The sequence below is a fragment of the Anabrus simplex genome, chromosome 2, assembly GCF_040414725.1.
Source record: "Anabrus simplex isolate iqAnaSimp1 chromosome 2, ASM4041472v1, whole genome shotgun sequence".
Lineage (NCBI taxonomy): Eukaryota > Metazoa > Arthropoda > Insecta > Orthoptera > Tettigoniidae > Anabrus > Anabrus simplex.
Window position 1 is genome coordinate 691,339,766 of NC_090266.1, and position 72,089 is coordinate 691,411,854.

Below are 72,089 nucleotides of genomic sequence, written 5' to 3' on the forward strand. Positions count from 1 at the left end.
CCTTTCGGCAACAAGACTCACGAACAAACTCTTCTCGTCTTCAGAGAATTTGGATCCTCTCTTCTTTGACGAAATATTATTATTATCTTCCATTTTTGAGACCACTCTTACAACAGAAAATTAAATTACAAAACAAGTCTATTTTCAACCACGGCTCAGTACTTCAATTATTAATCGAGAAATGGCAATCCGAACGTACGATAAACTCGATATATCGCGATATAACGTCGTTTTGAAATGCGAGATCCTGTCAAAATAAACGGAGCGTCTATTCCAGCTCACTAGTGATGATGAAATGTAAAAGGTTTTGACGAAGCGTCAAAAAGAAACGGGTCGTCATTTTTGACAGCCGTCAAGCATATTATGACAAAGCTTGGTGAAACCGGCCATCAGTCACTCTATTCCACTTAGTATCGAGGTTACGGTTAATGGAAGCTTCTACTTTCCACTCTTTCAAGGGCCTTCATGACCCTTAAATAGATCTTTTTTTTGCTAGTTTCCTTACGTCGCACCGACACAGACAGGTCTTATGGCGACGATGGGACAGGAAAGACCTAGGAATGGGAAGGAAGCGGCCGTGGCCTTAATTAAGGAACAGCCCCAGCATTTACCTGGTGTGAAAATGGGAAACCACGGGAAACCATCTTCAGGGCTGCTGACAGTGAGGTTCGAACCTACTATCTCCCGGATGCGAGCTCACAGCTGCGCGCTCCTAACCGCACGGCCAACTTGCCCGATCTCAAATAGATCGTTTGCTTTCCCATATTCCTGTACATATTGCATTTGAGAAGGGGTAAAAAGTATGATTGTCCATATTTAAGCTTGTTTTGACTGTTCGTTAAACAAAAAGTAAATTATATCCAATGTAAGCAACTTTCTCTAACATTAAACACCATTTATTTACTTATAAAACCAAAAAAGTGAATGCCCTTAGCTGATTTATTTTGGTCCATTTTTGAATGCTGTTATTATTTTAAAATAATTATACCTTCAACTATTTCTGACAGATAGAATTTTGTTAGTAAAACTGAAGAGAAGAACTCTTCTAACACGTAAAACTGATGTGAAGCATTAGAAAACAATCCATAGCTTTGTGTACATTATTATGGACAATGGGTTACGTGCATATTTAAGATAATTATTGTAATAAACAATTTTTTGAAACAATTGTAAATAAGTTCAAAAACACTAGTAGTGTTATCAGGTAGCTCGCTGGCTAAACAATCAGATTTATTGTATTCCGTGTTTGGCATCACACGAACTTCTGAAGGTTTTCGGTGATGGTGAGGAGACCGAGAACGGTGACTGGGAAAGAAGCGGCCGTGGCCTTAATTAATATACAGCCCCAGTATTTGCCTGGTATGAAAATGGGAAACCACGGAAAACCATCTTCAGGGCTGCCAAAAGTGGAGTTCGCACCCGCTATCTCCCGAATGCAAGCTCACAGCTGCGCGCCCCTAACCGCACGGCCAACTCGCTCGGTGTTAGAAAACCCAAACAGACTGCTGCTAGTTGACCAAACCTGTCATGTCAAAGCAGCTAGGGAAAGCGTTTTTAAATGGAGTCATGTGCTCTTCAAATATGCAATTGAAGTATGTCCTTTTCGGAGAGCTGAAACTTTTATGACATGCCTAGAAAGATAGGACAATTATTAACTTGAAATGTATTCCCGGAGATAGCGAGATTCGGTGGTAAATGAATTGATATTGAGCCCGAAAAACAAAAACAACCTTGTAGTTTTACACGGATGTTGATATCGTAATCATAGCAGTGAGATCTCCTCTTTTACCCGGAATGCAAACCCTACTGAAGTGACCTTTCAGGAATCTTACTTGCAGTGACCAGAATTCGAACTACGGCCGCCCTCGTGAAAAGTCAGTGGCTAATGCCACTTGGATATCACATCCCGCACCGAGTCCAAATGTTGTCCCATTGAAGCATTATAATGTTCCAAAGGACGACACAAATTTATCGCATTAAAAATTGTATCATCTCAGATGGGATTGAACACGTTATCAGAGGAGCAGAAAGCCAACGACTAAACGGAAATACCAGTGAGATCAGAACGGAACAATTTAAAGACTTCTCAGGCCACCCAAACCTAATATGGGGAGGAAACATGTACTGCTGCAGTTATTGACCTAGCAATTTGCTTTACGTCGCACCGACACAGAGAGGTCTTATGGTGACGATAGGACAGGAAAGGGCTAGGAGTGGGAAGGAAGTGGCGGTGGCCTTAATGAAGGAACAGTCCCAGCATTTGCCTGGTATGAAAATGGGTACCACGGAAATCCATCTTCTTACTATGGGCTTTACATCGCACTGACACAGATAGGTCTTATGGCGACGATGGGTAGGAAAAGGCGTAAGAGTTGGAAGGAAGCGGCTGTGGCCTTAATTAAGATACGGCCCCAGCATTTGCCTGGTGTGAAAATGGGAAACCACGGAAATCCATCTTCAGGGCAGCCGACAATGGGATTTGAACCCACTCTCTTCCGGATGCAAGCTCACAGCTGCGCGCCCCTAACCGCACGGCCAACTCGCCCGGTACATCCATCTTCAGGGCTGCCGACAGTGGGTTCGAACCCACTATCTCCCGGATGCAAACTTACAACTGCGTGCCCCTATCCGCACGACCAACTCGCCCGGTTATTGACTTAGAAGCCAGGTGGAAACTTTCTAAGGTACTGTCTACGTGAAACTGGTTGATCAGAGAGTTCGCTATCCTATTTCTTGACCTGCGAGCCAGGATAAAAAACTTTCCTGCTGTAGATGGGACTTCGAGCCGGCCCCGCAGTGTAGGGGCAGCGTGCCTGCCTCTTACCCCGAGGCCCCGGGTTTGATTTCCGGCCAGGTCAGGGATTTTTACCTGGACCTGAGGGCTGGTTTGAGGCCCACTCAGCCTACATGATTACAATTGAGGAGCTATCTGACGGTGAGATGGCGGCCCCGGTCTAGAAAGCCAAGAATAACGGCCGAGAAGATCCGTGACACATCATAATCTGCAGACCTTCGGACTGAGCAGCGGTCGCTTGGTAGGCCATGGCCTCTTCTGGGCTATTGCGCCATGGGGTAAGTAGAACATACAATTGTGGGACCTGATAAATTACTACGATTACCATCTCTTTGTGTGCGTTGTTACTGAATCTCCTTCTAGGTGTGTCGCTGTTATTTTCTTCACCGCCTGAACATTGGCTGCATACGTGAATACAGTTCCTATTTCCAATGCGCCTAATATATTCATACCAGATCCGTCCTAGGTCAAATACTGTGTTTATAGACCGCGATGTCTCTGGTTTTAGTCTGCTTCTTTCTTTCCTTGTTCACAAGATAGTGGGGTCGATATTTGTTGCAGATTTGGCCCATTTTCAGGGATGGATGCCCTTCCTGAAGTCAACCTTATGCGGAGGGATGAATCAACCATTGAGTGCTTCCATGGTGGTTGGTAGTGTGGTGTGTTGTACGTAGATGAAGATAAGTGTATTAACACAAACACGAACCCATAGCCCACGAGCCATACGAATTAACCATACACAGTTAAAATCCTCGCCCGTTCGGGAATCGAACCCGAGCCGCTACGCTGACCATTCAGCTAGGGAGCCAGATAATACTTGCTGGCTTGTTGAGGAAAGCAACGGGGAACTACTCCCTTCCCTTTCCCCACTGACCAACGTTGAGTCACTTTCGCAGCGTTAACCCGGACTACAATGATTGTATGCGGCTCGCAGGGCGTGTTTCTATTATTACCATTGCAACGTTTAGACAGCAGGTGCCAGATCTAGAATTTGACGATACAGAAGTAGAAGCAGAACTCGCTGTGTAAAGTGTGATGTCTACCTGTGTCTCTTCAAGTAAAACAACTGGTTTAAAATGTTCCACACACGTGGGTAATGTGGAGAAATGACCTGCTAGAAACAGATTAAATGGAACGTCTGGCTGAATACTTTTCATATAAATTGCTCCAATTATGAAAAAAAATTGTCAGCAGTATAATTTGCTATTATTTGATATTCCTTCCCCAAGAATTACGCATGAGACATTTAAAATATTTTACTCTTATCATTATTTTGTGTGAAATGATGTGAAAACTTACCCAATAAAGACATAACCAACAGGAGTGTTTTGATACCATTCTAGAACGCACATATAAAAGATACGTTTTCATGATTTTTTCTCCTTCTCAAATCCTGTTCCCGTCCCAAAATGTATCTTTATAGAAGGGAAAGAAGTATTCATGTGCGTAAAGGCTGGTAAGCCTCCCCAGTGATATCTAGGCTATATAGCCGATAATAGGTGATGATGAAACTGATGGCTATCCAACAAGTCTCTGGGTTGAGTACTCAACATACCTATACCATATTAACACCTTCGTCAAAATTTACCAAGATTATCCTTATCGAAACAAAATCAGTTTTCAAATATACAGGATTACTACATTTTATTTAATGTGGTGGTCGTTTTGGTGGACTCACACATACTCGGCATGTATTTAAAATTGAATCAAGCCGTCAGCCATCCTTGACGACCTCAATAGTTTTGCTTTCCTAATTCTGGAAAACCCTATGAAAATACTCTTCTTAAATTTACCGTCGTGTTGTGTACAACCATGAGGCCAATCATTCGTAGATACACAAGAACAGACATCACAAGAAGCACGGGACTTCAGATCGAATTTATTTCACACAGAAAAGATGTTGTACTCTTGACCATGATTACTAAATGGGCTTTGATCTCCCGGTAGTAAAATGACACGTTCAGCTATACAAACTAAGCGATGGACGTTGCAAACATCAAATTATGATTACAATTTTGGGAACATAGTTTTTGCTATTTGTTTTACGTCGCACCGACACAGATAAGTCTTATGGCGACGATGAAACATAGTTAAAGAACTGTTCAACTTAAGATGATATTTTAGGAAAGTAAACGTTCAAAGCAAATGCTGTAGGAAAGAACTAACATTTATTTCAATGTACTGAAGAGGAAATCGGCAAATGATGTTGATTATTATTATTATTATTATTATTATTATTACTTTACTATTATTATTTTATTATTATTATTATTATTACTCTATTATTATTATTATTATTGTTATTATTATTATTATTATTATTATTATTATTATGATTATTATTATTATTGACACATTACAAACACTGTTATGTCCCCTCACTGTAGTTCTCGAGCCCACCTGACGTCATCCAAGTGCAACATAAGGACTTAACATACTTAACACACTTTGGCAGGTTACAGTTAAAGTTTCGTTTTCAACTGACTCCAGATCTAGTTCGTAACCACAGTATTACTTTCTATTTCCACAGAGAAGATACAAGGAGATTTATGACTCTAATTAGTCGTGTCTTTACATTCCCTGAACACCGGTTTGCACAGTTGAGTGTTTCTACCTCATACTAGCTCCTAATGCTGGCAGTGGATCGTGGAGTACAAACCTCCCTTTTAACTATTGATAAGCAGACTGCACTCTACTCCCCCTTCCTTCCCTGCATTCACCTCGTAGTGCCGGAGTTCACACACACTGTCACACCTCCAGTTACTGATGAGAACTGCGTGCACCACAAGAACATAATGGACTATTATTCGCTGAGAAACGAAGTTTCTCGGGAATTTGGTTCCGATTACTTGTAAGTACAGATAATTTTTATGTTGTGACGTACTTTTTATGTGACTAGTGACATCGTGATCAACAGTCCCATGTATTTAAGTTGGCACTAACTCACTAACAGGTTTGTTTTTTCTAGTTGTTTTACGTCGCACCGACACAGATAGGTCTTACGGCGACGATGGGACAGGAAAGGGCTAGGAGTGGGAAGGAAGAGGCCGTGGCCTTAATTAAGGTACAGCCCCAGCATTTGCCTGGTGTGAAAATGGGAAACCACGGAAAACCATTTTCAGGGCTGCCGACAGTGGGGTTCGAACCTACTATCTCCCGAATACTGGATACTGGCCGCACTTAAGCGACTGCAGCTATCGAGCTCGGTCACTAACAGGTAAGACTGCTTCTGTTCCAATATAAATCTTCTACCATCAGAATCACTGTTTGAAATGTAATGAAAATTTATGCAGAAATATAATAGAGTAAAGTGGTTCGAATTCTAAAAGAAAACATCTCTCACTGTTACCAGCATTATAAATGAAGGAATTCCGAAGCCTTAAGCTTTCAGCAAAGGTCTTCGTTTGAGATGGTCTTTGGCCACCATATTCTCATAATATACCCCAACTAACGATCTGTAAAAGTATGCTACCTCATGGTAATGTTTTTGGTCACTTTCCAGGTCTCACTTCCATACAGTAACACAGATTGAACATCTGAGTTGAATATCCTTAGCTTCGTTTTTATGCGAATGCAATGGGATCTCTATATTGGTCGTAACAGTGCAAAATATCATTTGGATTTATTTATACGACTCACCACATCTCTAAAAGCATCCCCATCCTAGCTGACCATGCTTCCTAAGTAGTAAAATTCCTCTACCCTTTCTGCAGTATATTCATTCCATGTAGAGTCAAGCTGGAATTGTTACGATGGTTTATACGCATTTCCTTAGTCTTTTGTAATTTAAGCCTATCTTTGTAGCTTTTATTTTTAAGTCATTCAGTTTGATTTTTATGTCCCGAAGAAGACAGTGATCATCCGCATGATCTAGTTATTCCAATAAGTTATTTAATCCCCACAAAGGCCTTTCCGGGGCCACTACTCAAAGTCCCATACAGCAACAGATAATGAGAAGAAAATGGAGATAGATTGGACACACCCTTAGAAGAATACAAGAAAGTATCACAAGGTAGGCATTGAGCTGGAATCCACAAGGTAGTCGCAGGCAAGGCAGACCAAGGATTGCGTGGAAGAGAACCATAGACAGGGAGATAGCTAAAATTAACAAGACATGAAGAGAGGTGAAAGCATTGGCGGCAGCTGGAACAAGCTTGAGAAATTTCGTCGAGGCCCTATGTTCCATCCAGGAATTAAAGGAAGTAAGTCAAGCCTTTAACAAAACGTGCATTTATATTAAAACTAGCCGATGTACCCGTGCTTCGCTACGGGATTCTCAGAAAGACTGACTTGGTGGTTTTTCTAACTGAATTCAACATAGGTCATTACAAAAACGTCAGTAGGAATGTAGCGATTGAAAGCAATGTTATCATATAAAATACTCGATTAAATGAAAAACAGCACACTTTCTCACTTTCAACGAACAGTACTACGGTGCCGATCTAACAGTCCAAAGTTCCAGAGCTGGAACAACCAGGTTGCAGACTGCCATGAACACTCCTCTGTCATTATTCCGTTAAATATGCACACTACTCATTCTAATCAGTGCCTAAGAGTAGGGATTGAATAGCTCGAATGCTATGATGAACCAGTGTGTTACGTACCAGTAGTATCAGAAAATGTATGAACCAGAGGAATGTCATACTAAAGAAGAAAGTTTTCCAACTCCCTAGCTATTTCCCGCCAATGTTCAGTCAGGCTGTTATACTCGGTACGCAGTAGTAATCCCATCTATCGGAGTTGAGCGGCACCATAAGAAACGAAGAACATCACAGCAAACAATGGTCAATGTAAAGTTATTGTTGATCAGTGTTAAGCGCTTTGGATATTGTAGGCCTTCTGAAATACCACTCTTATCATAGTCGGTACAGTAAAACTGAATGAAACATAAATGATCGGAAATTGTATTGTCTATAACTTTTGTTATGTAGTACCGTACTTTTCGATAGCACCAATAACATAGGTACCGGTATTGAAAATTAAATTTTAGGCGTCTTCCCCTAAACTACCATTTCATCTCGGGGAAAATAAAATTATTTACAGCCCAGACTGTAGTTCCTTATCCCCGACTCCATATAGCGGTTTTCATTAAATTCTGTTAACCCATTTTCTCGTGGCTCGGCGTTGATACGGAATTAGCAACAAAAATACAAATTCATTAATATCTGTGTTATCAGAGCCGGTACGGTAAAAATGTATGAGACATAAATGATCCGAAATTGAATTTTATATAACTTTAGTTATATAGTATTTATCGATAGGACCGCTAATAATATAAATATTCGATAATTAAATTTAAGGCCTTCCCCTAAACTACCATTTCACTCAGCGTGAATAAAATTATTTATAGCCTAGATTGTAGCGGCTCATCCCTCGACTTTACATACCGATTTTCATTAAATTCTCTTCAGCCGTTTTCTCGTGATGCGTGTACAGACAGACAGACAGACAGACAGACAGACAGACAGACAGACAGACAGACAGACAGACAGACAGACAGACAGACAGACAGACAGACAGACAGACAGACAGAAATTACGGAAAAGTAAAAGGTACATTTTCTTGTTACTATGGACATGACCGATACAGAAATACCATTCTTTTCAAATTCTGAGCAATGTACAGACAAAACTCTTATTTTATATATATAGATGTATTGCATCATTTAACTTATAATTGTCAGATTGTTTTATAGGCTGTCGTGTATTAATATAATGAGCAATCATGGTCGTCCTGTTCATAGAACTTAAGGGAATAAATGGCTTATAAATGTTCTTGAATGTGTTATTTACCAAAAGAATTAAAGAGTACGTAACTTGAATCACTAGGCGAGGAATGTTTCGTTAGGTTATAATGCGTGCTTGCTTCTACTCCTGCGTCTAATTTTAAATCATTCGCTTAAATGGTTAGCTCATAACTGTACCTTTGGTTAAATTTGTTAATTTACAATGTTGGCAACAGCGAGAGATTCTTTCCTCAGGGCTTAAATACTGTATCTTGTAAAATGAGCTCAGTTATCTGCTTGAATTATTTTTCTTTTAAATTGATTCTGTGGTTTTTGTTGTAGGGACAGAATATTGGAACAGAAACAATCGGATCTATTCATCAGTTAGCGTCAGTTTAACTTTTTGAAGTTCGTATGATATCCTCAGTGACTTTGTGAACGTGTGCATACTTGTGGCTACGATTAAAATGGAAACAGTCGTAATCTGTTTGTAATGCACACTTCGTGACGTAAATATGAGCAGACTCTTGTACAGCGGAATCAACGTCAGACTATGTACATCGTCCTGTGCTATAGTATTTCGTAGTAAAACATTTCTTGTCCATCTCTTTTATAACTTTGTCCAAAACTCACGTCGCCTGTAAACTTGCATAGTTCTATTACGTTAGGAAAGTGACAAGAAGCGTGTAGTGCAATTTGTTGTGAATGTTCTCATTTAGACACTTAGTCCGACCGCTTGGCTGAATGGTCATCTCTGCGGCCTTCAGTTCAAGAGATCCCGGGTTCGATTCCTTACTGGGATGGGGAATTTAGAAACACCTGATTGATTCCTCTGTGTCGGAAGCTGGATGTTCGTGTTCGTATTAATACACATCTTTATTTATATACACACACCACACCGCCGACCACCATAGAAACACATAATAGTAAATACATCTCTCCGCATTAGGTTGGCGTGGGCCTAAGCCACATGTGGTGTCGACCTGTGATCATCGGAAGAAAGATCAGAAATAAGGAGAAGTTGGATGGAATACGAAACACGGCCTCCTAGGTAAGAAGCTGACGACAATACTACTTGCCATTTGACTATCACGCGCTCTTCAGTCGATCAATAACAACAACAACAACAACAACGTTATTTATTTAACGTCCACTTTGCCAGTCTTATCAAATGTCAAGGTCTTGAGATGTTTTCCGTACGGTTACTTGGCGTGCTGAGGCCGACGTCGTGGATTTGTCGCATTGGGAACAGACGGCCAACGACTAACCCTTAAAGTATGGCATCATGTAAACCAGTAGGCACTTTTCGTTGCAATGTGGATAACAGCAAATCATCGTTGCGCCTCGAATACCGCTATGTGACAATGTTGAGGGTAGAAATACTGACCCGCACCACATGTACCACTTAGAACGAAACTTCGTTGATACAGTTCATGCAATACTGAACCTAAGTATTAAAGGTCCAAGGAATATTCTTACCCAATTAAGTGATAAATTTATAATACTAGATGTGGGGTCAAAAATTGAGAAGACCGGGCGAGTTGACCGTGCGGTTAAAGGCGCGCGGTTGTGAGCTTGCATCCGGGAGATAGTGGGTTCGAATCCCACTGTCGGCAGCCCTGAAGATGGTTTTCTGTGGTTTCCCATTTTCGCACCAGGCAAATGCTGGGGCTGTACCTTAATTAAGGCCACGGCCGCCTCTTTCCAACTCCTAGACCTTTCCTATCCCATCGTCGCCATAAGACCTATCTGTGTCGGTGCGAAGTAAAGCCACTAGCAACAAAAAAATTGAGAAGATATTATTTATCATTTTCAAATCATAGAGTTTGTATTTAATGAAATTTAATTGGGGTAGTGAAGCTAATCTTTCTGGTCAGCGTTCTAAGCTGAAATATTATCAAATACCCCTAGCGGTTTTTCTAGGCGAAACGACCATATGCGCTATAAACCAGACTTGCAGTACGTTCAAGACATTGTGCAGATTTAATAATTAATTAATTAATGTTATTGGCTTTACGTCCCACTAACTACTTTTTTACGGTTTTCGGAGACGCCGAGGTACCGGAATTTTGTTCCGCTGGAGTTCTTTTACGTGCCAGTAAATCTACGGACACGAGGCTGGCGTATTTGAGCACCTTCAAATATGACCGGATTGAGCCAGGATCGAACCTGCCAAGTTGGGGTCAGAAGGCCAGCGCCAAAAACCGCCTGAGCTACTCAGCCCGGCTTGTTGCAGATTTAAGGGTGGCATCTAGAGTCTTTCGATTGATGTGATAAGGTAACGAGTCCGCGCTTCGAGCGACCAATAGGAATTCAACTGTACATCGCTGGACCAAAGGCTAGGTTCAGAACAAAACCAGATCTAAGTAAAATCTCCTTTTGAATAAACAGACCTGTCCCGGATGATTCACTTTAACACACTCCACGGTATCACACGCTCAGCTGTTATTAATTCAGATTATTCAATGTCCGTCCGGCTCCATGGCTAAATGGTTAGCGTGCTGGCCGTCGGTCACAGGGGTCCCGGGTTCGATTCCCGACAGGGTCGGGAATTTTAACCATCATTGGTTAATTTCGCTGGCTCGAGGGCTGGGTGTATATGCCGTCTTCATCATCATGTCATCCTCATCACGACGCGCAGGTCGCCTGCGGGTGTCAAATCAAAAGAGCTGAACATGTTCTTGTACACTCCCGGCACTAAAAGCCATACGCCATTTCATTTCATTCATTAAATGTCCGTTCAATTGCTGTCTATTTTAAGAGACGTCGGGGTGTTGAATTAATTTCTGACAAATGAGCGAGTTAGCTGCATGGTACAGGTCGCGTAGCTGTAAGCTTACATTGGGGACATACTGGGTTCGAATCCTAACATTGGCAACCCTGAAGATGATTTTCTGTGAGAGAGAGAGTTGGCTGTGCGGTTAGGGTAGCGTTATTGTGAGTTTACATTCAAGAATGGTGGGTTCGAATTCCATCGTCGGCAGCTCTGAAGATGGTTTTCCGTGGTTTCCGATTTTCACATATGGAAAATGCTGGGGCTGTACATTAATTAAGGTCACGGCCGGTACCTTCCCAATCCTATCCCTTTCCCAACCTTCGATATGTTAGTGCGACGTTAGATTACTAGCATACAAAAGGGGTTTCTGTGGTTTCTCATGTTAATAATAATAATAATAATAATAATAATAATAATAATAATAATAATAATAATAATAATAATAATAATAATGTTATTGGTTGTGCGTCCCACTAACTACTTTTCCGGTTTCAGGAGACGAAGAGGTGTCAGAATTTAGTCCCGCAGGAGATCTTTTACGTGCCAGTAAATCTACCGACACGAAGCTGACGTATTTGGGCACCTTCAAAGACCACCCGACTGAGCCACGAACGAAACTGCTAAGTTGGGGTGAGATGGTCAGCGCTTCAACCGTCTGAGCCACTCAGCCCGGCAGGTTTTCCATGTTGACACACGTAAATGCTGAGTCTGTGCCTGAATTAAGTCATGGCCTTTTCCTTACCAGCCCTTGACTCTTCCTATCTTATCTTCACCACCAGAAACCTATCTGAATCAGTGTGTCGTTATTCCACTAGTAAATACAAAAAAAAAAGAGTTTTTCTTACAAAAATATTTTAACGTACTGAAAGCTGATAAATAATCTCAAATGTCATAGACCTCAGCTGGGATCAAACCAGCTATCTTCGGAATGGAAGGAACAATTGATGTAGTCCGTTCTCTCAGATAAAATAATCTGTCTGAAGTGAAAAGATAAAGTGCTCACAACATGACAACAGAATGAAAAAGCACTCTGAACATATTTTACCAAGCAAAGACAGTCAACATATTTACGTACTGTGAGCGGAAAGAAAAATTGACAGAAAAAATTACAAACACGTTGCACACACAGCTTAAGTAGGGCTGAGAATTGTCGCGACGACTGTAGATATTGGCGTACCGCGTGATATTTGCTAGGACAACCCGTGTTCGCCGTCTCTTAGAACAGACATCACTTCAGTTAGTCTCGAGAGATTGAGTGAATATTTTATAACCGTCAGTCCAGAATTAAAATACTCGGACGTACCGGAAATCAAAACCTAGATATCTGAGGGACTGGCTTGAAAAATTTAGCCAATAAGAAAACGAAACAATACAAGTGCTCGAGATGATACGATGCCAAGAAATAACAATAAATATGGAAGACAATCAAAAGTTAAATGGTGGCTGTAGAAACGAAGAAGACCGAACAAAATGCGATCTTCGATCTGTAAAATGTGTCAAATCAAGTCTCCAATGAAAATTTAAAATGAAAATCTACAGCCTGTTTCCAGTCATTTGACCGGATCAGGGATCGAGTGAATGAAGCCCACATCTAGAGGCGAGGATAGGAATTGTGGCGGCTGCGGAAGCCTGCCGCACTCCTCTGGGCAATGATTAATAACTGACAGATGAAATGTTGTTGGAGAGTGTTCCTGGAATGAAAATTGACAGGGAAAACCGGAGTACCAGGAGGAAAACCTGTATGCTTCCGCTTGGTCCAGCTCAAATCTCACATGGAGTGACCGGGATTTCAACCACGGAATCAGCAGTGAGAGGCCGGCGCGCTGCCACCTGAACCACGGAGGCTTCTGTAGAAAATTTAAAGGAAAGATCGTACATTGGTAGGATGAGTGCTGGTTGTACGAAGAAATCCTGGATGACATCCTTATAACAGACAAGGACAAAACTACGACGCAGCAGGTCACATCAGGCAGCAGTATAAGGACGAGAAACATTATAACCGTGTCTCACCTTCAATGGGAAACTCTTACTTAGTGCAGTGACCAAAGTCGCCCAACATGCCGTAGGTCACTTTTCGTGTGTGGAACATGTTCACTGACGAAAGCCTTCCTCCTTTCCAGCACATTCGCAGTATGGAAAGAAGGGTTTATCTCATATACGAATACCGGAAACGGGATTAAGTGGTAGACATACATATACTATACAGATATTACTGCTCAAGGATACGTTTGTCAACACTTCCCAATATGGGAAAACACTTCACTTTTTGGGATAAGTACTGTAGGCAAAGACACCTAATGTGCCTTCCAGTGTGTCGGGTACTCTTCACCATAATGTCGGACATCAAACGGCAAAAACTGCTCGTAAACAGACGAGATTTTCTTCTGAAGACCCAGAGCTTCTAAGAAATGGAAAGAGTTTTACCTTGTCATCTGGCATGGCAAATCCCAAATGTCTGCAAACGAACTATTTTGTCATGTATATCTCTCCTCACACTGCGTACAGTTCAATTCTCCAATACGAATTTTCCATTTTGTTGCTTAGGAAGACCTGCAAATTTGGACGCCTTCTTTCGAATGTGAACGGGCAACAGGCTATCCCACATTTTTTTAACTTGGTTCAGACCTTATGCAGCATCGACACCAATAATCTAATCAGACTAGGAGCTGATTGTCTAGACTGTAGTGCAGATGATGTGAAATTACTTCCAAAATTACAGTTACCGTATTGGCCCGATGATTTTTCACATCAGCATCTTAACAACTCAAGTATCATACTTGTTCTGTCTACAAAACTACCCACCATCCAAAATGATGTCCTAACTAACCACTACAATGTGTACCCGTGGACTGGCCATAAATTTGAGATCGAGCTCCACCACTGACCATTCTATACTTTGTAAATAGCTCTTCCTGTCCATTTCAAATCGAGGAATTGTACTTTCTCATCTACTATAACAACTTTCGTTCTAATACTAGAGTTAATTAATCAGAAGTACACGCACACAGCCAGCACAGTCGTACTAGGCTGTTTCAATGTCTGTCTGTTAGGTCAATAGCCCGAGGGCTGGTTGGCTCCTCAAATAGCACCAGGAATGTTTATGTAGTTTCTAGGAAACCGAAGAAATGGAAAGTGGCACAAAATGAGATATGATGAGGAGTGAGGAAGTAGCACCGAGCAAGTTGCCGCGCGGTTTGGGTCACATAGCTATCAGCTTGCATTCGGGAGTAGTCGGTGCGAACCCCACTGTCGGCAGCCCTGAAGGTATGTTTCCGTGATTTCCCATTTTCACACCAGGCAAATGCTGCACAGTAGTTAAATTAACGCCACGGCTGCTTCCTTCCCACTCCTAGCCCACTCGTATCCCATCGTAGCCATAACAGTTATCTGTGTCGCTGCAACGTAAAGCAATCGTAAAAATAGAAAAAAAGGTCAGATAATTTGCCATTCCTTTCCTCACAGAGCCGGAAAGTGCTATTTCAGTGTGACTGGCCCTATGAGTATCACTATTCGTAAAACACTAGTGCTCCGAATGGCATTACTCAGCATCATCAATACCTCAGCACTTCCAAGGCTAAGTCTTCGGTGGAGGCTACATTTTATTCTGATCTGTGCCAGGAGACAGATGAAAAATTACTAAATCCATGAATAAACGGCAACAAGCATGCTATTTCGATATCGTGTAGAATCCAAAGAAGAGGTAAGTACACGAAACTGTTGGCTAGGAAGTACTAAGTCCACAAGAAGAACTCGTATAACTCACCGTCCAGTAGCGTTATTAAACGCCTGTGACACATATAGCCTTTAAGGGCCTTTGTTGCCAGGGCGATTGCTACCCAGCTAGATAGCCAGATAGCCAGTACCATGTGTTCAGCGTAACGACTTACTCAGCCGTATTGCTTCGCTTTCGTTGCTGGATCTCCTCCCTCTCGTACAAGAAATTTCCACAGTTTCTCTACGAAGGCTGGATGAACTACGAACCCGGAGTTTCCAGGTAAGAGGTTGACACGCTATCTGTATAGGTCTACCACGCAGTTGGCAGGGTTGCTGTTTTTTGTTAACTGACAATAGTTGCTGAGGCAATTTTTGGTCATTACTGTCCAGTTTGCGCATATAGAAATTGTCTGGTAATGTGAGATCAGTGGTATATTTCTGTATTTTGGGGCATAGAATTGAGATTCATGTTCAAAAACTTGAAGGACTGTGGAATTTTCCAGTGGCGGTAATGTTAGCCTGGGAAAATCAGTATCAGAATTGCCAATGCCAGACTTAAAAGGAATGTTTACGAAGTGTCTAACAGATATTGGTTTACTACTGAATAAGTTGGGAAACGTTAATTTTTGTACCAATTTCATTTGTTTTGGCTTATACATGTTTATGTAACTGATGAAGATTTTGTATTCTCTAGTAGTTTAACGTTGCCTTGACTCAGGCAGGTTTTCCAAGACGATAGGGTAGCAAAGCGCTAGAACTGGGAAGACGGTTTCGACATGAACTGGTTCCCTTACCTTTAAGTTGGTTCCATCACTTTTCAATACAATAATGTCAAGAGCATCAGAGACATTATTTCATATTTAACCAATATTTATCAGGCACTTTCCTAAAGCTCCTCGTTAGTGCCTTGGTGTACTTTTCAATGTATCTTCCCATTCCCAGCGTATAGCTGTGAATGAATCTGTTCAGCTAGGAGGGCAGAGAAGAAGTACCAAATATTATTTTAACAACCTTTGAAAGGGAAAGAAGAAAAACTAAAAACGAGATAAATAATAAAACTGTGTCCGGCTCTATAATGTAGCTGTCAGTGTGATTAGCTGCCCCCCCCCCCCCCGAGCTAGGGGTTCAATTCCCGCCTCTGCCACGAAATCTGAAAAGCAGTACGAGGAATGGAACGGGGTCCACTGAGCCTTGGGAGGTCAACTGATTAGAGAGTGGTACGATTCCCTCTTCAGCTACACTCGAGGTGGTTTTCCGTGGTTTCCCACTTCTCCAGGCAAATACCGGAATGGTACCCAACTTAAGACCACGGCTGCTTCCTTTCCTCCTCGCTGAGTCCTAGGGAAAAACCAACTCTGGACGGTGAAGGGATTAAATAATAATAATAATAATAATAATAATAATAATAATAATAATAATAATAACAATAATAATGGCAGTGTCATGGAGCGTGAGACGTTTGGTCGGAGATACAACTGGGGAGGACAATCAGTACCTCGCCCAGGCAGCCTCAACTGCTATGTCGAACAGGAGCCTTATGAAGGTGTGAAGATTGGAAGGGATGGGAAAGGAAGAGGGGTGGAGGCGGCCGTGGACTTAAGTTAGGTGCCATCTCGCCACTTGCCTGGAGAAGAAGGGGGAAACCACGGAAAATCACTTCGAGGATGGCTGAGGCGGGAATCGAGCACCCTCTACTCAGTTGACTTTCCGAGGCTGAGTGGACCCCGTTCCAGTCCTCATACCACATTTTCGAAATTCCTGGCAGAGCCGAGAATCGAACCCGGGCCTCCAGGGGTGGCAGCTAATCACACTAACCACTACACCACAGAGGCGGACGGATTAAATTCTACTACTACTACTACTACTACTACTACTAATAATAATAATAATACTAATAATAATAATTATTATTATTATTCCCAGATCTTTGTCCCGTATGAGTACTTTTACGTACCAGTAAATCTACCGACTAGAGGCTGACGTATTTGACTTAATGAAAATGTAAGTTTAGAAGAAATGTTAATCAAAGGAATAAACGTGTTGGTGAGGAGAGGTGGGTGTGGAATGATAAGGGAGAAGAACCTGGCTTATGCAATTTGAAGTATTTTCCATCAAATGCTAAAACCTACCGCTTAGACATTAATGGGCAATATATTTCGTTCCATCTCTTTTCTTTACCAGCCTCGTAGTGTACGGGTAGCGTGCGTGTCTACAATCCGGAAGGCCGAGGTTCAATTCCCGGCCGGGACATGGTTTTAATTCTCGACTAAGGGCTGTAACGACGTTTATTCAGCATCGAGAGACCATCAGGATAATTTTTTGATGTGACAGACACGAAAGAAAAGCAATATAGCCGAGGATGCCCTCACGCCCACCACGTGGAGCGCCAAATCCTGCAGGCCAACTGACTGGGTAGCAGCCATTTTTGCTGCCCGAGGCCCTCTTACAAACATTTCCAGCACTTGCCTGCTGTGCACATGAAAAATAACGGAAAATCGTCTTGAGGGCGGTCGCCCGTGGGGTTCGAACTTAGATTCTTACGAACGCAAGCTTACGGCTGCACGATCTACGTGGCTACCTCGCTCGGAGTAACTTCTTTCAGTCACATTTTAATAATCACCGTCATCAGCAGTGGACGGCTAACACTCAATTAAAACTTCTCATATTGCAGTTGTCGTTATCATCATCATCATCATCATCATCATCATCATCATCATCATCATCATCATCATTATCATCATCATCATCATCATCACAATCATCATCATGGGTGAAATAATAGGCCACATATTGTATATTAGTACCACTCTGGCATTCGTGTGGAGTTTAATCGGGAACCCAAGGTGACCTAGGATCAAAGTCAGGTCAATACATGTGAATTTTTAGAAATTTAAAATTACTTCCTCGTAATTTTTCTTTTTCTTTTATGTAGGATTGGAAGGCACGAAATCAACAGTTATGAAAACTATACGATTGCATTTTTTCTTCTGATGGGAGTAAATTACAAAAGGCGATTTCTGTAGTGGCCGAATGAGTCATTCACATCTCATTTACGTCACTTGAAGCAGAAAGCAACTTGTTGGACAGGAAAGGGCTTGGAGTGGGATCAATCGACCATGGCCTTGATAAAGGTAGAGCCCCAGCAATTTTCTGGTATTAAAATGGGAAACTGCAGAAAACCATCTACAGGACTGCCGACAGTGGGGTTCGAACTACTATCTCCTGAATGAAAGCAGGCAGCTGCGTGACCCAAACCGGGCAGCCACTCATTCGGTTTGGAGGCCCTCAAACCAGCCAGAAATTCATAGCAGAGCTGAGTGGATTAATTCAATAGCCGTGCGGTTAGGGGCGAGCGGCTGTGAGCTTGCATCCGGGAGATAGTGCGTTCGAATCTCGCTGTCAGCAGCCCTGAAGATGGTTTTCCGTGGTTTCCCATTTACATACCAGGCAAATGCTGGGGCTGTACCTTAATTAAGACTACAGTCGCTTCCTTCCAACTCCTATGCCTTACCTATCCCATCGTCGCATTAAAACCTATCTGTGTCGGTACGATGTAAAGCCACTAGCAAAAAAAAAAAAAAAAAAGATGAATTCAAGCCAGCTGGATTGGAAGCCATTATACTAACCCCTTGATTACGTCGTCAGTATTGTAGTATATAAGACTTACGAGAGAGGCTCTCCTCCAATAAGTACATTGTCACTGAAGATTAAAAATAGCAATCATGATGATATCATGATCAATGTATCCCAACTCCCTTACATGAACCAACAAGAATAAGAACAAGAACAGCAAATATCATTGCATATTCCCAATAAATTTCAACCTTTTGAAATTTAAATTTACCGCCACTTTGAAGAATATCCTTTAGGACAAAATGCTGACATTCCAGCGTTTCTTAAGATAGTAATTAATATAGTCTAGGAAAGGATGATGATGGAGATGATGATACGATGCTTGTTGTTTAAGGGACCCTAACATTTAGGTCATGGGCCCTTAATGAAAGGGAATATCTCCTGGTATATTATTATTATTATTATTATTATTATTATTATTATTATTATTATTATTTAGTTCAGGGGTTATATTTTAATTGTTATTTCGTAAATTCAAATTTTAAGCAGATTCTTATAACCTGTATCATTCGTCATTCAAGTAGATTTATTGCTGTTCAACTGGTTTTGGAATCCAACCGTCAACAGGGAGAGCCAAAAACTGCTGACCGATATGTCCGAGGTGCTGCAATGAATTTTGACTAGATTTGGGGGTTCAAAAAATGGGAAAGCTTTTACAACCGGATCAGGAAAAGCAGGTGCTATTTGACCTGAATGATAGCCTGATCCAAAAAAAAAAAAAAAAAAAACTGCAACGTACGTTTGAGCCGTTGTTGGATACGTAGCAAGGAAGATGTTTGCGCCATCTTCACCATTAGATTTCATCCTAGGCAGGGTCCCATCCTTAAAGACTCGCAGGTCATACAAAGCCGTCAACTCGAAAGGTTTGCATCAGGCCTCTTCAGAGGCTATACACTATTATATAGCCTTCCTGATCAAGAGGGGCTGATGACCACGTCGTTTTGAACCTTATTATAATCATCACCACCACCATCACCACCACCATAGCCGGCCTGGCGGGCATGATCCTTAAAACGTCAAGTCTGTTTGGTCTAACACCGTGGTTTGTTGGTTCGAGTCCCGTCCGTGGGAAAATATTCACTATCAGAGTACGAAAGGTATACAAATTCTAATAACAAGGTTCTAATAACCAGGTTCTAATAACTTGGTTCCCTGCCCAAAGCCAGTATTAAATTCTGAAATGCCGGGCTGTGTGGCTCAGGCGTTTGAGGTGCTGGCCTTCTGACCCCAAATTGGCAGGTTCCGATGCCATTTGAAGGTGCTCGAATACGTCAGCGTCGTGTCAGTAGATTTACTGGCACGTAAAATAACTCATGGGGGACTAAATTTCGGCATTTCGGTGCCTCCGAAAACCAAAAAATAGTAGTTAGTGGGACGTAAAGCAAATAAAATTATTATTATTATTATTATTATTATTATTATTATTATTATTATTATTATTATTATTATTCGATTATGAAGTTTTCTGCTATGTACATGAGGGTATGTGAAGCTGTCGATGGTGATTCATCAGTCCGACTGAGCAGACACTTTGGTGTTTTTCGACAGGAATAGGCTATGTGCTGACACAGGTTTTCACACACACTCCGCTTCATTATCATCATCATTGCCACACATTCAGAAGCACAGGTCGACCATGGGCGTCAAATAGAAAGACCTGCACCAAGCCACTCCCGAGACCTCATACATTCATTCAATCACGTTACCATGATGACTGAACAATATTTCCACGTCAGCGGTGCTAGCTGTTGATGGACTTAACAATAAAAATCTAAATTAGTGAATATACCCATTATCTGGAGATAGTCCAGCTACTTGGCTGAATGGTCAGCGCAGTGCTCTTCGGTTCAGAGGGTCCCGGGTTCGATTCCCGGCTGGGACGGGGATATTAATCGCTTCTGATAATTCTTCTGGCTCGAGGACTGGCTGTATGTGTCCATCCCAACACTCTCCCCATCATATTCAGACAACATACCACACTACTAACCACCACAGAAACACGCAATAGTGTTTACATCACTCCATACAGGGTTGGTGTCAGCAAGGGCATCCTGTCGTAAAACAGGGCCAAATCCACATGTGTAACGCAGTTGGCACCCTCGAATCCACAGGTGTTCGCCTTCTGCGTGTAGTGGTTAGTGTGATTGGCTGCCATTTCTGGAGGCCTGGGTTCGATTCCCGGCTCTGCCACGAAATTTGAAAAGTGGTACGAGGGCTGGAACGGGGTACACTCAGCCTCGGAAGGTCAAGTGAGTAGTGGAGGGTTCGATTCCCACCTCGGCCATCCTGGAAGTGGTTTTGCGTGGTTTCCCACTTCTCCTCCAGGCAAATGGTACCTAAATTAAGGCCACGGCCGCCTCCTTCCCTATTCCTTGTCTATCCTTTCCAAACGCCCCATCCCTCTACGAGGCCCCTGTTCAACATAGCAGGTGAGGCCGCCTGGGCGATGTAGTGGTCATCCTCCTCAGTTGTATCCCCCGACCCAATGTCTCACGCTCCAGGGCACTGCCCTTGAGGCGATAGAGGATCCCTCGCTGAGTTCGAGGGAAAACCAACCCTGGTGTGTAAGCATATTAAGAAGAAGAAGAAGAAGAAGAAGAAGTTCCCACAGGTGTGGGAAAAAGCGGTAGGAAAGGAAGAATATCACGATAATTTATTTCATAATATAATGAATAGTTTTCCAAAGAATATTTTTTGAAATTGTTAATTTCATTTTTCATGAAACTGAATTGAGATGTTAATAAAAATTAGGAATTACGTAGGTAATACTTCTTTAAAAAGCACTGTGTATTGATTTTACTGTACATAATTTATGTAAGGAGATAGGCCTATATTGTTATAAATTTGAGGAATTTTTATGTTATGATATTTTGAATTTAAAGATCCCTTCTACTTGAAATAATTGAAGGGCTTATTTCCAACGTGACGCACCTCCAAGAAACACAATTTCTTCAGAAAACACCATTTTTAATTATTTGATTTTCTAATAAGATAGAGACTTCACTTTTTCTATGTATCATCATCGCTTCGAAAACAATCTGCCTCTCATTTTGGCTAAAATCTTAGTGCAAAGAATACTATAAAAATGGACAGGGGATCTTGGATTTACGTCACTTTGGAACTTAAGACTGACTCGAAATACGAATATTGCAGAACGTTGTGGGCTAGATTCATTCGTAGGTGTTCCAACATTCAAAATATAATGCTTTACAAATGCGGTATTTATTCACAATTTAAGAATTTCAAACTGCGTATAATATGAATAGAAAAATAAAAAAGCGTACTATGTAAACAACATATTTTTTAGCAAAGCTTAACATGTGACTGAAAACAAACATATAGATGATTGTCTCGTATTTTTCAACACAGAAATTTTCTAGGGAATATGTTTGGAAGGACCTATTCGTCCATAAACTTCACATGTTCAACTCACAAAATAAATTTAAAAACAATTATTACATTCGAGTTGAAGGACGAAATATTTTTCTTTGTGGGTTTCGATATTCAGCAGTTGAAGTGGAAGAGAGCATTGTATCATAATATTCCATGGTAGGATCTCCTTCACGTAGGCCTACAGCCAGTTTATCGAGGAGACACTTAATATCCTTGACTTTGTCTCCTTTCAATACATTGCTCAATGGTCCTTGTTCCTCTTCAAGAAAAAAACATTTCTCACCTCCTTTCAGTAGGGTGTGTTTGCACACTTCAAACCACGAGCGAAAGAGCAGAGACCCGCCAGAACCAGAAAGCGGTCACGTGATATGTGAGTGGCGAGCTATTAGTCACGTGGAGTAGCGGCACTTTGGAATTCAAAATATCGTCATTTTGGAAATAAGTACAACTTTTGGATGGCATATTAATCACGATATACGCCACTTTGAAAATAAATACGTTCCCACATGGTAAAGTACTATTGTTTAATAATATAGCTGGGATAGCCTACACATAGCATATAAATTTTGTTACATTTGGGAGAATATTATGGGAGAAAAATGAGAATAATATGCAAATTTATATTTGGCGGCAAAATGAAAGCAAAGTTCAAGAGACGCCCATTTCTGCTGTGTGCAGACTGGCAAGCTAGGTATTATTAAAGTGATAAATTGTCTGAATTCAACGGAATAACTACGTGACAAGAATTAATAAACTCAATCCTTTCAATTTCAACACTAATTTTGTTTTCGCCAAAATGACCAAAATACCGATTTTTATCTCCAGACTGTTCCCTTAACGCGGAAGGTAAAAGTGTATGAAGCATACAACATTTAAAATTGAAATTTCTACAATTTTTTCCTTGTAGGCCTACAGATTTTCGATGGAACAGTTATCTGCAGGTATATTAGATATAGGCCTAGTAGGAAGTTACTGAAGTATATAACAATTGCGAACATCTCCACTAGTATAAGCGAGAGGAGTGGCCGCTCTTGCCTACTACTACTATAATGTTTTCATTCCTCCCATGAAGGTGGAGGCGGGCCTTTCAGACGGTGACGCCGTCTCTCAGGCCGGGAGATTTGTTACGATGAAGGAGATGCTCGGAGAAGGTGAGGGGGTTGGCGGCCGTAGCCTATACTAAGAACTATCCCGGCATTCGCTTTAGTGCAGGAGAATGGAAAACAACGGAAAACCATTCTCAGGATAGCAGACGGTTGGGGCCAGCCATGAGGTCCAGCCATGTCCCGTCTCCCGAATGCAGAGGCGTAGAGCCACGGTAGAGACGTGGCCACCCCTCCTCTGCTCGGTTGGCCGGTCAGAGTGCAGAGCTTTTGGACCACGGACCAGCCGTGGCCACTTATGGGCCAAGACCCACTCTGCATCTTCCGACCTCGCTCTTGTTAACGTGCTACGGCTATGGAGCCAAGCTCTGCATTCGTGAGGCGAGTGAGTTAGAATCCCACCGCCGGGAGCCCTGATGATGGCCTTCCGTGGTATTCCATTTTCACACCAGGCTATACATTAATTCGCCGCTGTTCGTGCAAAAGATCATATCTCTTTTTACCCATTATTTCCCTTAAGACTGGTCACATATGGATATGCAGTCTATCAGAACAATGTTCGTTGTGTTCATTTTCCTATGCGAAGGCGTACAGGAAAATGAACCTTAAATACAGTACCTAGTATGCTGTAGGAGTGCGTAAATAAGGCACGCAAACATACATTATTACAGTACGATAGCGTGAGGTTCATTTTCCTTTATATACATGCACAGGAAAGTGAACACTACGAAAATTGTTCTAAAGGACTGCATACCAATTTTGGCTGAGAAACGTGACAAAAGTCTGAAGGAAAATAATGAATGGGAAGAACATTGTGACATACGAGGTTTTGTATCTTCAATGACCATACATTGTTTCCAAAATCTTCTTTGGAGCATGGTACTGCATCTAAAAAGACATAGACCGTTGAAGATTCAATACATGAGGAAAAAATAGTTGTGCTGGTATTGTACTAAAAATGAATTATAGAGATGGTGGACAGGTGGAATGGTAGAAAGGGTTTTAATTACGTTTGAGAAAAGAGACTTTACCTCTGTTGAGGACACTTGATGGACCTAGTACATGTAAGGAAGATTTCGTCGCTGTTCGGGCAAAAGTTCATATCTCACAATGCTCTTCCTATCCGTTATATTACTTAAGACTGGTCACGCCTCCCAATCACATATGGATATGCAGTTCATCAGAATATTTTAGATGTGTTCATTTTCCTATGCCGGTGTGTAAAGGAAAATGAACCCTAAATACATTATACTGTAGGAATAGGTAAATTCGCAATGCAAACCACATCCCTAAAATATGGTATGGTAAGGTCCATTTTCCTTTACACACGAACGTAGAAAAATGAACACAACGAAAATTATTCTGATGGACTGCATATAAATATGTGGCTGGGAGGAGTGACCAGTCTAAGGATTATAATGGGCAAGAAGAGCATTGGGACATTCACTGCTTTGGCATCGCAGCGACGATATATCAGCCTTAATTCGGGCAGGATTGACCCTTTCTTCCTTAGAACTTCGAGCGAAAGAGTAAGTACATGTGCATTTGTGGATGAGTGCCATTATCTGTACAATCAGTCGTCTGGAGACAGAATATCGTTGCTGCCGGGACAAAACATCCTATGTGAAATACTTTTTTGCTATTTGTTTTAACGTCGCACCGACGTGAACTATTTTAGCTTAGAACTTTGGCCGGTAAGGTTCTGTCATCTAAGGTGCAATATTGTGTGAATATTGGCAAGGCATTCTCCCTCTTCATAATGTATATGCTGCGGGTCAGTATATTTCCAAAAATATTATCACATAGGAGGTTTCGTCCCAGCAACGACGATATGCCAAATTAGAGAAAGCCCGGGCAGTATTCACAACACAAGGTTACTTCCCATACAACACTGGTGTAAGAATAAAGTTTTCATATGGAGTTCCTTAAGTATTTCATAAAGGTGTGGAATAATCACCAACACCCCCGTATATGTGTACTCGAAGACATGTCCTGCCTAGTAAACCATGAGAAACGGCTGAGTGGTCTCGAATGTCTAGACACCAGTTACTACGGATCAGGAGTGGTCAGTTGAGACGTGTCCTCATCTCTCCGAGCTTTGACAATATAACTCAAATCACAGATTAAGTACTTAACGATTAGAGGTTATAACGACTGAAGTCCTTGTGAGGAAGACTAGAAAGCTCTATTAGATGATTTCCCACAAATTTTCAATCAAAATCCAAGCCAAAATAGGCATCGGACCATACGAGTGAGACAGATTGGAACTTCAGTCTGACAGGTCAGCAATTCTTCGAAAATAACCTATCAGTACGACATTTTGTGGAAGCTATTAATGGCAAATCTAGTGTGGTTGTTTGGTGATTTAGTATGTGATTTGAAGCCATTTGGTTTTGTAGTGGTCAGCAATTGGGGACTGGACAGAAATGGTATGGAGCTAGTTTATGGTCCTGTCTGGCGTAAAATATTGACACAAAGTCAACGTTAGACCCGTAAATAAAAGAGTGACGAGGTTATATCGTCACTCCTATGCCAAAACCGTGAATATGACAATGCGCTTCCTATCAATTATTTCCCTTAAGACTGGTCACGCCTCCCAGCCACATATTGATATACAGTCCATCCGATCAATTTTCGTTGAGTTCATTTTCCTACGCACGTGTGTAAAGGAAAATCAGCTTTAAATACATTATATATAGGAACGGGTAAATATGTCATGCAAACATACATTTCTACAGCACGGTACAGTAAGGCTCATTTTCATTTACACGCTAGCGTTGGAAAATGAACTCATCGAAATTTGTTGTCATGGACTGCATATCAATATGTGGCTGGGAGGCGTGACCAGTCTTAAGGGAAATAATAGATAGGAAGAGCATTGTCACATTCGTGGTTTTGGCATAGGAGTGCCGATATCTCGATGGCCTAGATTGAATACCTCGTATCTCAAAACGTTTTTCCTAACCATTATTTCCCTTAAGACTGGTCACGCCTCCCAGCCACACATGAATATGCAGTCCATCAGAACAATGTTCATTGGGTTTATTTTCCTATGCTGGTGCGTAAAGGAAAATGAACCTTATAAAATTATACTGTAGGAGTCAGTAAATACGTCACGCAGACATACTTTCCTATAGTACGGTACGATAAGGTTCATTTTCCTTCACACGTCGGCATAGGAATAAAGAACACAACGAACATTGTTCTGATGGACTGCGTATTCATGTGTGGCTGGGAGGCGTAACCAGTCTTAAGGGAAGTAATGGATACGAAGAACTTTGTGAGATACGAGGTTTTCATTCTAGGCCATCGATCTGACTGTATCTGGAATTCCGACCAGAATCGTTCCAGTATATTCAACACTTGGCGTAATAAATCACAATAGAACAGGTAGTTTTCATGATGCACTTTATAGCAACAAGCGCCAAGTACAAAGTAAATGTAATATTGGTGACTGAGTTCAAATTTCAAGTATGACTTAGACCAGGAAGGTACGAGATGGTAATGGATGTACTTGTAGACATTATGGTAGCTTTTAGACTTAGGTGGCAAATCACTAGATTTCTGTACCAGTTTGGGATTATATGATACGTTGGAATAGCAATGTGTTAAGAAAGGGAAATTCGTTCATTTTGATGTGCTGACACAGTCAAGGACGTATGTAAAATTATGGTAAAAGACGCAATAAGAACGGGTTCGATTTCGGAAAGGAAGTTTGTGATGATGATGATGATGATGCTTGTTGTTTAAAGGGGCCTAACATTGAAGGTCATCGGCCCACTAAGGAATTTTAAGGTAGAAGAAAGGAGTAAGGCTATCAGGTATCAGCAAGGTTCAGCAAAGTTTAGAAAATCATGTTAGTGTTTTGGAAGTACATGCGAATCATTCACTGAAACTTCAGGATACAACTTCGGGCCGTAATAAAAATCTCAACCCTTAAATACATTATAGTGTAGGAGTGCGTAAATTCGGAATGCATACAACATCCCTACAATACGGTATGGTAAGGTCCATTTTCCTTTACACATCATCATAGGAAAATGAACACAACGAAAATGATTCTGATGGACTGCATATAAATATGTGGCTGAGAGGTATTTGGCCGGTCTTAAGAAATTTAAGCTGTAGGAAGAGCATTGGAACGTACGAGGTTTGAAAAGCCTTCTGAATATTCTTATTACCTATGGTATAGCAGTTAAAACTAACAGCCAGCAGGTAGTAGATAGTGACCATAGAAGTGCCTTTTCACTACTAAACATGGTTGTTTGTCGTAAAACGTTTGCTGCACCATTTCCTTTTAAGGTACAGTTAGCCTCAACAACGTGACAGTGTGATTGAATTACAATACCACCAACGCGTTTACTCAAAATTCCAGTGATATTCTATACACTTGGTATAGTGCAAGACTTACCATGTCAATGCTATATCTCGCCATATTGTATGGTACAGAACAGTTTTAACCTAGCTGGACACCATCATGCATATCTTAGTTCTGTCAGTTTTAGGTTATGTTTTCTAGTGAGCCAATCTTTCAAATAAGTGAATTTAATTTTGAAAATAGTATTTGAAATTTGCAAGAAATGAGATAATATTTAAATGTTTCCTTTGATGATATGAACCAAACAATTTCCAGTCCAACGTGCTATGTATAGAGCTTCTGGGGAATCTTCTTTTATCGAGTTCAAAATGTATTACAGATAGTAGCGAACATTGCACGTTTTAACAGTAAAATATTTGTTCGTTTTATTCATTTAGCAGTGCAGGTAGACATATAATTCAAATCCTGTCGCTTAATAATACTTTGAGTTGAAAAAACACAAACCGTGCAACAGATCAAGTCTACTAACTGCTGAAGCAAGAAAGAACTGAAGGAGATAGTACCTCCTCCTTTTAGGGTACAGCATTTTTGGTTCATATAAATTGTACTGACGGGCTATATTATCTGTTTAATAAGTATGTGAGAATTATAGGTATAAGCTAAACATCAATTATAACATGATTAAACAATAATAATCTACTGAGAGCAATCAAGGAAGTATACTGCTACTTCATATGCAAATTGTATTTTGAAGCTTACCTTTGCAAACTATACGGTTTTTCTTCGATGGGTTTACAGTTTTACTGAAATATTCTCGGTGACATATTAAAAAACCACTGTTTTTGATAAAACATTTCAATTGTAATGGAGTGTGGCAGACTGGTATAACTTTTTCAAATGTAATCCGTGTATTGATCCAAAATACAAACTGATAGGACTATGCAAGTTCAGTTGTATTAATCAACTGGTCATTGCACACAAGTCGTATAAAAAGTGACCATTTCACAGTTATATTTTAAGTAACTAGTTAAACACTTCGTGAAATAACTTTCAACAAGGATGTGATCAAATATGTGATCAAAGTACTTACTATTTGTTACCAATGATTCCAAAATATATTTGAAATCATTTCGTTTTACTGTCCTTCCACCGCATTTTATTTAAAATGACATGATATTCATGGTATTTAGCAATACACAGATAGCCTAATTTTTAAAACTGATGAAACAATCCGATGTAATTAAAACTCGTGCAACCCACACATATAAAAATAAAAATGATGACAATTTCAGTATTAATTTGCGATAAATGAAGGAACCTTTTGAAGACTAAAATGACTATATGATGAGAATAATCATACTTACTATTTAAGGATACTGGTACTAATGTAAAGAAGAATGAAATGATGGGGTTCGGGGGCTTGTGTGCATTAGTCTGGAACAGAATAAAAGTAAACGAACATATTTGATATTATCACTACCTTAAATAGAATATGCATATACTGTATTATGTACTTGAGGCTACGTCATGGATGCTGAGACTTACAACTGAAACAACAATCAGTCAGACAATCAAATCTACATATTATAAATCTATAATTAATATCACAATTTAACAGGATGATGATAAGTAAATTATTTTCAAATATTTACCTGTATTTGATGCAAAATCATGAAGTTGTAATTAAGAATATTTACATTAATTAGTCAACACTGGATTTAAAAATGTGTATATAATTCGGTATAACCTATTTATGCTTTGTGGAAAGTTTGATTATGTTAATCTAGAAATAAAGTGTTCACAAATTGTACATACCTTCAACGTTAGGAATTATCCTAGTGGCAGATCCTTTCACCACCAAGACTCTAGTAATTTCATGTCCTGGATACATAAAATAAATGATTAATTTTACGAATATGTTGATTCCCTATATGTACCAGGTGAATAAATTATTACCTACTTCAAATTAATGGCTCATCTCATTAAACAGAACGTATGGTGAAAACGAAATTATCTCCAAATCAATGCAGTTTTCCCTGAATGAGGTCACTAATAAGCCAGAGGTAAACTAATTTCTTGAAAAAGTTTCACAACTAAAATTTCGTGGTGGCAACAATTAAATATGAAAATGATGATGCTTGTTGTTTAAAGGGTCTTAAAATATAAGGTCATCGGCCCAACTGAATATGTACGAGTCAATTATTAAGAGGGCTTTTCATGAATGTCAGTCGAAGTTGTAGGGTTATTAAAAATGGGTGTTATTCGTGACCGTCTTAAATACGACATGGAACAGTGCCCCACTTCATACTGAGTTAATGAACCACGAAACTTTACTGATAAAAAAAATGTGGATACTAATACGACGTAAATGTATTTTCCATTTACACCTTTTCCTTTTGATCATTGTTGCCAACCAAGGAGAATGACACCGATTCAACAACTAGTTTTGCGTTATTACGTTAACTGCCTGTGAACCAAGAAACTGATTCCACTAATACACCTCCGATTTCTCTTTAGAAATCGATGTGGGTGATAAGCTCCTGACCATAACAGGAAGCCACGTTCCAAATTGTTTACTATTTGACACTAAATCGTGCACCTGCTTTTTATGTACGATTTATTAATGTATGATATTTCAGTATCAGAAAACGGAATCTAGGGGCTAATTCACAATATCAGATATTAGGTAGTGATGTAATCCCCTCGGAGAATCTAGACACGAAAGTATCTGAATTGTTTTTACGTTCCAACGAAGAAACACTGGGGAAGATATTGATTTAGTGCACGCAAGTAGAGCCTTGGTGAGAATTTTAACAGGGATGGGCCCGAGAGAGCTGTAGGAAAAGATGGCGGGCGCTCGCTGGTAGAAAATCCACAGTTTGCACAGACACACCCGTCTTGAGCCCTGCAAGTGTCTACAAACCTGTCTCCCTACTTGTCTATACAAATCCACTACCACAAACAGCACACACACTTCCCACTGCTTCCCTACACCTGCTTTCTTGTTGCATTCCATTTTTACCTAAGCTACTAAATACTTTTCACGAGATGTCTGATCGCAGACGAGCTCACCATCTACTTCATAAAATAACACGTAAAGTTCCTTCTTTTAGAACGCCGGAATTTTCGCCCTCTTTTTCCTCCCCTTCAACCCCCTCTATATCGCCACTTTTGCCATTCCACGCATCAAGTTTAGCGCAATTTTTCTGTTCATGCGCGCAGCTATTTTAAGAGAGAAAAAGTTGGGGTGGAAAAAAAAGAGAGACAGGATGATAATGCATGCGAGATGAAAGAGTGAGGGTGTCGGCGTGAGGTGGGGGCAGTTGGCGGTTGATTCCGACCAATCACAGACCACGCTTCTTGTTTGCTCGGAACCCACTTTTATTTTTTAGGGGAAAATCCCTTTTTCCCGCGCACTTCACCTCACCACTCATTTGCACGTTAACGGCACGTCCTCATATATGTTACATATGTTTATGTCTTATATACGACCGGTAAATAGTTTTCAAGCCAGAGACGAGCAAGGAAGCGCCTTGTAAAGTGCATTCTTCTATTGGAAACCGCGATATCTACTACGTTCTTACCCGTGCTGCGTTTCTAGGTTTCCAATAGCAAACGATTAACCTTCATCGCAGTCAAGAGTTCGTACAGATCAATGCGCATCAGCATGACATCAGTGGAGTTTTCACTGGCGTTCCAGAATATCATCGAGCCTTTCCTTCAGTATTTCAGCTTCAGCAAGAGGGAGAATAGTAAATACCTGCCGCTCATCAAGAATTAAAAAGGAGACATAAAGCCAGCAGAGGGGACTGTAATGGCGGGTGCACCATGGATGATGAAAAGTGACTTTTATTACAGTGGTTTCCCTAAACGAAATTCAACACAGTTGACAGTGCAAACTTCGGCTGCATGACAGGGTTTAACTACAGTGTTTAGTCTCTTCAACAGTTAATCTGCAATTATTAGAAGATAATGGGATGATCTGGATGTATTATTTGAATCCTCAGGATTCAATTATTCAACATTCGGTGTTTCTTCTGCCTTCCTTCGACAGGAATTATTTATGAAGGAATTTGTTTTATGATTCTAAATATTGTTTGATAAATATCAGGTGATTTTAATGAAGCGGTCGAATACATTGCTCATCTTGCATTCTATGGTGAAATGTTTCTGTTTTAATTACACTGTCTTTTAAAAATGTTGCGTGTAATGAAGTGAAGTGGTCTTTTCCTGAAGAAATCAATCGATGAAATATTCTTCTCGTGTTAGACTGTTTTTTATGGACGTTATTAATACGATTTTAATATGAATTGCATTCTCATTTCTTCTTCTTGATAATTCTTTCTGAAGTTTTGGTAGAGAACGTATTATTATATCTAAAAATTCTCATACTATCTTTATTATATAATTATTATTATGCAGAGCATGGATTATTTATCAAATTATTTATATTGTCCACGAAAATAATAGACAGTGAAATATACGAAGTGATACCTATGTGGGATGTTCTTCCATCTGGTGATGAGTGTTATGTTTGGTACACATGGATGGAATAAAAATAGGCTAATTAGTAATGAAGTATTAATATTTATATTTTAAAATTATTTTTAATATAACATCATCATCGTTGTTGTGCAGTACACGTAACTGAAATTAGTTGTCAATACAGGCCTACTCCCAGATTTTTTCCCATGTATGATTTACAAATATTTAGCTGGCCATAAGAAATGCAATCTTCCAAACAAGAAGAAATATGAGGTCAAAATATGCTTCTGCTTCTTCCTCCATGACCTTATGAAGATTTAAAGAAAACTTTTATGCGACTCATTTGGCTGTTTAAAACTCACTTTTACCATTTTATGAAGTAATTTTTATAGTAGGCCTACTCTGTCACGAAATGACGACGATGTTAATAATTATATTATTATTATTATTATTATTATTATTATTATTATTATTATTATTATTATTATTATTATTATTATTGCTTACTGCAAGCGACAATAAATTCACAAATGAATTCCAGAAATTTTCAGATAATTTGCAAATCTTCAGCTAATCGCAAGAACTACTATCTTCTCATAATGAGTGGTATCTCAGAAGTTCTTTTACATTCTTCCTTGATGATATTCGGTTTATCATATAATTTTAATATTTACGCTGTCTATTTTACTTCCTTTGACCAATACATTACATACTTATTTTAGATCTACTTGGTTATTATTATTATTATTATTATTATTATTATTATTATTATTATTATTATTATTATTATTATTATTATTATTATTGTTATTATTATTATTATTATTATTATTATTGAAATGGAATATGAGCAAAAAATTTCTAGAAAATTTTATTACGTGATTTCTCTTATTTCTTATTTATATTGTCAGTGTATTTTGGACGTTTCCGGCACCAAATGTTTAATTAATAGGCATAGCATAAAAATCTCTGTGTATATTTACGGTCAAAAAGGGTAAAATAGATTTTTAAATACACATCCGGAAATTTCGCCTTCTTTTATATTATTATTATTATTATTATTATTATTATTATTATTATTATTATTATTATTATTATTCACTACACGAATTATCGTTCTATTGTTGTCCTAATTCGTAACTACGTCTATAATGTGATATTAAAGTACTTCAATGTGTATAAATTTTCAGTGTTTCGCTTGTGGACTGAGAAAGATTTTCTTTGGATTGCACATTTTTGAACTCTCTTGGAAATATTAGTGAACTGAAGTGTTGCTGAAAATAGTGAGCGATAATGTTGCTGTGGACTAATTATTATTATTATTATTATTATTATTATTATTATTATTATTATTATTATTATTATTATTCGCTTCAAGAATTATTTTTCTAGTTTGTAATTACGTCTAAAATGCAATTTTAACGTGATTTAATGCGAGTGAATTATGAGTTTCATGAGTGAATTTGCGAAAATTTTCATTACTTTGCACGTCTGTGCACACTCTTGGAGATATTAGTGAATATGAAGTGTTGTTGGAAGCAGTCAGAAATGAAGTTTCTGTAAACAATGATTATTATTATTATTATTATTATTATTATTATTATTATTATTACGAAGCTACCTGTTTGAAAACTGTCAGATGTACCATTCAGCTGGTGAAGCAAGATACTGTGAACTACAAGTGAATCTCCTCTCCATTCCAGCTAGTCAGTGCGTATTCTCTGTAATTGATTTTTGCGTGCGCGCGCGTGCGGTATAAGTGTGAAGTGTTGAATGCCCCGGCCGTCTCCCCACCGTCCTGTCCTGCGCATATTGCCAGGACCGACCATACACTTCGAACTTGCACAGGGAGGGGGTAAAGGCCAATGAGCATGTGTGGAAGGCCTTCTGAGTTCTGAGGGGCAAGGTAGGGAGACACATTAAAGCCCAACTGTGCACACGACATTCCTCACCCAATTGGACTTTTTGAGCCCCTTTAATTGCACGATATTTTGCAACTATATCTCGTCTTCAAGTCACAGTGAAAGTAATCCTTGATGATGGTTTTTTTTTACAACGCTACCCTCATGAGCCAATTGCATCTCTGTTTTCACCCTTTCTTTCTTTTGCTCAGTTTTCTTTGTTTTCCCGCCTTCCGTAATACGTTTGATGCATTTTGAGTCCGAATTTATGAATTCATTTGGTAGTTTTGACTAGCGATGGAATCCTCCGCTATCCACACCACGTATGACTACACAGTGCCCCCACCACTGCAACCTCCTTCTCTCTCACTCGCTCACTGACCTACACTGTCCAGTTCACTGGAGCTACTCCTTCCTTTATCAGGCTAATTAGCGTCAGTAACAGAGAGAGAGTGATGCAAAAATGTGCATTCGGAAGCGAGATAGCAAGAGAAGCAATGATTGGTGCTCAGTGTGTATTATGTGTTCACGTGGGAGACGTTAATCAAAACAAAATAATTTAAAGCTCCTAACCGTAGGACTAGTAGAAGGGGACCATGGAGCCAAGAAGAGACCCATTCGAGTCCTAAAGTATTGTGTCGTTGATTATTTTGTTTCTGTAAAGTCCCAAACAGTCGCTTAGGTGGGGAAAAATTTAGCATCGCGCAATTCCTGTCTCCCTCATTCCCCATCTCGCTCGCGCTGATCTGCGTTATCCTATCCTAGGATATGGATGTGTGTGTACGGGAGAGAGAGCGAGAGAGAGCTAAACCATCTGCGGACTCCCAGACTAAATGGCCAAGCAGCCCAGCCGCTACCAGCATACGTGTACATTCAGTCGGCGCCCGATGCAGTGCCACGGCATTCATTGTACCTCGGTATACAAACATCGCATCATTAACACATTCCATTTCTGCGGAAAGAATTGAAGATGTTTTCTTAAAAAATGGGTTGCTATGTTTAAAATTCAAGTCGGATGTTGTAGAAGGAACTAAGTGCCTCATTGACCTATAAAAACTAAAGTTGAACGATGCCATCATATCGTTCTGAATGTTCGAATTCTTGTGAATGTGAATCTGTTCACGAGTGAAATTAGAAGTTCATTAATTTACGTTCTAGAACTCCATCGTCATTAGGTTCTTAAGCGCAGTTTGTTTTCCCAATTGCGTCAATCATACGAATAGTGTTCAGTGATTTGTCTGCGAGTTTGTGTATTTTTTTAAAATCACCAGTGCTAACTGTGTGTCGTGTGGCCAGTTCTTAATGCTCCAGTGCTTCAAGAAACGTGTGGTGCTGTCTTCTTGCTGTGGAGAGCGCTTTTCCAATGTGCTCGTAAGAAGTGCGCTATGAGCTCTTTGCCTGCTGCTTGCTTGTCTTGTGTTACGCCGACCGCTTTTCCCTCTCTTATTCTGCAGCGCTTACCCCCCTTCTCCTCCTTCCTCCTTGGCACACAGCCTACCCGGGCGGAACGGAGCAGCTCGACGCAATAAAAGAACATTGGGCTTTCCGAGGGATATGCAAAGTTTTCGTGAAATGTTTTAAATGAGAATTTTGGCTGAGTACATGTATGCTTGCAGGCCTGGTAACATGAGGAGGGGAAGACCAGGGGGGAAGCAAGAACACTATACCATTTCGTAAGAGAATTTTGAAGGGCTGGCTATTGAAGTATATAAGCGTGGCTGGATGATGGTAGGGGATTTAATTTCAAGTAGATCTAAGCCTGGATGTAAAATGGGGGGTGGAAGAGGAGGAGCACGTTTGTTCTTAGATTGGCTAGGTTGCTACAAGGGGGAAGAGAAAAGGCCCGTCTCCTTGGAATCTAATCTCGGAAGATGCGGTGGTGAGAGTGGGGATAGCATGGGGGAGAAGAGAAAGACGCTGTGGTCCTCAGTACGACGAATCGCATTATACCATTGGATGAAGAGATTCAAGTGCAAGGAGATTCTGGAAAGAGTGGGAGGAGTTTCGATGGTAGTACTCAGGGAGTTGCGTGGGTGCGCAAAGGTGGTCCTCCTCCTGCCACCCCTAACCTCGAGCAGGTCCTATCCCCGCCTCTTCTTCTTCTTCCAAGGAAAGCAGAAAGCCCATCATTCGCCAGCTAATGAAAAGGGGTTCCTCGAGGCAATAATAATATGCTCCTTTCCAAAAATGAATCGTTTATCTGCCCGATAATTTAACTTCGGTGCTTAAATGTTTAAGATATTGGATGGGGATGAGGAAATAACCTGCCTGGGGTGGAATACCGTAATCCACAACTTAGGCGTGTTTGCAGGATCGGACATAAATTATTCTTTCGTAGAAAAGTGTATTTTTTGTCAGATATACAGTACAGTAATATTTCTGTAGAGAATTTACATGAAATATTAAATAACTCATGGAATAACAGCAACCTGCGGAGTGGGGTTAACACATTAAGAACCTATCGTCGTTGTGCCTAAAAAAACATTATGTGAAATATTTTAGCTTGTATCTTTGGCCGCTAAGATTCTAAGTTTCACTGTTGTGCGAATATTGTCAAGGAATTCTCGCTCTTCATAATTTATGTGCTGAGGGTCAGTATTTCTCCGGAAGTATTACTACATAGCGGTTTTCGTAAAGCCAACGACGATATGTTTGCTAGTGGTTTAACGTAGTACTAACATATCCAAAGTTTTCGGCGACGCAAGGGTGGAAGAGCACTAGGATTGGGAAGGTAGCGACCATGGCATTAATTAAGGTACAGCCCGAGCATTTTTCTGGTGTGAGAATGGGAAACAACGGAAAACAATTTCCAAGTCTGCCGATAGTGGAATTCGAATCCACCATCTTCTGAATGCAAGATCACAGCTACGCGACCATAACCTCACGGCCAACTCTCTCGGTGATGGAATAATTCCTCGCTGTTCGGGGTAAAGGTCATATCTCACAATTATCTTCCTATTCATCATTTTCCTTAAGTTTAGTCACGACTCCCATCTTCATATGGGTATGCAATCCATCAAAACAAGTTTCGTTGTGTTCATTTTCGTATGCAGATGCGTAAAGAAAAATGAACCTTAAGTAGACTACATTACACTGTAGGGGTGCGTAAATAAGTCATGCAGACATACATTCCTAGAGTACTGTATGGTATGGTTCATTTTCCTTTACAAGTAAGCATAGGAAAATGAACACAACGAACGTTGCTCTGATGAAATTCATATGTGGCTGAGAGGCGTGAACAGTCTTAAGGAAAATAACGGATAGGAAGAGCATTGTGAGATACGACTTTTTGCCCGAACAGCGACTAATTGATTTCTTAAGGAAGGAAAGGGTATTCTAAACTTTTGTCATAAGTAACTGTAGTTCTAATCCACGTGTCCTCATAGTTAAACTTACATAATAAATAATGTTATTGTATTTACGTCCCACTAACTACATTTTGATGGTTTCCGGGGACGCCGAGGTGCCGAAATTTTGTCCAGCAGGAGTTCTTTGACGTGTCACTAAATCTACCGACACGAGACTGGACTATTTAAGCACCTTCAAATTCCACCGACTGAGCCATGATCGAACCTGCCATGTTGGGCTCAGAAGGCCAGCACTCTACCACCTGAACTACTCATTTCGGCTCGTCAGTTACAATTTATCAATTCGTGGTATAGTTTTTTAACCCGCGAAATGTTAAAATAATTTAAATTATTTCCTAAAACCCTTATGTAGTTATGAAGTACACCGTGTGAGAGAACCGTGCCAGAACGAATCCTGAGATAACTAGGCTATGTGATAACGAGTCAACACTTTACTGGATTCACGTATGAAATGAAAAAAAAGTAAGACGTTCAGAAAAAAACTAACAATAAATCAATTTTGAAGCAAAAATGTCCTCAGATTTATTACACTTAACAGATTGGTAATCAAGCCTACCATTAAGAAGCATGTTCTTCTTCAAACGTGAGAAAGCGCTATTTTGTCTTCTGCAATATAATATGTCTAGAATATTTAGGTATCTCATTGCAGAGTGACGATACGCGTCTTATTTTAAGTTTGTCTTCTGAACACCAAATTTATTTTTGAACAATAGGCTATATTAATAGGCTATCTACAGATTGGAGCTTCTTTACAGCCATGCTCAATATGTTAAAGAAACAATTCTTCCATTAGTCTACGTGTAACTTGCAACGCTTACATTGCGCTCTAAAGTTAAAATCCTCTCATAATTAAGATGCCTTTCTTACAATTTGGCAATCTTATTGCTGTCTACTAAGCCTACCCTCTATTCTGCACACAATAAATAAGACAAACATTACGGATGTTCTCATTTTATTACTTAAGAGGAAACACGAGTAAACAACACTTAAGTTTACTTCATCTAGATCAGAGCACTGATTGCTTCCTGGATTAATTTTCGGTTAATTTACTATTATTCAACGTCCATTTTAGATAACTTGAATTAATTTTAAAAACAGATTTTCATTTAACGTTATAAATATGTGACATTTTATAAACATCCATTACATTCTGAAAGTGACTTGAACAACAACAACAACAACAACAACAACAACAACAACAACAACAACAACAACAACAACATTAATAATAATAATAATAATAATAATAATAATAATAATAATAATAATAATAGTAAAGTACATTTCTAAACCGTACTACATGAAGCTTGAATTCCAAATATTGCTTAAAATCTAAAACTTATTCTTTAGTTAAGAAGTGTGATTTACAATACCATACCATGTAATATACTCTCTTTTTCTTTCAGCTGTGGTGCGAACCGTAAACGCGATTAGTGGGTTGGGCAATGATAATCAATTCTCATTCAGTCCTTATTCTAGGTAAATTATTACGAAAGACCGAAATGAGTGCTATGATTATTTAATTATCGGATTGTTCTTCCATTCATAGGCTATTGCTTTTTTTGGTGGCAATTATTATGTACATGGCAAAAATTGGGAAGAACTGATTGGCGCTATACATTAGAACGATAATGGATCAAATATACAATAATTATTTTATTTGCTACAGAACAAAGCCGTAGCTTTTAATACGTTGCTCAGGAAAGGAGATGTCATTTTTTCTCTTAATAAACATGTTATTCTTTTACGTCTCACTAACTACTTTTGACAGTTTTCGGAGACGCTGAAGTGCCGGAATTTTGTACTGGAGGAGTTCTTTTACGTGCCAGTAAATCTATTGACACGAGGCCGACGTATTTGAGCACCTTCAAATACCACCGGACTAAGCCAGGATCGAACCTGCCAAGTCGGGTTCAGAAGAGCATCGCCTCAACCGTCTGAGCCACTCAGCCCGATTTATTCTCTCTTAGGCAATAGCCAATAGACTACCTGATATTTTCTTGTTCGCTATTGACTAAAGGTTAGATATTTCCTTCACTGTTTGTCATATGTGTTCGAGGAGAAAATTATAATCCGTACTTTCTCGTGGACATTTTGACTCATACCTATTGGTACAACCCAAAATATTAACATATTAATACTCACTTTCACGTTGAGGTAAATTTCTTTCTTGCGCTAATGGAAGTAATGGATTCGTTGCACAATATCCTAGTATGATGCTAGTACCGCACCATATTTCCTGTCCAATTTGATACTCCTTTAGCAGTTCAGCAAGAATCTTGCCTAACACATGTGTCTAAATCATCAAGGAGGTTTCCATTCTTAACGTGTCACTCTGTGGAATATAACTATGTATAAGTTATAAACATAAATAACATCATTCATTTCCATTTACTAATGTTGATCTTCATAACCGGACTTTTCAACCTGTCAACACGTGGTAAATTTAGAAATTAATGTTGACGGGTGATCTAATTGAACTGTGGCAAAAACACTCGTTAACATAAATAAAACGAACACAAATTGGAGAAAACTGCCCAAGTAACAGATAATATATTTAAAAAATAGATACAAGAGATAAAAATTGGGGTCATGACTTTCTCGGTGGCTTAGCTGCTGTCTGAGGTTCGAATCCAAGTCGATTATTGGGTTTAGATTTTCATCTCAAGACTCAAGTGGCGTCAGGAAGGGCATCCGTCCATAAATACCGGCCAAATCCAAAATGAGACAGGGTCGCTCCACCGAGCCCAGGATAAACCTGGGATAAGCTGAAGAAGGTAACAGATAAAATGTAAATAATTAAAAAAAAACCACGAGAACATAAGTAGCCTACTTTCAAGTGTTCAGAGGATACACACTACAATATTGTGTTAATAGGATAGGGGGTTACATGTTTCGACTGTCAAGTAACCAAAATTTTGCAGCTTATGTCTTGCTCCATAATCAGTATTGGGTAGTCTCGATGCTGACGTTTCTGCATGGCTAGAAAGTTATTTTTCCGTTCTGAAGGAATATTACGCCATTTCAAACATTCGTAATATTTCCTTGGTAGATTTTCAGGGAAAATTTAGGGAGGCAAAATTGCTACTATTTCTAGTATGTTCCAGAACATTACTTTGGCTTGTTTGAACGTACACGATGAGGATATCAACACAAACACATAATCACCATGTTTTTATCCGCACAGACACTTATGAGGGTACTTGAGACCATTTTAATTTATTGCATTGGTATGTTCTATATTTATCAGTCTTAAAATTGGAAGTATATTTCTCTGTTAAATATTGGTGTAAAAATAGGGATTGTTAACGAATTAATGTCTTTATTAATGTCTGTTTCAAACACTACAAAAATCAAATTAAAGTTATTTGGCACTCGCAGAAACATAACAAGCATTAGTATTATTTAGGAAGTTATGACCTAAACAGCATATGCCGATTTTGATTTCCTAAGAAGTTAGTGTTCTAAATTGGCGTGCTGGTAACTTTCCAATGATTTCTACGTGTGTAAGTTATGTATGTATGTATGTGACCGAATAGGCTATAACATGCAGACTAAATGTACATTTTAAATACTGATTATCTGTTTTCTGAAATAATCATTAATGGCTCTTACAGCTTTGTCATTACTTTGATGCAGTTAATTTCATGTAAGAGGATTTATTATTCATATCAAGGTAATTAAAATAAGTTTTGTTTCACGAATAATTAAGCGGAGATGGATGAACGGAATATATGGGTTTAGGCCTATACTTCTCACATAATATCGTTGGTTTACTTCTAAATCCTCGTATGTGACAATGCTCTTCTTACCCATTATATTCCTTAAGACTAATCACGCATCCCAGTCCGGTGTGTAGTCTATATGTAGTCCATTGGAAAATTTTCGTAGTGTTCATTTTCCTATGCTAGCGTGTACAGGAAAATGGACCTTACCATACCGTATTGTAGGGATGTTATTTTCAAGGCGAATTTAAGCACATTTTTAGTTTAAAGTATTTAGGGTTCATTTTCCTTTGTACGTGAGCATAGGAAAATTAACACTACGAAAAGTGTTCTGATGGACTGTACATCCATATGTGGCTGGGAGACGTGACCACTCTTAAGGAAGAAAATGGATGGGAAGTGCATTGGGAGATACGAGGTTTTAGAAGTAAGCCATCGATATGTTCATATAATGTCCATGTAAATGTTTAGGTAGTTTCATTTGTTCGTTCTGTTTGTACATATTTGCGGAGTAGGCTATTACAAAAAGAACAGTATTTCGCATCGTTATTAAACATTACACTGACATTGGTGAAAAAAATCCGCAGTCGTTATCCAGGACGTACAATTCTTGTGTTATAAATATAACTAGATAAACAATTGTAGCTATCAGACGATTAAATGATGCCATTTAACCATTTCTGAACTACGGTATAATGTTGAGAGAAGTACAAAATTTAAAGAATGTCAGATTGGACGAAGGAGGCCTTGTGTCGTACGTAACATGCTGTTTCAAAGGGCGCTTTGTAAACTTAATAATTGGAAGTTCAAAAAAAATATTAATGGCATTAAATGACACATTTAATGTTTCTACAATTTGTTTTCGTCGTACCGACATAGGTGTATCTTACGGCAACTGTGGGATAGGAAATGGATAGGCGTGGCCATGGCCTTAATTAAGGTACAGCCCCAGCATTTGCCTGGTGTGAAAACGTGAAACCACGGAAAACCATTTTCAGGGTTGCCAACAGTGGATGTTCGAATCCTCTGACTCCCGAATGCAAGCTCACAACTGCGCGACCCTAACCGCACGGCCAATTCGTTCGATCTTTAGATATATAAATATTGAAGGAACACAAACTGGTTCTTTGAAAAGTTTGACTACGGTCATAAATTAATGGCAGTGTAAAGGAAAATGAACCTTAAATATCTACATCATACTCTAAAAACGGGTAAATATGTCATGCAAACATACATTCCTACAGTGTGGTACAGTAAGATTTATTTTTCTTTACACTTCAGCATAGGAAAATGAACTCAACGAAATTTGTTCTGATGGACTGCATATCAATATGTGGCTGGGAGGAGTGATCAGTCTTAGGGGTTTGGACATAGGAGCGATGAAAAAATGAAATGAAATGAAATGAAATGAAATGGTGTATGGCTTTTACTGCCGGGAGTGTCCAAGGACACGTTCGGCTCGCCAGATGCAGGTCTTTGGATTTGACTCCCGTACGAGACCTGCGCGTCGTGATGAGGATGAAATGATGATTAAGACGATACATACACCAAGCCGCCGTGCCAGCGAAATTAACCAATGTTGGTTAAAATTCCTGACCCTGCAGGGAATCGAACCCGGGACTCCTGTGACCAAAGACCAGCACGCTAACCATTTAGCCATGGAGACGGGCGTAGGAACGATGACATAATACAAATAATTCCCACAAAATATATTTTAGTATAGTTAATCCATTTGAAAATACTCGGATATAAACACGAGATCCCTCAGGTGCCGTCGTTACTTCAGCAAGACTATCTAGAAGTCACACAAGTAACAACATGTGTAGCCATCATTGGTCGCATCAGTCCTCGACTTTTGTAAAACTCTTATGGAGGAACAATACACAGAGATTTATCTCTTATTTGATATTCTGAAAGAGAACGTCGTCATTAAAAACCTGACAAATTACATTAAATTGAAAAATATCCAACATACACTCAACCGCACAAAAATTGGCCGTCGAAGAAGATGGCTTCCCTTCAAAATCCCCTTGTTTGATATAGAATGAAAATATTGTGCAGGTAGTAGGATTCCAAGTATCATCTCTTCAGCCGCCAGCTATCCACCGTTTCGAAAAGGTTTATAATTGAATATTTCCTTGTCGGCAATTTTTTGTACGTTTGATTATAAAATAATATCTGATATAGCCTACAAAAGCACGCTTCGCGAGTTTTAGCGTGCGATTTTGATGCATGTTTAACTCTCTTTCTCTTATTCTTAATTTCAAAAAAACTTCTGCATTGATTTCAGCTTATTTACAGTTATCAAAAGCAACGTAATTCTTCACGTGCACCTAGTATGACTTTACATGTAGCCTATAATCGAACAGACTATCGATAAAGGTAGAAAAGACAAGAAGCCAAACAAAGCCACCTTCCCGGTAAGTCTCACAGGCGTGGTGTTTAGTAGACACACAATTCCAACGATTGTTCACAACATTCTTTCTCTTTTCGTCAAATGCAATATTATAATAGGAAATTATAATAGAAAAAACAGTGTTTCAAATGCAGTTTTCTTTGAGCTAATGCTGACAATTTATATACATAATGTAACTGCTTATCGATGGCTTTCATTTAAAACCTCGTATGTCCCAATGCTCTTCCTACCCATTATAATCCTTAAAACTGATCACTTCTCCCAGCCACATATTTATATGCAGTCCATCAGAATAATTTTCGTTGTGTTCATTTTCCTATATTATTGTGTAAAGGGAAATGGACCTTACCATAACATATTTTGGGGATGTTGCTTGCATGGCGAATTTACCCATTCCTACAGTATAATGTATTTAATGTTCATTTTCCTTTACACTCCCGCATAGGAAAATGAACGCAACGAAAAATGTTCTGATGGACTGCATATACAGTTCATACGTGGCTTCGAGGCGTGACCAGTCTTAAGGAATATAATGGGTAGGAAGAGTATTGGGACATACGAGGTTTTAAAAGAAAGCCAACGTTATGAAGTTCTTACTAAAGCGAATTGGTTTCATAAACAAAGCGGGAGAAGTCGCCGCATGGAGATCTTATGTTGCACTCCATGATATTTTATTTAACTTCTCTGTACTGCTCCAAAGAAGAGCAAGCTTAAGACAAAAAAGAAATAATATGAAGTTTCAAAATCTGAGCCACATTTTCCAAAGGGGTGTTTTTCCAGTCACTTTCAAAAAGACCCGAACTTAAATCAAGTGCTCCTTGTTTATCTAGCCTAAAATATTTGTACCACAAATGCATATCCACCAGAAAGAAACTATTTTCTGTAGTTATTTTACATTTCAATATTTTAACTCACAGCGCTTTGCTTGCGTTCCTTAAATCTGATAACTCTGACATTGTCGTGGAACACCTGTCTATCAACTTAATATCAATTACGTTAATTAGTAATAGTCGCCAACTCTCGACTTTTACTCCTGAGCTCAAATCTTGATCAACATAACCTATGAGTGACTTGTGCTCTAGAAAGTGGACATTGGAGAAGTAGTCACCGAGCCCTCGAACTTCCTATTCAAGTTCCACCCCAGATATAACTTACTACAGTCTTCAGTTGTTGTTTCGTAGGAATGACAGGCGCTCGCAGAGACTTCCTGACCCGGACTTCTGGCTTGACTAGTGACAGGTTATGGGGTACAGGGCGTCATTGTAACAGCACGGTCTTGTCTGAGGAAGTTATTACCTTCGGAAAGTTTTGTAACGAAATAATATTACTAAGGATGTCATTTTATTGAATGTGTTTACAGGTTGTATATAATAATTCCAGTTAAAAGTTGTGTATAATAATTGCTATTGTTTCTTTAGAAACTAATAGACACGCAGTTTTCATGTCTCCTTCGACGTATAGGCCTACATATTTGTTTCTGTTTATTATACTTTGTCCTTGCAGCAACCTCCTTATGGAAGAAGTTTTAATAACCATATAATATATATTTATAAGGATTAACTCTTATTTAAGAATGCATTTAAATAAATTCCGGCACAAGTTTCTATCCAGAAATTCGATTAGAAAATTCCTGGGTCAAAAATATATAGGTGACAATGTATTTACTATGGATGACTATCAAAGTTTCTAGAATTTAGTACTTTGGTTGATTTATAATTCTTCCTTCTTACCTTTGAGAAGTTGTACTTTGAGGAGAATAGTTTTAGTTCCATGGTCTTGAAGATCAGATCGTTGGCTTACTTCTAAAACCTCGTATTTGACAATGCTCATCCTACCCATAATATTCCTTAATACTGGTCACGCCTCCCAGTCACATATGTATATGTAGTCCATCAGAACAATTTTCGTAGTGTTCAATTTCCAATGCAAGCATGTACATGAAAATGGACCTTACCATACCGTATTGTAGGAATGTTGTTTCCATGGCGAATTTAAGCACTCCTACAGTTTAAGGTATTTAAGGTTCATTTTCCTTTACACTGTAGCATGGGAAAATGAACACTACGAAAATTGTTCTGATGGACTGTACGTCCATATGTGGCTGGGAGGCGTGACCAGTCTTAAGGAAGAAAATTCATAGGTAGTGTATTGGGAGATACGTGCTTTTAAAAGTAAGCCATCGAGATGCATATATGACTTTATGCGCTGTTCCTGATCTTACCCGATGTTGTCCGGATTCGTGTCCGGGTCACTCCGGATCAAGTTAGTTTGCTGTTTAGATAACTGTTCAACGTTTGACTAACATGAGTACGTTTTCGGTGAAATTGTTTTACAGACATTTGAAATCTACCTCGTAATGAAGGAAAGGTACAACCCATGTAATTACGGCACATGTAATTACGGCAATGGCATTCAAATGTGATATTTTAAAATAAACTCTTATAGTAATATTATTTATGTCCAGGTCTGCAAAAGGACATTTTGTTAGAAAACTTAACACTTTCAAAATGTTGCTGTTTTCACGACTGACTTGTGTGTGAACGTTTCATTTCTTCGCTGTTAAGCCATTTGACTAGACAGTAGTTGTCTGGATAAGTCAAGTCTCAAATGAGCTGTATGTGTCAATTAAAATATATCGACGGCGTAGGGCCTACTTCTAAATCCTCCTATATCTAAATTCTCTTCCTATCCATTATTTTATTTAAGACTAGTCACGCCTCCCAGCCACATATGGATATGCAGCCCATCAGAACAATTGTCGTTGTGTTCATTTTCCTATGATCAAGTGTATAGGAAAATTAACCTTAAATATATTATACTGTAGGTGTGCGTAAATACGTCATACAAACAGCATCCCTACAATACGGCATGGTAAGGTCCATGAACCCTTAAATACATCATACTGTAGGAGCAGGTAAATATGCCATGCGAACATACATTCCTACAGTATGGTACAGGAAGGTTCATTTTCCTTCACATACGCACGTAAGAAAATGAACTCAACGAAAGTTGTTCTGATGGACTGTGTATCAATATGTGGCTGGAAGTTGTGACCACTATTAAGGGAAATAATGAATAGGAAGAGAATTGTCTCATTCGCGGTTTTGGCATAGGGGCGATGATATGTTTTGAAAAGCAAAGCACCAGAATATTTTAACTTTTGTTGTCCTTGGATCGAAAACTCCCTGCGAATTACACATTTTTGTTAATTTTGTATACTTGAAGGTATCGGTACTATACGAAAAGACACACAAACATGAGGGATTGAACATTTTGTAGAGGGGCTGACATATTAATTCCATTATGATAAAGTATAATATTGTGCCTTACTGATGGTTGCTTTAAGAAAATACAGTCTAGCACCGTTCAACCTAGTGATATTTCAGTCCATACAAGAAGACAAAGTGGCTTTATTTTCTAAGGAGAGTCGTTGTCAGCTGTTAAATACTCCTCTGCGAGTAATTTCGCTGGAAGTTGGATCATGTAATCTATTTATTATAACGATTTATTTTATGGGCACGAAACTGAACAAGCGCTGGCGGCTAGTTGCAAGTTTGTCCATAAAATTTTATAAGCAATAAAAATAGTTAGCAGTCCCTGAAGTGCTCTAGTTAACGATCACAAAATGATAGGAATATCGTGACATGAATTAGAAAGCATATAGCTATGGATAAAACTATGTTCATTGCCAATTTGTAGCACTCCACATCATCGGCCATGTCTTAGCTATAAAGGAAGACCAGAGTTGTAAAGAGCTAGGTCATTGAAGTTTTATTGAGTCATTCGCAAAGTAAGGTGTAACTTGACACTAGTTACAGCTTTGAAATAAATGTTGTTGAAAGTGTACACTCGCAAGTCGGAAACTTACATCGTGAGTCAACACCTGTCCACTCAAATTTCAAATAAATAAATAAATAAATAAATAAATAAATAAATAAATAAATAAATAAATAAATAAATAAATAAATAAATAAATAAATAAATAAATAAATAAATAAATAAATACAGAAGTACATCTATACATACATACATACATACATACATACATACATACACACTGTATACATTCGTAATGAATCTGCGTTGTAATGTTCTGTCACAAACCTCAGTTTTCAAAAAGTATCGTGGATTCGTCAACAACTATGAAATAATGCAATTAATATCGTCGCTCCACCGGTAAAACGTTGTATTCCACAAAGCTCTTTCTATCCATTATTCTCCTTAAGACTGGTCACGCCTCCCAGCCACATATGGATATGCAGCCCATCAGAACAATGTCCGTTGTGTTCGTTTTCCTATGTCCACGAGTAAACAAAAATGAACCTTACATGCATTATACACTAGGAGTGCGTAAATACGTAATGCAAACATACATTCCTACAGTACGGTACAGTAAGGTTAATTTCCTTTACACATAGGCATAGAAAAATGAACTCAACAAACTTTGTTCTGATGGACTGCATATCCATATGTGGCTGGGAGGCGTGACCAGTCTTAAGGAGAATAATAGATAGGAAGAGCTTTGTGGATTACAACCTTTTTACCGGTGAAGCGACGATATGTTAAGATAGCTAAAAAGTCGAATTACACCAATTTCTCTGGGGTCTGCTTCCCATTCTCTCATCCCAGACATCTATGTATAAAAGGTACATCAGTTTTCCACGAACTCCCTCCCTGTCGATTTAAACTAATTCACTGATGACACACCACAGTGGTGAGTAACGTTTCTGAATAAAAGCTGTAGACCTACAGATTTCGTCTGTAATTACGATGTTGCGTATAGATCAAGTGATGGCCTCCCCATAATTCGGGTGGTTAGACGTCAGTTGTTCCCTAGGTTCTAATCTCAGTAAATTTATGTGAAATTTGTGCCGGACAAAGTGGAGACGGGGCATGTTTTCGCCAGGATCTCCAGTTTCCACTGTCAATTTAATTCCGGTAACTCTCCACAGTAAAATTAATTTTTCTTCGCTCCTGAGGTGTTCTTAAGCTGATGAAAATGAAAAATGAAAATCTACAACCTGTTTTTCAGTCATTGACCAGGTCAGCTATGTAATTAAAGAATCTGATATAGGCTATTAGTACGATGGGGTCGCCACTCCCAAAGTGATTTATTAATGACTGATAGATGCTATAAAATGAGAATGGAGAGTGTTGCTGGAATGAAAGATGACAGGGAAAACCGGAGTACCCGGAGAAAAAACCGTCCCGCCTCCGCTTTGTCCAGCACAAATCTCACGTGGAGTGACCGGGATTTGAACCACGGTATCCAGCGGTGAGAGGCCGACGCGCTGCCGTCTGATTCACGGAGGCTCCTCCTATGCTGATATGTAGAGGAAAATGAACCTTAAATACATTTTTCGGTACGAGTGCGTAAATACGTCATACAAACAATATTCAAGGTTCATTTTCCTTTACAGATGAGGATAAGAAAATGTACACTAGGAAAATTGTTGTGATTGACTGCATATCCATGTGTGGCTGGGAGGCGTGACCATCCTTAAGGAAAACAAAGCATAGGAAGGAACAGCATTGTCAGATAAGTGATATTAGAACTAGGTCGTCGATATAGATCAATTGATAACTTCCTCAAATAGAAAAATCGAGAAAATCTAGGTTGGGCTGGCTTTTTTGTTGCGTATTAGCGTACTTGAAAATGCACAATATTGTTATAGGTATCCTTACATCGCCCATTCATGAAAATAACAGGTAAGTTTGCAAGTAATAGAATAAAAATTAGTATCAATGACATTCTTTTAATGTCTCTAGATTTCAAGTGACACCGAAGTGTCGGAAGAGTGCCCCCCCAGAAGATCGTTACTGTGCCGGATATCAACGACACTGACTTATCGCATTTAAACACACTCATACCCCATTGATCTCAGACTTACATCATGGGAACAGAAGAACAAGGAGTAAGCGACAGCAACATTGACGTCGGAAAATAAAGGAATAAAAATAGCAACAGGAAATGACATAAATTATTATTATTATTATTAGACTATTATTATTATTATTATTATTATTATTATTATTATTATTGTTGTTGTTGTTGTTGTTATTATGACTTACCAAGGAATATTCACAACTGAAATTAGGGGATGTTCGCCTTTTACTTTCAGTTTCCATTAAATCAATAATCACCATCACGTTATGGAACTATAATTAGTATGAAAAATATACTAGGGTCCTACTTACGCAATCTTCTACTTTCTGTTGAACATTAATATACCCGAAATACGAGACTTGTTTTGATGGGGACGTATTATATTGAATATGTTGTAGACAGTGGCATATGATCACTGGCACTCCAAAATCTCGTAACTCTAGTGACCCTCGATATCGAGATTTTAAATGTTCTGCAGCCAGGCCTAAAAAGGTACACAACTGAATAAAAAATATCACTCTTGAGATATCTATGGAACCTTACGGTCCAACAAATATCTAATTTCGTGCAAATCACAGAAGGAAAGTACCACAAATATGTTAATGTGAATATTTCTGTTAATACAAAACCTCGTAAAATTGAATATACGAGTTTTGAGGTTTCAATGTATTAACACAAATTCTTGTAAGTTTATTACTTGGAAACGAAGTTATTCACAAAACCTCAAATCTCCAAAGGACCTGACAATGAATTTATGCTAACGCCTCGCAAATCTATTTCTTTTACCAGTATATCACTTTCAATTTTTAATTATTAACAGCAAAATAAAGTTTTCTATAAACATTCACAATGACATTTATTATTTATTTTCTGATTATTATCTAATTATTATCCTGTTAACTTCAGATTCCTGGAGGTACGAGATTTATTAGATTAACAACGACAATATTGTTATCGACTTAATTCTTGTCATCCTGATAATTATTACGATATACCGTCGTTGAAGAAACAAATCCTCGTATATCATAATGCTCTTCTTATCCATTATTTCGTTGGCTTAATAAGAAAGCAGTGTATCTCCCAGTGCTCTCCCTAGCCATTATTTCCCTTAAGCCTGGTCACGCCTCCTAGCCACATATGGATATGCAGTCGATTAGAACAATTTTCGTTGGGGAACCTCGCTGTACCTTACTATAGGAATGTATGTTTGGGGACGTATTTACGCACTCCTACACTATGATGTATTTAAGGTTCATTTTACTTTACACATTACATAGGAAAATGAACACACACAAAAAATTGTTCTCATGGACTATGTATCAATATGTGACTGGGAGGCGCGACAAGTCTTGAGGGAAATAATGGACAGAAAGAGTATTGGGAGTTACAAGGTTTTCTTAGTAAGCCAACGATTTTCCTTAACACTGGTCACACCTCTCAGTCACATATCGATATGCAGTCCACCAGGACAATATGCGTTGTTTTCATTTTCCTATGCAACTTACATAATTAAGTTGTTTCTTTTCCAAGTATAATTATGTTATCATGTTTTCCTTTTCATATAGTTTCTAACTCCACGGACTGAAGAATCGAAGAGTTACAAATTGACTGAGTCGAAAATGAAAAGAAATGGCTTAAAATACCGCTAAGTATACCGAGATACAGGTATTTAAATTAATAAGAATCTGGGAAAATTTATACCACAACATGTTTGACCATAAAATCACTGAAATTTATGTGTGATTTCGTACAAGAAGCTGATCAGTGCAGCAATATCTAGAGGACGCTCTTTGATGTCATCCTCTGTAATATCAGATAGACAAGTCGATAAGGGAAAGCAAGTGAACTTAAGAATACATTTTTACATAAATAACCTTGAATGGAAATTCAATACATTCGGCTGTTATCAGCGCGCACCATCTCCTATATCCTGAAGTAAGCTTGCATTATTTCTGAAAATCTCTATCATATCTCGTGAAGTTTGAAGACTGAAATTGTCGTTCATGATGATCACTTTGCGGTGTGCAGAATATTTAAAACGAATTCGACTAATTAACGTACAAATCATGACTAGATATTTGGCATCACTAATTATAGGTACCTGTGTTTCGCGTTCGATAAGTTCATTCACGCATAGCTATTATGAACTTGCGAAAGAATAAAAAATAGCGTTGAATATGTGAAATCTTTCATTCAAGGAGAAACAATTTAACTGTTAAAATGACATGTTCAGACAATTTTGTGGTAGAGGATTCTACAGCTATTTCAGAATATCGTTGGCTTTCTTTTAAAACCTCGTATGTCCCAATGCTCTTCCTACTTATTATATCCAGAAAGTTTTTCGCTGTGTACATTTTCCTATGCCAGTGTGTAAAGAAAATGAACCTTAAATGCATTATATTGTAGGAATGGGTAAATTCGCCATGCAAACAACATCCCTAAAATATGGTATGGTAAGGTCCATTTTCCTTTACACGGTAACATAAGAAAACGAACACAACGAAAATTATTCCGATGGACTGTATATAAATATGTGGCTAGGAAGAGTGACCAGTCTTAAGGATTATAATGGGCAGGAAGAGTATTGAGTCATACGAGGTTTCAAAAGAAAAAAACCAAACCCCATGGCGCAACAGCCCCGAAGTGCCATGGCCTACCAAGCGACCGCTGTTCAGCCCGAAGGCCTGCGGATTACAAGGTGTCGTGTGGTCAACACGAGGCATCCTCTCGGCCGTAATTCTTGGTTTTCTAGACCGGGGCAGCAATCTCACCGTCAGATAGCTCCTCAATTGTAATCACGTGCGCTGAGTGGACCTCGAACCAGCCCCCAGATGCAGGTAAAAATGCCTGACCTGGCTGTGAATCGAACCCGGGGCCTCCAGGTAAGAGGCAGGCACGCTACCCCTACACCATGGGGCCACTGATATATAACAGACCGGGCGAGTTGGCCGTGCGCGTAGAGGCGCGCGGCTGTGAGCTTGCATCCGGGAGATAGTAGGTTCGAATCCCACTATCGGCAGCCCTGAAAATGGTTTTCCGTGGTTTCCCATTCTTACACCAGGCAAATGCTGGGGCTGTACCTTAATTAAGGCCACGGCCGCTTCGTTCCAACTCCTAGCCCTTTCCTATCCCATCGTCGCCATAAGACCTATCTGTGTCGGTGCGACGTCAAGCCCCTAGCAAAAAAATAAAAGATATATAACAGGAATAGTAAAAAGATTGTATGAGCTTCACATCATTTACCACGAAATAATTCCTGAATTTAGGGAAAACTGAGTATAAGAGATATATACTATATTTCTTTGTCTTCGTTATGCCCGTTTACAGAGCGGGTTTAAAACTTGTTAGCCTGATGATGGTTTTCCTTTCTTCTTCTCCCAAAATCGCTTCATGAACTCGCTATGCTGTTTCTTGCGTTCTTCCGTCCATTGTTTCCCTGTGGTTCTTTTAGCCTTTTCCGTGAACGTGTGCTTTGCAACCAGAGTTCCGAAAGCCTTGCGATCCCTGATGGTATCTTCTGTGATGTTCATTTCTTTTAAGTCCTGCTTTATTTCCTCTAACCAGCTGATTTTAACCTTCTTTGAATTAATTATACAAAGCATATCGTCGGCCTACTTCTAAAACCTCGTATGCTACAATGTTCTTCCCACCTATTATATTCCTTAAGACTGGTCACGCCTCCCAGCCACATATTTATATGCAATCCATCAGAACCTTTGTTGTAATGTTCATTTTCCTATGCTAATGTGTAAAGGAAAATGGACCTTACCACACCGTATTGTAGGGATGTTATTTTCATGGCGAATTTAAGCACTCCAACAGTTTAATGTATGTAAGGTTCATTTTCGTTTCACTCTCCCACAGGAAAATGAACACAACGAAAATTGTCCTGATGGACTGTACATCCATATGTGGCTGGGAGGCGAGACCAGTCTTAAAGAAGAAAATGGATAGGAAGTGCATTGAGAGATACGAGGTTTCAGAAGTAAGCCGTCGATATATTTCATTTTATTTCTTTTCCATATTCGAGAAATTGTGGGTTCGAACACCACTGTCGGCAGCCCTCATTTTTTACACCAGGCAAATGTTGGGCTGTACCTTAATTAAGGCCACGGTTGTTTCCTGCCCACTCCTGGTCCTTTCCTGTCTCATCGTTGCAATAACACCTATCTGTGTCGGTGCGACGTGAAGCAAATTGTAAAAATTGTTCCTATTTTAGTTTAATTTACTCCAAAAGCAATACAATATATACCTGACGCGTGGCTTTGTGGTTTGGGTCACGTAGCTGTGAGCTTGCATCCGGGAGACAGTGGTTTCGAATCCCACTCTCGGCAACCCTGAAGATGGTTTTCCGTGGTTTCCCATTTTCACACCATGCAAATGCTGGGGCTGTACCTTAATTAAGGCCACGGTCGCTTCCTTTTCATTCCTAGCTCTTTCCCATTCCATCGTCTCCATAAGATCTATCCGTTTCGGTGCGACGTAAAGCAAATAGCACAAAAATAAAGCAATACATCATCAAGCAGTTTCAACGAAGTAAGTCAAATTAAGGAATATCACAACACCATTTTCATATTTGTAGTCAAAGAACGTTAAATAACGAAAAACAAAACAAAGAGTGCTTGTATAGAACTCTAATGCAGATTTTCTGTGAAAGTAGATAACGTACAAATTACGCATGGAATACTATAGGACCACAACAATTTCACAGCAAAGATTAATGAATGTGAATGCTGTTTCCCCCAAAACTAGAGAACGATATAAATACGGATCGAGACTTCTGTCAAGGAATAGTTCTGTGAGTTTATAATTTTTCTCAATTAAGAAGAGTAGCAAAAAAGCAATGTCATCTCCGTACAGGCAATGAAGGCCCTTGGAGGGGTGGAAGGTAAAGGCTTCCTCTATCTGTAACCTCGGCACTAAACACTCTACCCAACCCGCCTATGCCCCCAGGAATTAACCTGGTACTCATTTTTGGTGTAGGCTAAGTGAAGCTCAGGGCCATCTGCACCTCCGGAATTGGAAATCTTGTTTCATGAATTTTAGACTGCCTGACGGTGATTCGAACCCACGTCCTTCCGGGCGAACCGAGCACGCCTTTACCGCCCGGCCAGGCAGCCCCTGTCAATCGGTAGATTTTAAAAAATGTGATTTTTTTGGTCCACCATTCAATACTTTATAGACTAACACTTAAAAAAATATAAGAGATAAGTTTAGTCACGTTACGTTTTAGGTACATATTTCGACAATTTGCGGTCATCATCAGCCACATAGTCCGGCTCCATGGCTAAATGGTTAGCGTGCTGGCCTTTGGTCACAGGGGTCCCGGATTCGATTCCCTGCAGGGTCGGGAAATTTGACCACCATTGATTAATTTCGCTGGCACGGGGGCTGTGTGTATGTGTCGTCCTTATCGTCATTTCATTCTCACCACGACGCGCAGGTCGCCTACCGGAATCAAATCAAATGACTTGCACCCGGCGAGCCGAACATGTCCTCGGACACTCTCGGCACTAGAAGCCATACGCCATTTCATTTCATTTCATTTCATTTCATCAGCCACATATAATTAATATAACATTGGAAACCATCTTAAAATCTATGCACGAATGGACAAATAAATGATGAGTGAAATGATAATGTTATTTGCTTTACGTCCCACTAACTACTTTTACGGTTTTCGGAGACGCCGAGGTGCCGGAATTTAATCCTGCAGGAGTTCTTTTACCTGCCAGTAAATCTACCTACACGAGGCTGACGTATTTGAGCACCTTCAAATACCACCGGACTGAGCCAGGATCGAACCGGCCAAGTTAGGGTCTGAAGGCCAGCGTCTCAACCTTCTGAGCCACTCAACCCGGCTGAGTGAAATGAGTGGGTGAAACATTATTTAAAACACTCAGTGAAGTGTCAGTCATAAAACTTTCTTCTCATTTCTTCATTAAAATTCACGATGCAATTATGAGGCTATTCTTGTTGATATAAGCATTTATGACAGACTTTTCACTGAGTGTTTTAAATACAAAGTTTCACCCACTCATTTCACTCATCATTTATTTGTCCATTTATTCATAGGTTTTTTAGATATTTGCAATGTTTTATTGATAATATGTGGCTGATGATGACCAAAAATGGTCGAAATATGTACATAAAACAAAACGTGACTAAAGTTATTTCTTAAACAGTTTTGGGTGTTAGTCTATGAAGTATGGAAAGGTGGACCAAAAAAATCAAATTTTGTAAACTTATAAGAATTTGTAAGTCAATAGCGAACAACAATGAAGTTCATTCTTTGCATTCAATCGGTAGATGGAAGAATTTCCTTCTTCGAGTTAGAAAGACTTGATTTGCTATTTCTTGTCTACTTCTTATGACTCGAAACTCGTTTTTCTTCATAATCCTCATAAAACAATCAAATAAATAGAGTCCAATTGAAGACACTGTAGAATAATTCCATGTCTTAAGAAATATTTAAATCATCAGGCCAAGCGTAGGTTAGCTATTACCTCATTTTGGAGAAATATATTATCCCAGGGATACTGGCCGACATACGCTCAGTAATCTTACCGAAATGGCTGTTTGCTCTCCGTCTGCGTCCACCCCGGGGCAAAACACATCATCCAATTCTACCCCTAATATGAGACGGGTTGTTTAGCCAATGCCAAATGAGCATGCAATCTACTCCTTGCTCGCGGTCAATCTGCTTCTCTCTGGCTGTTGTGAAGCTTGATAGAAACTAGTGTAATAAAAATCGAGCTTGTTTTGAAGATTTGAAGAAGTGTGAAGTGTTTGCGTGAGAAAGTTTTTCAGTGCTAAATGGAAATGTCAATTTCAAACTATTTCTTCCACTACATACAACTCAAACCTTATTTAAAGACATTGGAAACCTCTTTTTAGACATAGGTATATAACTAAGTTTTTACAGACTCAAAGATTTTTAATAATATGAGGTAATATTTGATAATATATTATTAGTTCATATCAACATTTCACAGGTACTCCGTGGTTCAGGCGGCGGCGCGTCGGCCTCTCACCGCTGGCTTCCGTGGTTCAAATTCCGGTCACTCCACGGGAGATTTATGCTCGACAAAGCGGAGATGGGACAGGCTTTTCTCCGAGTACTCCGATTTTCCCCGCCATCTTTCATTAGAGCAACACTCTCACATACTTGCCCCAGAGGAGTGCGACAAGCTTTGGCTGCCGGCACAATTCCTATCCTCGCTTCTAAATGGGGGCTTCATTCATTCCATTCCTGATCCGCTAGTATGACTGGAAACAGCCTGTGGATTTTCGTTAATATTTAATTAATCTTTCAAATGAAATAAGTAGTTTATTGTTAGGTATTTCATGTATTCAACACTTACTGAAAGGGAAACTTGATATTTGAAAAGGTATATTTCTATCACAAGGAACTACAGTATTATACTAACAATGTCAGTTTCTCGGAGTTTATACTTCAGTCATTCAAAATTCGAACTAAAATAATGTTTTAAATCCAGGATAGAGAATATTAAAAGCAGGGAAGTACACTTTTAACATAAATTTCTCTCTTTGTATCCTCGAGTCTTCTTCTTTACCTTCTCCGTCATTTTCTTGGTGTCGGTGTGTTTGTGTGGATTTGGCCTACTTTTACAGCCAGGTGCCCTTTCTGACGCCAATCCTGTGACGAGGGAAGTATTTACTACTGCGTGTTTATGTGATGGTTGATAGCGTGTGTGGCGCGTGTATATGATGAGGTATGTATTAAGACTAACGACGGGCTGAGTTGTTCGGACGGTTGAGACGCTGGACTTCTGACCCTAACTTCGCAGGTTCTATCCTGGCTCAGTCCGGTGGTATTAGCAAATTCTCAAATACGTCAGCCTCGTGTCGGTAGATTTACTAGCACGGAAAAGAACTCCTGTGGGACGAAATTCCAGCACCTTAGTGTCTCCGAAAACCGTAAAATTAGTTAGTGGGAGGTAAAGCAATTATTATTATTATTATTATTATTATTATTATTATTATTATTATTATTATTATTATTATTATTATTATTATTGAAACACGCCTGAGCTTCTTGTAGGCACTTGGAAAGGATAAAAAAATAAAACTAGCATAGTTCACAGAGCCAACACTACAGTAAATATGGCAAACAAGATCCTGAAACTTTCAACATCTCTGAAATCATGGCGGAAAAGTTTCAGGAAATGATGCAAGAGAATCCTCAAATAGAGTTTAAGACAGGATTGGGTCGAGGGAGATTAGAATAAGCTAAAAAACACCAACAAAACCAAAGAATGAAAGAGTTATGAGCAAGGAAAAAGTTCATAAGGACGTTCAAGCAGCTCAAATAACCTACGCAGAATTTTGATTAACTTTCGTTGTCATAGTTAGCTCATTCAAAAAGGAATAATAATAATAATAATAATAATAATAATAATAAATTGATGCAAGGCCACATTGTTTCCAAAGTCCCAATTTGCTGCCATCTAGCAGTGAAATGAATAACCCAAGCTGTGACTGTAGCCTATGTGAGATCCACAGTGGCAGTTAACCTTCCAATATTTGACTGGCAGAGATACTAGCCCGGCAAGGGTGTTCTAATGTTATCCGGGCAGAGCTGCAAGACTTAATTACGCCACAGAAGTGGTATACTGATAGTATTCCACACTTTCTTACTTTCATGAGGCGAACAACCTTCGTTTAATCTATGATTAAGTAAGAGTGTTCAGTATTTTACGAATAGACTCGCCTGAAAGACGAACCTCACCACCGAAACAAACTTTTAATACCGATACTGTTCGTACCTAGGCCCACAATTGTTTTTGCATGTTGTCTTTATCTGAACTACCACCGCACGTTGGAGCTAAACCACCATCTTAAATAAGAGAAGGAATAATATAAATCACTTGTTCTCGTGTTTCCGAAACAGCTCCACAGACTTCCATTGTAACAATTTTTGTTTAAACTTACCTCTACGTTGGTCGCTTTCACGAATCCCGGAGGTTTGGTCACCAATGGACACTTATTGCTGGGGTTAGCGGTCATCCTCGCAGCGTGAGAAGGGGCTCCTCGCCCCGCACACTCCACAGGTTTTTCCTGTCCACAGACAGACATACAATTACAGAGATTCAAAACAAGAACTGGACTGGGATAGTTAGTGTAACCTCTCACTCAGCAATCACGATAAGACGTGAATATATTATTCAGTGAACTTCTGACATTCATTAGTACAACATACGAAAATATACTTGTCGATGGATTTATATTACTCAAAGTGGCGGTAACTTAAGTTTAAGTGAAAAATATCAAATTCACTGTCTGCCACGGATTCACACTGAGGCTTATTTTTATTTCTTTATTGTTTAATTTTCCTGGAAAATCATTAAAGGTATTAAAATTGTTGTTAAAATGTTGCGATTTCCTGCAACTTTCATTTTCATAAGAATAAGTAAAATGCATTATCTCAAAGAGTACTGCATCAATCAACTTAAAATCAATAGATTATGTTTTTAGGTTGTTGTTGTTCTTCTTCTTGTTGTTGTTGTTAATATGATGATAAGTAATAGGTGTACTGTTAATATAACTTGGGAAAAATGAATGACAGAATTTTTATCTTCCTTATAGTAATTTTGGAAAAAAATATTTTGAAGAAAAATTCAACACAAGGCCGAGAATGCTTCTGTCAATTGTAATGTGCGTATACTTTTCTGCGTGTGCCTAATTTGAAATCTGCCACTTTAATAGCTCGTTAATGTATCATTTGTTGAAAGTTAAATGTTTAGGAATTAGTTCATTTATAGGCCTAACGTTAGTAACGGTGAAGTATACTTTCTTTGAAGACCTTAACCAATATTCCTTATAAAGTAAGTTTAATTATTCGCGTGCATTACTTTTCATTACAATTGAATCATTAGTTCTGATTGGTACCTTAATAATATTAGAAGAGGAGCAAACTGATATGTAAGGTAGTTACAATGCCAAATTAAGAATGGAAGGGCATTTATTGCATTCATATTTTGCGAATATTCCGCCTCACAACAATTTACTTTCAACAGTGGTTTAAAAGATAAGCTAAACAAATAATCATTCAACACGAGATTATCTACCCACCCTTGACAGAGATATATTGCTACATATATGGATACTATGCCGAGGGCAAATCGACGGCTTACTTCTAAAACCTCGTATCTCTCAATGCACTTCCTATCCATTTTCTTCCTTAAGACTGGTCTCGCCTCCCAGCCACACATGGATGTACAGTCCATCAGAACAATTTTCGTTGTGTTCATTTTCCTGTGGAAGAGTGAAAGGAAAATGAACCTTACATACATTAAACTGTAGGAGTGCTTAAATTCGCCATGAAAAGAACATCCCTACAATACGGTGTGGTAAGGTCCATTTTCCTTTACATACTAGCATAGGAAAATGAACACTACAAAAAAGGTTCTGACGGATTGCATATAAATATGTGGCTGGGAGGCGTGACAAGTCTTAAGGAATATAATGGGTAGGAAGAAAATTGTAACATACGAGGTTTTAGAAGTAAGCCGACAAAATACATATATATATCCGCCGGACTGAGTGGCTCAGACGGTGGAGCGCTGATCTTCTGAGGCCCGGTTGGCGAATTCGATCTACAATCAACCCGCTGGTACTTCACTGTGCTCAAATACGCCAGCCTCGTCTTGTTAGATTTACCAGCACGTAAGAAAACTCCAGTGGGACAAAGTTATGACACCTTGGCGTGTCCGAAACGGTAGAAGTAGTTATAGGGATGTAAAATCAATACCATTAAGAATTCTATTATTATTATTATTATTATTATTATTATCATTATTATTATTATTATTATCATTATGATTATTATTGCTGTTGCTACTAATATTATTTGTTTTATTTGTATTCGAAATTATAAGTTATGTAAATGTATACACTTCCAGTGGTTAAGTGTAAGAGAGGGCCTTGAGCCCTAACTTCACCACCAGTAAAGGCATTATATTTCCATCTATTATTATTACATACATTTTCATAATACTGTATAATGTTATACTTCTCAGCATTCACTCTCTAAGCCTCTGTAATGAACTAAGTGGCTCCATAACTTTCCTTTCGAACTGTTCGTATCCATAACAATCAACCTGTGAATAAAATGTTCGGTTTCGAATAATCTTACACTCTAGAACAGTAAAATAGCGCGATTAAAATATAATTACTCCTCATTGTTATAAGGATCACAACTATGACCTCAAAGTATCTGTTACAACAATATTTTCATCATGGGAAGGAACTAAATATATAAACTTGAAGTGGTTCACCTCCTAAAATTTAATAAAGCTTATTCGGCTTTCAGTCTCATTCAGTCTCCTTAGAATTCTTCCCTATCGATGTTATTTACTTGTTGGATTTTCCTCCGATATCTGCAAATAATTTCTTTTTAAATTCCGAGATACTCAACTGTAAATTTTAATTTCGAGATACTCAACTGTAAATTTTAGAAGCAATCTGTAAAACAAGGCCGTTTACTAGTTTTGTACCAATCCGAATATACATATGATATAATTTACAGTTATCAGTTTACATCATGTAGAATGATGTACAGAAAAGTTTTACACATACTCCTTCTCAACATTACGATACATGGTAATGCGGCTGAGAATTTATAAATGTTAAAAATATTATTTCACTACGAGATCTCTCCTTATATAAATAGCTTTCTTTGCCTGCATGAGATATTGTACTAAGAGAACTGAAATTTTAGACGTGACGTATAAAGACATCTTAAAATTGTGCACAAATCAATCGAAATTTGACATCCATTGACACTGAGCTAAATATTCTAGAACTCCGCTTGTTCTTAATTTGGATTTCGATAGTATTATTAACAATGGCCACTGATTAGTGTATTCTGTACGTCCCTGCATTTTACCGGCAGTCCAATTAGCTGACACACCTTTTTCATTAATTTTATCATCCATAGTGGGGGATTGCATACCTAATATTGAAGTTCGTCTCTACTAGTGACGACGCACTTCACCTTCATTGTTATCTCTGTTATCCCTGGTTTATGAATTAATTCGTAAACTATTTAAGAATAATAACAATTAATGCAATGGTTTTGAAAGACATAAGTATCCTGTTGTTATTTGAATACAAGTTCAGCTTTACTTTCATTGATATTTACTGTATATTCAATGTTGGACGAGTACCCAAAGTGATTTGAGAATATATTTTTGAATGTTAACAATATTTAGGAATATATTAACTGATAATATATTTCAGTAAATAAGTTGTCGAATGACTCATTTAATACATGCATGTTGATGTATAAGGAACAATACCTCGTATCTGACAATGCTCTTCCTATCCATTATTTTCCTTAAGATTGGTCACGCCTGTCAACCACATATAGATATGCAGTCCATCAGAACAATTTTCGTTGAGTTTATTTTCCTGTGCGGAGGTGTAAAGTAAAATGAACCTTAAATGCATCATTCAATATGTGTGCGTAAACACGTCATCCATACATAACTACAGTGCATTACAGTAAGGTTCATTTTCCTTTACACACAAACATAGGAAAATGAACGCAACGAAAATTGTTCTGATGGACTGCATATCCATATGTGGCTGGGAGGCGTGACCAGTCTCAAGGAAAGTATTGGATAAGAAGAGCATTATCAGATACGCGGTATTAGAACTAGGCCGTAGACATGCAGTCCATCAGAACCATTTTCGTTGAGTTTATTTTCCTGTGGTAAGATATAAAGGAAAATGAACCTTAAGTACATTATTCAGTAGGTGTGCATAAATACGGCATACATACATCACTACAGTACGGTACGGTGAGGTCCATTTTCCTTTACACATAAGCATGAGAAAATGAACGCAACGAAAAATTATTCCCATGGACTTCATATCCATATGTGGCTGGGAGGCGTGACCAGTCTTAAGAAGAGCATTGTCAGATAAGCGGTATTGTTTCTAAAACATCGATATATGGAATTCATACGTGTGAAATAATTGGGCGATATTCCTTTAAGCATTTACTTCTCGAGTTTCGAAACTGGATATTAGAAATGCCTCATCTCTTGCAGTTCCGACCAACCTCTTTTCCAGCACAGTGTTCAAATTTTTACCCATGAAATCCTTCTGTACTATTTTCTTACAATGCTTGTATTCCCTTCTTTCATCGACATAATTTGTAAATGACGAAGATGAGTAGTTTCTTCCTGGCTGAAAAATTCCAGTATAATGGTATAGTAATAATTTAGAAATTTCTACCACGACAGAAAAGAACCTAGTAACAAATTCAGTGTAACAGGTAAACCATTCATTGGAACAACAAAAGCACAGTGGAATCCTTTCGTGTGAAACAGTCTGCTTAGCGAAGTCCGCAAGAGAAAATCTTGCTAACGATCGCAAGATAAACAAAAAGGGGAAGGCCACTAGAGAGTGAACATAGCGCAATTCCCCTAACCAGTGACAAAAATACTTGTAGAGAGCCAACCTTTTTGTTATGCAGTCTGTACCAAACTTTTAGCACTAACGGGCAGCGAATGTTCTTGCTTTCATTTCAATGATTCAGTTTAAAAATCTTTCCCCATGCAATTACTAGCGCGAAAACATTGAGATCCTAATCTACGTGTTAAATTTCACACTCACATGCTTATTATCATTCTGGGGGCGTTTTTTAAATAGCAGTGTGCTCTGTCGCTCACGTAGCCTATAAGCTACATTCATTTACGGTTGCAGATTAGTGCTTTACCATAGCAGGGTAACGGCTTTGTGTAAAATATAATGTTTACATCAAGGGCAGGAGACAGATTGTGAAATCGGACTGCAAAAATTGAGTACTTTTTAATTTTGAAAAAGAAGAATGTGGTAGCAGATGCCATTTCTCCACAATTTCAGCGTCCTTTGTTCAACAGTTTTCATTACATTAAATGTTAAATTTACTATATTTTGTCGACTCTCAACTATTTACAGAAATATTATGGACAAACTATTAAAGGCAGGAGCTTCAATTTTTGTAGGTCGAAATATTATACTCTATAGGGTACAGTAATTCCTATCTGAGATATTTAGTTATTTATTATCATGTTCTGAAAATATATTTATTTAATTTGACCCACTTTCCCACGTTAAAATTTATTTTACCGAGTGCTTAGGTTCACAAAGCTGTGTGCTTGCATGCGGGAGCTGGTGAGTTCGATTCGCACCTTCGGCAGCACTGAAGATGGTTTTCCGTGGTTTTCTACTTTCACACCAGGCAAATGCTGGTGCTGTACCGTAATTAAGGCCACGGCCGCTACCTTGCCATACCTTCCCATACTTTCGTTGCCGAAAACCTTCGATGTGTTGGTGCGACGTTAAACCATAAGCAATTAAAAATATTTTGAAATTCACTACTGTTTCCTCTACAGTGCAGGAGACAGATAGTATTCAGGAACCTTATGGGTCTTCCTGTAATTATGTGGAGGTGAATTTATTAGTTCAGTTTTCGAAACTCATGACTAAGCTTAAGTATCTCTACACGAACTGCAATCTCTCCGTACTTCAGTCGAATACGCGCTGCAATGCTACTCGCTTCTTTAGTAGCTACGTGCTTCTTGTGGGAGCTCGACCTCACAATGCTATTTCTTTATCAGTTTTTAGCCTGTATATCGTTTCCTGCCCCATTAAAGAGTTGTAAAAAAGGATATAGATCTCTTCTCTTGGTTATGCGGGTATTTAGGGATTGTAGTAAGGATGTAAAGGAGAGGGTGCCCTCTGGGATGACCCCAGTGAGAGTATGGTTCCAGTGTACGGCACCCACACCAGGACTATTTGATACGAGAACTGGAAAGGATCCAAAGTAAAGCAGCACGATGTTTTCTTGGTGATTTCCGAAAAAAGAGTAGTGTTACGAAAATGCTGCAAACTTTCCGCTGGGAAGACTTGGGATTAAGGAGATGAGCTGCTCAACTAAATGCTATGTTCCGGGCTGTCAGTGGAGGGATGGCATTGAATTACATTTGTAGATGAATAAGCTGCAGTGAAGCTTTTAAAATTGGGAAGGGTCATAATATTAAAATAACGTTGGAATTCAAGTGGACAAATTGGGGCAAATATTCCTTTTTAAGAGTAGGATTGGAACAATTTATTAAGGGAAATGTTCGATACATCTTCAAGTTCTTAAATTTTCTGAAAACATTTAAGAAAAGACTACATAAACCATTGATAGGGGATCTACCGCCTGGGCGACAGTCCTAAATGCAGATCACTGATTAATGAAATTTGACAACGCAGATTTATTCAACTGCTGAAACTAAAAGCTTCGGTGATATTTTCCATTGTGGAAAGAAAAGAAAGTAAACATTTTAATGATTATCTCCATGATATAGCCAACTGCCGTAGCCGTGTTGACACACCGGATCCCGTGAGATGTCCGAAGTTAACCAACATTGGGCGTGGTCAAGAAGTGGATGGGTGCCACGCGCTGTTGGTTGGCGATAAAGGAATGGAGGAGCGGAAAGAAACTGGCTACCCTACCGTAAGTAAACTCCGGCTCAGGCACACCTCTGCGGAGGTTCGGACCTGCCTTCGGGCAGAATACACCCTTACCTTACCTATAATATAATGTACAACGCACATGATAGAATAGACATGTTTTAGGAAGCTATAAATTATCGTAAATGTGAACATGAAAACTGATTCTACCTCTAAGGATAAGCGAAATAAGGGTCTCGGTAAACATGACCATTTCTGCGAGCGATGTTACAGATGGGAAAATATTATTTATTTAATCTTAATCTTGAAGATCTTCCACATGTACAGTACTTTAACTAATTAATAATTAAAGAAACGAATTTCACTGTCTGCGAATTCGACTTGACGTGGAATGTCCTATTAAGGAGAACAAAATTCCTTATCTATTTGTGGGAAGTTAATGGAAGACTTCATTGAAACACGTATATTATTATTACTATTATTATTAAAGGGACCGTTTCGTTAGCCTACTGTTTAGAGCTACAAACTTCCGTCCAGGATATTCATTCGAGAAAAAATGATATTATCGCCAATAAAATCGTCGTACCACACGACATATGATCTTGTTTCATAGAAGACGACCATCGGTCAGTAGATCTTAAAGCCATAAGGGCTCGATATTGGAAGAGATGATGTAAAATAATATTGACACCGCTGGTGATGATGATATATGTGTAGATATCGTAACAAGCAAAGGAAGGACTTCATTACTACGTTCTCCTTAAGATGCAAAAATTGTGAGACAGAATTGTACAACGTTAATACACATATACATATTTAATTAAGCTTTCAATGTAAATGAAAAATATACATTTACCCTCATACACATACATATCAAACTAAAAAGATTGTGGGTCATTTCCTCATTTTGCGTTACGTCTGCAACGCCTTTGAATTCAAGATTGATGGATCGAAGGTGGGACCCTTCTGAGTGTAGATTAAGGAACATTATTATATGTAAATAGCTCAGCCTTCCCATCACCGTACTAAATATGTCCACGGTAGCGATTCCCCGCTCCCTCCCTCGCTTACACTACATCTTACGGTGAAGAGGAAATTTTGTTCTGTTCACCGGCACTTTCTAAGTCAGATGAAATAGTAACTTGAATGTCGAGGTTTAATGGCGCTATACATTCCCGTATTATTCTAAGTTTATATTTGTCTTGAAACTGCTAAATATCTTGAAATATCTCCGTTCGACTTGTATATATATGCATGTGTACATTAACTACAAATTTGTGCCCGAACAGGGCCGCTTGAATCTTCCGCGGCCCATCTTTAATATTCCTTTACTTAACCCGCCTTGCCATAAATATCTTCTTGAACAACTTGTTGGCAAAGTTCATACAGCTTTTAATAAAGCAAATAAGTTGCTTATCACTGAGCAAAGTTACATTCATAATCCAATGCTAATGGGTACATGGTGGTCTTCTAGTTGCACTGTGTTAGGGAATACCGCTGTAGAGCTTCTCCATTCTAATGAAGAATAACGTTGGGTGTGTTCCATTTAACATCAAAACAATCTAATATAACAAGTAGTTTAACAATAGTACCCAGAGGGCAGTAAATCATACAACACGAGTTTAATTCTTGGAATGAAATTTTCCTTTCCGGTCCTACGGAGCGTTTAGAGGCGTATCTTTACTTTTCTAAGAGTAAGGACACAAGAACAACTTCTCCCACTTCTGGTATTTATTGCACGGATAACACGGCTGGACTGGGGTTGGTTCGCAGATCTGTAGGTTGGTTCCCAACCATTTTTGAGGAGACACCCGAGTTGATGCTCTAACTGTTTAAAGGGTATGTACAGCAGTTATTATCCCAGTAAACAACAGTTTCCTTCAGAGTGTTAAGACTGAGGACTGTCTACTGCTACTGCTACTGCTGCTGCTGCAGGCAAGGTTAAAAATGTTTTTATACGCTACAAAAATTGATTCCCAAGTCTCGTGTTAAAATAAATTACACATTAAAATAAACTTCGGCCTAAAATTATAAAGTCGTGTGTGGTATATGTTTAAAATAGAAGTGTTGAAAGAACGAATACCTAGGTTTAATGTATTTTAACCCTCAAAAACCTATTGCACATAATATTCTTTTGAAATAGGCAGCTTATTTTTGGGCATGTTTTAATTTTGCTCCTTAATTTGACGTAGGCTAAGTGGCGCAATGAATTTCCGAATTTCTGAGTTTCCTTGAGGACATTTATCTATGTAACTACAATTAACGGCCCAAAACTTACAGCAAACAAATCGATTAATGTTAAATTTAAGATCGAAAATGAAAAATAAATGACGTAGCCTATAGCTTTTAGTGCCGGGATTGTCCGAGGATATGTTTGGCTTTCCAGGTGCAGATCGTTTGATTTTATGAACCCGTAGGTGAACTGCGCGTCGTGATGAGAATGAAATGATGGTGAAGACGGCACATACACCCAGCCCCCGTGCCAGCGGAATTAAATCAATGTTGGTTAAAATTTAGCCATGAAGTCGGGTAGATCCAAAATTAACGGGAGCTCAGGAAGTTCAACGTCGGAACCAACTTGAGAACTCTGGATATTACTACTGCGAATTCATGAAAGTAGAACAGAATATCAGTCAATGGACAGGATATACGTATAATTTCTGAGTATGCAAATTCCTATTTGTAAAGTTATGTTTTATCGACCATAACGTTGAATAATGGAGTGAATAATGTTAAAAGAAATTAAATCACCATTGTTATAGTAATAAGCGTTATTAGATTATAACTGATTTAATCTTCAGGTAATCATGTAAATAGGGCCTGTGCTTTGGAAAGAAGAAATAGTTAACAATCTGAAATGACAGAAGATTATAAGGACTGCAAGTCGGAAAAATAGACAAGGAATAGGTACGATTTGCCGGTAATGAGCATCTGTGCAAAGAGAGTGATATTATTTCCAGTTACTAGCATTCGTTCAGAAGCCTTATTCGAAACCAGTGGCACTTCCCAGTAAAATGCTACGATGTAGCCTAATCACCGTGCTCTGGATATCGAAAGGGATACTTCGTTAGAAGTATCATCATAATATATCAACATTATATTTTACAAAGCATGATATTAACTTTGATATCGACGGCCTAGTTCTAATGCCATGTATCTGACAATGCTGTTCCTATCCAATATTATCACTGAGACTGTTCACGCCTCCCAGTCACATATGGATATGTACTCCATCAGAAAATATTTCGTTGTGTTAGTTTTCCTATGTTTCCGTGTAAAAGAAAAATGAACCCTACCGTACTATAGGAATGCATGTTTGCATGACGTATTTGCTCGCTCCTACAGTATAATGTATTTAATGTTCATTTTCCTTTACACATTAGCATAGGAAAATAAACACAATTAAAATTATTTTAATGGACTGCATTATCCATAATTTTTTTGTCTGGAAGGCGTAACCAACCTTAAGGAAAGTAATGGGTAGGAAAATTATTATCAGATACGCGGTATTGCTCGCGCAGCACGCCATGTTCTTCCGAGAGGTTTTCCACCTGTTCGCATCTTTAATAAACGTGAAAAAGTGAGTCATGCGAGTATCGATTGCGAAACTCATTCTCATTGTATTTTCTCTCAGTTGGACGAAATGTGAGTATATTTTAAGTAGAATTATTCTATCATAATTTGAATCTGGAATCAAAGTTAAATATTTGCGTAAAACGTTTGAGTAAGGTGTTAGTTATCTGGAAAATGTACTGTCGCTCAGAGAAAGAATAAGCCCATCGTACTGCATGTTCGTCGCTGTATAGTATACATGTATCAATTTTTAAACTCTGAAATGGAAATTCGGCTTCAAAACGGATTAATATCAAGCGATTTCGATGTCTGCATAAAATGCTGTATATCCCATGGGATGATCGTTTGGAAAGGCTGGAGTACTCACTTTCCAACTACTGAATGTATTACTATAAGTCACCTATTTCAAACCTGTAAATACGTTGCTGTTTCATTTGGCATCTATAGATATTATGATTATAAGTACCTTGTATCTTCTGTCTGTATGTGAATCATTAATGATTTATTTGTATTTTGATGGTATCTTATAGGCCTACATGATTGTGGACTGGTAGTTAAATGGTGCTAGGCTTGTAAACAGTCTCTAGGAATTTGAGATAAGGTAGCCTACATGTGTGAAAGTTGGATAATGAAGAGGGAAATCGGCTTAACATGCCCATCTAATTTGTAATTGGTAGAATAGTCCCATAGGTATAGGCATCAGAAATTTCGGAGCGATGCTGAGGGACTTTTGCTAAAGAAAGAAACAAACAAAAAGTTTAATTCGATATCGTTTGCTTCCTTAGTTTCCCATAGTACAAGAAGGAGCATGAATGATAATATACATGGGTTATTCTAATAAATATCCACTTTTATTTTAGTATCTATGTAAGGAGTACCCTACTACATGAAATACAATAAGTTTTATTTTAGTGAAACCTTAAAACACAGAATCAGCAAAAATAGTATCTTTCTGGATGTGTCCATTATTACACAATGAAATACCGTAGATAGATTAGTTAAATAAAGGATGTCAGATACAAGGCAAACCTAACAAAACAAAGCCTATCCGAGTCACAGTGCCGTTACGCGTGCGGAAGATCGTTTGGTAGACTTACAGCCTCGGTGATGTCTCGTGTTCTAACAAGAATATATCACCGTTGGCGTATGTCAAGTCTGAAAGCGGGAGTTCTTTCCTCACACTCAATAGCCACGTTTTCTTCCTTCTAAAACGGCAGTTATCTCGGAATTACTCGTAGTCATATTAAGATAAATGCACGATGCCATCTTAAGGGAGTCATTTTGAAAGGCATATTGAAATTTTACTAGATGCAGCCATAACTGCGTTTTCATAGCTCCATAAAACAAAGTAAATGGTTGCTACTTTAATAACCTCTCGCTATTTAAATTCAGTATTGAATTTTTATCACGCAAACTACTTCACTCTTCATAGCAACCCATTATGTATTACATCGGATATTTCATTTCACAGTGGGACTATGCAGTAAGGTCTAAAGCAGTATTAAATTATCCAGAGAGAAATAATTCCGCACAAAATTCACTTGTAACTTTGTATATTGCTGCATAAGAAAGAATACCCTACTGTGGCAGATTGTAGGTATAATTATTATTTATCAAACTTAGTTTGAAGAATTCGTAACGGCTTTAACACAAGTAGTTATATTTTCCATGCGACAACTCAGAAAATAGATTTCAACTTACGCATACCTGGAAGTGGATAGTGAAGCAATAAAGTTTCTTCCTCATAGGCTCATAAATTCAAACATAAAAACAGAAAATAATTTTTTAAAAAATATTTCGGAGGCTTACTTATAAAACCTCGTTTGTCCCATTGCTTTTCTCACCCATTATATTCCTTAAAACGCATCCTAGTCACATATTTATATGCAGACCATCAGAATAATTTCCGTTGTGTGCATATTCATGTGTTGTCGTGTAAAGGAAAATAGACCTTACCATACCGTATTGTAGGGATGTTGCCTATGTTGCTTGAAAGCGAATTTACTCACTCCTGGAGTATAATGTATTTAAGGTTCATTTTCCTTTACACATCCATATAGAACAATGAGCACAACGGAAATTTTTCTGATGGACTGGATATCCACATGTGGCTGGGAAGCTTGACCAGTCTTAAGGAATATAATAGATAGGAAGAGTAATGGGACATACGAGGTTTTAGAAGTAAGCCATCGATTTCTAAAAATGAATTAGATGTCAAACTGAAATTCGAGCCTTTACATTCTGAATTTTGCAATTAAAGACATATGAAGAAATTTTCAAAATTGATTGCTATGTTCTGGATTTCACTTCAGTGTTCGAAATGAAACAAGATCACTACACCATACGGATGAGAGAAATTATTCCTTAGCTGGTATGAATGATAACTTTAATTTTATTTTACTCTTGCAGAAATACTATATGCAAACTTAGTTTTTGTGTGTTGCTGTTGAAGTTCCTACTGTATATTTAACTTATATAACTTAAATATAATAAAGTAATTTTTTAACATTTGTTCAATTACTGCAGATTTTAAGAGAAGCTTTGGGGTTACAGGAGTTTTTTTGACGTGCCGACATGGAGTTGTCGCCTTTGAACACATTCAAATATCGTTGGCTTTCTTTTAAAACCTCGTATGTCTCAATGCTCTTCCTGCCAACTATATCCCTTAACACTGGTCACGCCTCCCATCCACATATTTATATGCAGTCCATCAGAACATTTTTCGTTGTGTTCACTTTCCTATGCAAACCTGTAAAGGAAAATTAACCTTAAATACATTATACTGTAGGAATGGGTAATTTCGCCATGCAAACAGCATCCCTAAAATATGGTATGGTAAGGTCCATTTTCCCTTACACTTAAGTATAGGGAAATAAACACAACGGAAATTTTTCTGATGGACTGCATAACAATATGTGGGTGGAAGGCGTGACCAGTCTTAAGGGAAATAATGGATAGGAAGAACATTGTCACATTCGTGCTTTTGGCATAAGAGCGACGGCATTTGAGTTACAAACATGCTTTCAAGCATGAGCTTCATTAATAGGGTATTTATTTTTGGGATATCACTCATGTCCCTAGATCTATATAGATTAATTATTGTTTTAACTGAAATATGGAGTGTCTATAATATACTACCACATATATCTCAAAAATAATAAATTGGCAAATGTGGTGACGTGTAAACGTGCCTCCAATAAACGAGTGTATCTTGTTCCGAAACAGCGAAAACCCTGTAAATAGGAAGAATCAGATGGGAGGGAACAAGGTAAACTTTTAATATTATCCTCTCCTGATTAATACGATTCAATAGAACGAATAATTAAAGGGAAACGTCGTGATTAAATTTGTAAGTAAAAAGTAAGTTGGTATAAGAATTGAAATCGAAATAACGCACATCTTTGTGGTTCGTATTCCACGTAAAACTAATTCCTTTGCTTTGTAATCGAAATTACCAAACCGCCCGCGAGTTAGAATTTGAATAACTAATTTGACACACAGAGTACAATTTGAAAAAACAGTGAACTCTTTTCCAGTTGCTTGAACTGTTCAGATTGTCATTCATACTTGCAGCTCTCTACGATGGATTAAAATATAAAAATTGAGAGGTGTAAATAAAACATATCCGAGTTACGCAAATCAAGTCAAGTAAGCTATTAATTAACCAATAATTAAATATACAAATTTCTGTCAAAGTGATCAGAAAATCACCATAAGTTCTTTACGACATTACAGAATGCAAATAACCCTACACAGCGTTGCGCGTCCTGTGATACACACTTTTTCCAGATCAATGAGAAATAT